Source organism: Barbus barbus, assembly GCF_936440315.1.
Source record: "Barbus barbus genome assembly, chromosome: 1".
Lineage (NCBI taxonomy): Eukaryota > Metazoa > Chordata > Actinopteri > Cypriniformes > Cyprinidae > Barbus > Barbus barbus.
In genome coordinates, this window is record NC_136729.1 from 21,328,167 (window position 1) to 21,400,255 (window position 72,089).

The 72,089-nt window shown below is 38.8% G+C and overlaps 2 protein-coding genes across 3 annotated transcripts; both read right to left on the minus strand.

Moving 5' to 3' along the window:
* Positions 1 to 11,745: 11,745 nt before the first annotated feature.
* On the minus strand, positions 11,746 to 28,913 carry LOC306869226 (lysophosphatidylcholine acyltransferase 2-like). Of its 2 annotated transcripts, XM_079415898.1 has the most exons (15): positions 28,274 to 28,422; positions 24,407 to 24,532; positions 22,926 to 23,068; positions 21,996 to 22,213; positions 21,627 to 21,739; positions 21,091 to 21,151; positions 20,204 to 20,262; positions 19,864 to 19,898; positions 19,369 to 19,423; positions 19,142 to 19,224; positions 15,764 to 15,889; positions 15,474 to 15,627; positions 15,239 to 15,337; positions 14,844 to 14,985; positions 11,746 to 13,315 (listed from the first exon to the last, which is right to left on the minus strand). In XM_079415898.1, exons 1-15 carry the CDS (start codon positions 28,382 to 28,384, stop codon positions 13,128 to 13,130), a joined length of 1,713 nt encoding a protein of 570 aa, XP_079272024.1. In that variant the 5' UTR covers positions 28,385 to 28,422; the 3' UTR covers positions 11,746 to 13,127. The 2 variants fall into 2 exon arrangements, with proteins under 2 accessions (XP_079272024.1, XP_079272025.1); XM_079415899.1 differs by lacking the exon at positions 24,407 to 24,532 and having other exon boundaries at positions 28,274 to 28,913.
* A 447-nt stretch (positions 28,914 to 29,360) lies between these two features.
* On the minus strand, positions 29,361 to 49,128 carry LOC306869216 (72 kDa type IV collagenase-like). The gene is made up of 13 exons (XM_079415886.1): positions 48,713 to 49,128; positions 48,093 to 48,319; positions 45,565 to 45,713; positions 45,006 to 45,134; positions 44,700 to 44,873; positions 44,387 to 44,560; positions 41,908 to 42,081; positions 41,565 to 41,720; positions 41,283 to 41,409; positions 34,581 to 34,717; positions 32,050 to 32,209; positions 31,454 to 31,563; positions 29,361 to 30,488 (listed from the first exon to the last, which is right to left on the minus strand). The coding sequence occupies exons 1-13, from the start codon at positions 48,863 to 48,865 to the stop codon at positions 30,385 to 30,387; spliced, it is 1,974 nt and encodes a 657-aa protein (XP_079272012.1). The 5' UTR covers positions 48,866 to 49,128; the 3' UTR covers positions 29,361 to 30,384.
* Between the last annotated feature and the right edge of the window lie 22,961 nt (positions 49,129 to 72,089).

Here is a 72,089-nt window from a genome sequence, read left to right on the forward strand (position 1 = left end):
ATATTTTGAAGAAAGTTTGTAACCTGGCTATTTTGGGGCACCACTGACTTCCATAGTAGGAAAAAAAAAATACTATGGAAGTCAATGGTGCCCCAGAACTGCTCTGTTTCCCACATTATTCAGAATATTTTCCTTTGTGTTCAGCAGAACAAAGAAATTCATACAGGTTTGGAAGTATTTGAGGTCAGTAAATCATGACAGAATTTTTATTTTTGGGTGAACTATCCCTTTAAGCAATAAAGTTTTATAACTTAATGGGAACGTTAGCAAAACGTTCTTAGAACGTATTTTGAGCTGATGATGCCCCTTAAGAACTCTTACCAACCTTTTTTTGGTTATTTGCTGGTGATAGATACATAATCTACAATAAAATAATATACAAAGACAGGCCTTAGGTTCAGACAATAAACAGTGAGATGAAGCACAAAGGTCAAAGTTGGTCAAACGGTCAAAAGAATGAACACGTTTTGAATAGCTTGAAAGTGCCGATATCAATTGTCACATTACTTTTGCATCATGTGCAACCTGGAAATGCACTCATAACTGAATCTGTCTTGCATAGAAAAACATTTAAAAAGACATGCAGTGGAACACGGTTCTGTGTGAACTGGCCCATATAGAAAAGATAGAACGTGCGTGAGGAACAAACCATTGCTGTGGTAACTTTATCTTATGTCTATAACAGGGGTATAACAGAGTTTAGTTCCAACCCTGAAAAAACCCTCATCTGCCTGTAGCCCTAATGATCCTGAAGACTCGTTCAGGTGTGTTTGATTAGGGTTGGAGCTAAACTCTGTAGGAAATCAGCACTCCAGGACCGACGTTGCCTAACCCTGGTCTAACTAAATCTTGTAATCTATATCTTTACTTAAACATTGTGCAGTGGGAAAAAAATAAATAAAAATGTGTTGCATTGAGAGTTGTAAGGTATTTAGCGGCCATATATGTGACCCTGGACCACAAATCCAGTCTTAGGTCGCTGGGGTATATTTGTAGTAATAGCCAAAAATACATAGTATGGGTCAAAATTATCCATTTTTCTTTTATGCCGAAGATCATGTTCCATGAAGAAATTTAGTGAATTTCCTACCTTAAATATATCAAAACTTATGTTTTTATCAGTAATATGCATTGCTAAGAACTTAATTTGGACAATTTTATAGGCGATTTTATCAGTATTTTGATTTTTTTGCACCCTCAGATTACAGATTTTCAAATAGTTGTATCTCAGCCAAATGTTGTCCGGTCCTAACAAACCATACATCAACGGAAAGCTTATTTATTCAGCTTTCAGATGATGAAGAAATCTCAATTTCGAAAAACTGACACTTATGACTGGTTTTGTGGTCCAAGGTCACATATGATCTCAACATGTTGGGCCCCCATGTGACGATTTGCTCCATGTAAAATAAAACAGCTCTATGTCATATGAATCATCACCTTATTTAGGTGTGTATGATATTAAACATATGTTCAAAAATACTGCTCACTTCCCCCTACAATTAGAAGGCTCAGATTTCCCAAATCCCCTTCTTAATTCACACCCTGTGTAATTTGTCAAGAGAAAATAAACATATTACAGCTATTTGATCCATCTCCCATCACTACTACAATTTTTTTTAAAGTCTGTTTTTATTCCCCTTTGAGTTGCCTGTTTCTTCTCCCTTCTTCTACATAGATTCAATTAGTTGTTTTCTAAGAAGCAGTAAAAGCATTGTGTTCCACGTGTAATCTAATTCCACACTCGCTTTAGCCAAAGGCGACGATTTCTATTAGATATGGGCAATCAGTTCATCCCATTAAAGTCAATGAATGTCCCCTTAAAGCTCTCCAGCGTTTCTTTTATGAAACCTTTACAGGCCTGTTTTTGTGCAGTTTTGTACATATTCAGGTTCAGATTTGATAACAAAATAAGGAACAGGGTTTTAGAAGCTGATTTATTTGTTCCTTAACACACATTCTTCCTCCAGTGGAACTGGAATTTCTCATTTCTATTTCAGAATGTTGCCATACATGTGGGAGAGGATGATGCTAAAGAAGGTCACCTTTAGAGCAAAGCAACCTTTCCTTGAAACATGAAGGATATTTGCATATTTTGCATCAATATTGCAATTAGTCTCCATCTGACAGGATTAAGCACTGGTATTTTCTGCTAAATGAGCCACCACTATATCTGAGGGCATCTTATAATCATGTTATAAACACAATCATTGACCTCTGTCCTGAAGAGTCAGTTTCACATTAGAGTGTGAAACCTACCTCATATTGAGAATCACAAGCTCTTTTATTTATAATTTAGACCCACTATTTACATAAAATTGATTTTGCATAGTTAAGCGATACACCAGTTCAGGATAAAATTAATTTGATTTAAATGAAACCCAAAGCAGTAGATGACCGACGGTGCCAGGGCTCACAGTAAAATGTCACTTATTGCTCTAAATAAGGACTTTGATGTAAATACATTAGTATTCTTAAATTCCCCTAATTATGATGTTTCCAGTTCTGAGACAGATCAATATCACAAATATGGGGTCATGTGTGTCATTCAGGACAAGACTGATGAGCTAGGATCAGTTTTGCCCTCTTCGTTTTCTAATGATTGCATTTAGTTTGGATATAATCTTGGATCAATAAATTTACTCCGCAGTATTTTACAAAGCAAATATTGACCATTAAATGCATGTAGACATACATTTTGTGTATATCCAAAAGTTTGTCATTACTATTTGTCATTTTGATTTTCTTCTAAAACCTATGAAACAGAAATTTTGAGAAAAATATTAGGACACCAAAATGTTAACATAATGAATCTTGTGATTCATATTATATTATATATACTACAGTACAAATTTAGTATGACTTAAAATAAGTCAACATTTGAATTGGTGCTTTTCTAATCCTTATTAATCATGGTCAGATTAAAATTAAACTTGGTCACAATTTACCAGGATAAATCTATCCTTGTAAATCTATCCACTCTTCTGTGTATATCAGCATGAGATCAATGTTAATCCCAATGTTGACATACATTTCTAGTTCAGACTACAGTTGTGTTGTAAAAGATCTATAATTAAATTAGTTGCCAGACTTGTTGACAGTTGTTTTGAGACCTTCTTTTCAGAGTATTAATTAATTTATGAGTATTTTTTTTTTTTTTTCAGTCAGAGTGTAGACACATGTATGGTAGTTTTGGGCAGAATGAACAGTACACTCACTACTTTAAGTCAATTATTGCCTACAAAACCCAACAACAGCCTTCAGTTTAACTAAACATCAATATTAATTGATCTGTGCAACACAACTGTCATGACACATACACAAGTGAAGAACTTTATGTCCAATTCCCTCATCATCAAAAATGAATTTGAACTGTATCGTCAATAATGCTATCCCTGTCACATTGTGTCTCATAGTAACACAATTTAAAAGCTGTAGCTTTACACAGTACATACAGTATCTCACAGAAGTGAGTACACTTTTTGTAAATATTTTATTATATAGTCAGGTCCATAAATATTGGGACATCGACACAATTCTAACATTTTTGGCTCTATACAACACCACAATGGATTTCAAATGAAACGAACAAGATGTGCTTTAACTGCAGACTGTCAGCTTTAATTTGAGGGTATTTACAAGTCAGGTGAACGGGTGTAGGAATTACAACAGTTTGCATATGTGCCTCCCACTTGTTAAGGGACCAAAAGTAATGGGACAGAATAATAATCATAAATCAAACTTTCACTTTTTAATACTTGGTTGCAAATCCTTTGCAGTCAATTACAGCCTGAAGTCTGGAACGCATAGACATCACCAGACGCTGGGTTTTATCCCTGGTGATGCTCTGCCAGTCCTCTACTGCAACCGTCTTCAGTTCCTGCTTGTTCTTGGGGCATTTTCCCTTCAGTTTTGTCTTCAGCAAGTGAAATGCATGCTCAATCGGATTCAGGTCAGGTGATTGACTTGGTCATTGCATAACAGTCCACTTCTTTCCCTTCAAAAACTCTTTGGTTGCTTTTGCAGTATGCTTTGGGTCATTGTCCATCTGCACTGTGAAGCGCCGTCCAGTGAGTTCTGAAGCATTTGGCTCAATATGAGCAGATAATATTGCCCGAAACACTTCAGAATTCATCCTGCTGCTTTTGTCAGCAGTCACATCATCAATAAATACAAGATAACCAGTTCCACTGGCAGCCATACATGCCCACGCCATGACACTACCACCACCATGCTTCACTGATGAGGTGGTATGCTTAGGATCATGAGCAGTTTCTTTTCTTCTCCATACTCTTCTCTTCCCATCACTCTGGTACAAGTTGATCTTGGTCTCATCTGTACATAGGATGTTGTTCCAGAACTGTGAAGGCTTTTTTAGATGTCGTTTGGCAAACTCTAATCTGGCCTTCCTGTTTTTGAGGCTCACCAATGGTTTACATCTTGTGGTGAACCCTCTGTATTCACTCTGGTGAAGTCTTCTCTTGATTGTTGACTTTGACACACATACACCTACCTCCTGGAGAGTGTTCTTGATCTGGCCAACTGTTGTGAAGGGTGTTTTCTTCACCAGGGAAAGAATTCTTCGGTCATTCACCACAGTTGTTTTCCGTGGTCTTCCAGGTCTTTCGGTGTTACTGAGCTCACCGGTGCGTTCCTTCTTTTTAAGAATGTTCCAAACAGTTGTTTTGGCCACGCCTAGTGTTTTTGCTATCTCTCTTATGGGTTTGTTTTGTTTTTTCAGCCTAACGATGGCTTGCTTCACTGATAGTGACAGCTCTTTGGATCTCATCTTGACAGTTGAGAGCAACAGATTCCAAATGCAAATAGCACACTTGAAATGAACTCTGGACCTTTTATCTGCTCATTGTAATTGGGATAATGAGGGAATAACACACACCTGGCCATGGAACAGCTGAGAAGCCAATTGTCCCATTACTTTTGGTCCCTTAACAAGTGGGAGGCACATATGCAAACTGTTGTAATTCCTACACCGTTCACCTGATTTGGATGTAAATACCCTCAAATTAAAGCTGACAGTCTGCAGTTAAAGCACATCTTGTTCGTTTCATTTGAAATCCATTGTGGTGGTGTATAGAGCCAAAAATGTTAGAATTGTGTCGATGTCCCAATATTTATGGACCTGACTGTATCTTTTCATGTGACAACGCTGAAGAAATGACACTTTGCTACAATGTAAAGTAGTGAGTGTACATCTTGTATAACAGTGTAAATTTGCTGTCCCCTCAAAATAACTCAACACACAGCCATTAATGTCTAAACCGCAGGCCACAAAAGTGAGTACATCCCTAAGTGAAAATGTCCAAATTGGGCCCAATTAGCCATTTTCTCTCCCTGGTGTCATGTAACTCGTAGGTAGGGCTGGGCATCGTTCAAAAATGTTCGATACCGGTACCGATACCGATACCTTGAGTTCGATACCGGTTCCTGAACGATACTTTTTTCGATACCAGTTTTATGAAATCAGTTTTAATAAGATTACATTATCTCAAAAAAAATATTTTTTAATGTTGATATTTATACAGACTCAAAGCCTCATCTCCTGAGCCACTGCACAAAGAACAAAATATATCCAACACAATAAATAAATAATTTTAATAAAGTTCAAATTATTTTCAGTTTACACATCTGTTAGGCTACGTTTACATTAGTGCATGTTCATTTTAAAACACATCATCACTTCTAGGTTGTTAAAGACTTCAAGAAATTTAAAATCTTCATCCACTTTCATAAGTGGGTGTTTTATTTTCTTTCACCATATGTTTTATTGTTATTAAATTCTGGTGTAGTATAATTATTTGAATGCATAAAAACAACTTAGTTTATTTAAATTTATTCTTAAAATAGCCTTATGAAAGGTTTTATTTTTCCTCAGAAATTCTGTGTTCTGTATCTGGTTTTCAAATGAAGACATAAAACATTAATTTAATTTCTTTAAATTATTGAAAATCAAAGTTTATTTATTTTGTCAAACAAAGGGGGTTTACTATTAAAATAAAAAACTGGAATAACTGTTGTGTGATAATTTCTAAAAAAAATAATAATAATAAAGTTTTAATAATTTTAATAGTAGCCTAGTAGTAGCAGTATGTACTGTCCGCTGAACAATATTAATATATTTCTGCCGCAGTGTCTTCCAACTGAAACCGAACTTTTATTTTGACGGGTTTCCGGGAATACCTTTACAGTTCTGTGTGTATATGATATGACGCAAGTTTTACTCGAATCAAATGGTAAAATGCTCATTAATTGACTCTCACAGCAGTTCTGGAGATGTTGTTCATGTGTTTATGTCCTCATTTAGTGAGACGGCAGACGCTGAAATCACCGCGAGCGTTACGCGAGCTTCAGTCTGTGTATAATAAACAAACCGCGCGATATAGAGAGCAGACTGCTCCGTGCACTTTCGAAACGCTCTCGCGGATGTCAAACACCGATCTATCAGCGCTGCGCCGCTTCTAGTCAAACACACCTAGTGCTGCAGGATTATTGGCTCACTGATGGTGATGAGATTAACCCCTTAGGTATCGAAATTTGGTACCGAACGACAAGACGTTTTTCGATACTCGGTGGTATCGAGGCAATTCGGTCGGTGCCTAAAAAGTATCGAACTCGATACCCAGCCCTACTCGTAGGTGTTACAAGGTGTCAGGTGTGAATGGGGAGCAGCTGTGTTAAATTTGGTGTTATCGCTCTCACTCTCTCATACTGGTCACTGGAAGTTCAACATCACACCTCATGGCAAAGAACTCTCTGAGGATCTGAAAAAAAGAATTGTTGCTCTACATAAAGATGGCGTAGGCTATAAGAAGATTGCCAAGACCATGAAACTGAGCTGCAGCACGGTGGCCAAGACCATACAGCGGTTTAACAGGACAGGTTCCACTCAGAACAGGCCTCGCCATGGTCGACCAAAGAAGTTGAGTGCACGTGCTCAGCGTCATATAATAATAATAATAATAATAATAATATATTTATTTTGTCTAGCGCCTTTAAAAGTAGCTTTCTCAAAGCGCTTTACAGACAAGCATAACAACAAAGGAAAAACACAATGTAAATACAAAAAAAAGAATAAACACATAAAATTAAGATCATGTAAAAGCAATCCTAAAATAAAATGTTTTAAGAAGAGATTTAAAAGACACTAATGTATTTGCTTCCCTGATGTCGACCGGGAGAGAATTCCAGAGCTTAGGAGCATAGACAGAAAATGCTCGGTCACCCCACGTATGAAGCCGTGTCTTCGGAACGACCAAAAGACCACTCTGAGAGGAGCGCAGATAACGACGTGGTGTGTAAGGGATTAATAAATCAGTCAAATACTGAGGTGCCAGATTGTGCAGAGATTTATATGCCAGCATAAGGATTTTAAAATCAATACGGTACCTAACAGGTAGCCAGTGCAGGGACTCCAAGACCGGGGTTATATGGTCCCTGGCCCTGACCTCAGACAGTACTCTAGCAGCTGAATTTTGAAGATACTGCAATTTATCCAAAGACGATTTAGATACCCCGGCTAGAAGTAGTCGATTGCAGAAGTATTGCAGTAGTCGATGCGCGAGAAGACAAAAGAGTTTATCAACTTCTCAGCTACCGAAAAGGACAACATAGGACGAAGCTGGGCTATATTTCTGAGGTGATAAAATGATGTCTTAACTGTATTCTGGACAAAAGGCTCAAATGACAGTGTGGCGTCAAATATGACACCCAGATTTTTTAATTTGGTCTTAAACTCCAGTGCAACACCATCAACAGACAGAGTAGGAGACCCAACCTTTCGCAGTTGATGTGGAGATTCAAGGAGCATAACTTCTGTTTTTGAGCCGTTTAGAGACAGAAAATTATTGGACATCCAAGTCTTTATCTCAGCAATACAGTTAGAAAGATGCCCAACGTTCACTTGCTGACCCGGTCTAGTGTGTATATAAATCTGTGTATCATCAGCATAAAAGTGATAGTTAAGGTTAAGAGATTGTAGTAATTGACCAAGTGGATAGATGTACATACTAAAGAGTAGGGGACCCAAGACTGACCCTTGTGGAACACCCGTACAAACAGAGCCAACTTTAGACCTATAACCACCCATAGAAACAAATTGACTGCGGTCAGTGAAATAGGACTTGAACCAGTCAAAAACAGTCTCTGACAAGCCAAATACGTTCGAGGCGATTGAGTAACAGTGCATGGTCAATAGTGTCGAAGGCTGAACTGAGATCCAGATATCCAGAAGTTGTGTTTGGGAAATAGACATATGAGTGTTTGGGAAATAGACATATGAGTGCTGCCAGCATTGCTGCAGAGGTTGAAGTGGTGGGGGGGTCAGTGCTCAGACCATACACCGCACACTGCATCAAATTGGTCTGCATGCCTGTCGTCCCAGAAGGAAGCTCTTCTAAAGATGATGCACAAGAAAGCCTGCAAATAGTTTGCTGAAGACAAGCAGACTAAGGACATGGATTACTGGAACCATGTCCTGTGGTCTGATGAGACCAAGATAAACTTATTTGGTTCAGATGGTGTCAAGCATGTGTGGCGGCAACCAGGTGAGGAGTACAAAGACAAGTGTGTCTTGCCTACAGTCAAGCATGGTGGTGGGAGTGTCATGGTCTGGGGCTGCATGAGTGCTGCTGGCACTGGGGAGCTACAGTTCATTGAGGGAACATGTGCATGCCAACATGTACTGTGACATACTGAAGCCGCAGGGCAATATTCCAACATGATAACGACCCCAAACACACCTCCAAGACGACCACTGTCTTGCTAAAGAAGCTGAGGGTAAAGGTGATGGACTGGCCAAGCATGTCTCCAGACCTAAACCCTATTGAGCATCTGTGGGGCATCCTCAAACGGAAGGTGGAGGAGCGCAAGGTCTCTAACATCCACCAGCACCGTGATGTAGTCATGGAGGAGTGGAAGAGGACTCCAGTGGCAACCTGTGAAGCTCTGGTGAACTCCATGCCCAAGAGGGTTAAGGCAGTTCTGGAAAATAATGGTGGCCACACAAAATACATTTTCTCTTAGGGGTGTACTCACTTTTGTGGCCAGCGGTTTAGACATTAATGGCTGTGTGTTGAGTTATTTGGAGGGGACAGCAAATTTACACTGTTACGTTGTAGCAAAGTGTCATTTCTTCAGTGTTGTCACATGAAAAGATATAATAAAATATTTACAAAAATGTGAGGGGTGTACTCACTTCTGTGAGATACTGTAATTCTCAACATTATAATTAAAAAACATTTCAAATTAATGCAGCTTTTCTATGCAACTTACTTTACATGTTTACATATAACTTTCTTTATAAAGAATTGTGAAACAAATGTAACACGGTTTCCACAAAAATATTAAGCAGCACATCTGTTTTCAACTAAGATAGTGATAAATGTTTCTCGAGCACCAAATCAGCATATTAGAATGAATCTGAAGGATCATATGACACTGAAGACAGAAGTAACGACTGCTAAATATTCAGCTTTGCCATCACAGGAATAAATTACATTGTAAAATACTTAACATTATTATTTTTTTAAAATTGCAATATATCCGAGTATTACTGTTTTTACTCAATTTGTGATATAATAAACACCCTTGGTGAGCATTAGAAACTTCTTTCAAAATCTTCTTCTATAAAATCTTTTAAATGGTATATATTCAAAAAAGCATAAGGGAAATTTCTTAGCAAGAATAAGTTATTAATGCCTACTTCACAATCTCTAGGCCTTAATACCAGGGCATTGTGCACTATATTACATAATCTTTTTATGAACAACATACTGCATGTCATACAAAAACAAGAGCAGGTGTGGTGATGATATGCATGAAATTGAATGTTGTGTTTTGCTTGTCCTGTCTGACAGAACAGACTTGAGTAAATCAGCATGAATTCATCCAGCGGTTGGCGCAAGGTTAATGCAAGTTTTATATGCACTCTCACTAAGAGGAACTTTAAGATGCTTGTGGCCAAGGTCAGGACCTCCTGCTCTGTGGGCATGATGGCTTGTAATGAAAACAATTAAAATAAATAAAGAGAGAAAGAAATGAAAACGATAAAACACAGTGATTTAAATCCCCATTCTGACAAACAAATTAAAGCTAAGGTCTACGGAGAGAGGGGAAAGAGATAAGATGCATTATGCTATACGTCTCCTTCTAAGGGAAAAGTATTTGCTGTTTACATTGTCTACACGTGCAGTGGGAGTGAAGGGTCCGTGATTTGAAGCTATTTTGCAACCCGTCAATTAGCAGTGTAGCCTGTCGGCACTGACCTTTTCAGACGAGCCCCCGATCAGCCCCCTCATCTGTTTCAGCACAGACCGCCCAGCCAAAGCCCTAACAGCTAACTCTTGTTTGGTGTTGTGCAAATAAAACCCGATTACTTGAGCTGATTGTCCACAATTTGACTAGGCAGACTCACCTCAGGCTGAAATAAAAAAATAATGCTGCAATATTGTAAGCAAAAGAAGGGAGAAAGAGAGCGAAAGAAAGACAGACATGGCGAGAGTGAGAGACGGAGAGAAAGAAACAGTAACAACAATGTGACTTAATCGATTCCATGCAATCTCATCACTGTGATTCAAATAAAATGCCCCCCTCATGTTTGAAAAGGTTAAAACAAATTGACGGGGGAAATCACAGCTGGTTATCACAGCGTGTGGATCAGCAGGACTTTAATGAAGTGAGTGCAATCCCATCCTTCATCCTGCTGTATCAGACGAGAGAGAGAAAGAACATTAGCTTCTCATAAGACATCATCATATCGTCGTCCCTGACCTGCCCTCTGATGATAATATATTGACAAAAGCACTCTGTAAGTCACTTGCTGAGTACACTTACTGATTGACTTGGTTTTGATATACTGCAGCTCAGCGCAACAGAAGGCACATTATAGAAACCGCTTAAAGATGAACTTGTTCTCCTTTACCAACCTCTTTATAATATTAAAAAGGACATATTCCTACGTGGATGAAAAGGCGTTGCAGGCATTGTGTTTGACTTTATGCCGAATCAATGTAATTCTAAGGGCCTAAATGGTGGTCTGGCGTCTTGCATACATGTATTCTTGAAGTCTTTCACATCCTGTCTACAAAACAACTTTATTTGCTTGATTTTTGAAGGCAGCATATTTATCCTTCTCTACCTATACTGTGCACTCCATTCTGTGACAGTTGAGCTAAAAAAAAAATGGTGTCTGAAAGTTGCAGTTGGTGGCGAGTTGGTGTGTAAATGTATTTGAAAAGGTAATGTTTTTGAACAATATTTTGAACTTTTGATTTTATTTATGGCAAGAAATAAAGTACTGTAGTAGTTAAATATAGTTAGTTATCACCAAGCTCTCTTAATTTTTTATCAAGAGAAAAATTATAACTAAAAATGCCTCAGAAGCCTGTCCAGCTACATGCACAAATGCTGACTGCAAAGTCATTGCCCGATAGGCCAGCGAGGCAACAAGTCAACTGCCTAAACTTCTGGATGCAGAGACGGCGCTTATTTGTCATTTTGAAGAATGGACCATTTATGACCCCTATGCGCCCTAAAAGCAGTTTTTCTGAGCCTGCATTGATGTTGACTATATCGGACAGTCTTTGTGACATTATGACATCAAAGTGTGAAGATTGTAGAGGCTTATGCTGCTATTTGGAACAGGGCTGAGTAACAGCACAGATGGTGAAATATGACCCATGACCTCAATTATATGATATTTTGTAATCACTTGTGAAAGCAGAGAAGTGACAAAGGGGATGCTTCATTTTATTATTTCTCATTTTGTACACATGCAATATCAATGGCATAAAAGTAGGAGTATGTCCACTATTGTAGACGTACATTTACACTATTTGCACATTCACTAAAGATTTCTTTAGAAATGAGAAGAGGTTTATGCAGACGATCGGCTTTCTGTGTATACTAGGAGTTGCTGTCACCTAGTGGAAGCTTTCGGTATGAAAGTATTTGTTAGCAGGCTGCTAATCAGCAGTTTTTCTTTTGTATCTCCTGATAATTCACAAGTGTACAATCTCTTCTAACAAGTGTTCATGCACTCAAACATAAAAGGGACAACAAATACAAAGGATTTTTTTAGTTGCAAAAAAAAAGAAGAAGCTAACTTCGCTGTGTTAACAAAATCATAATTGCAACCTGCATTGCTAAATAAAAACCACTGCAGAGGGAAAATTTAGAGCCACCCCCTTTGGTGCATGCTACTGTGGGCGTGTTGTGTTGCCTGTTTGCTCACAAATTGGCCTATTTTCAGTGGATGCAACAGAGTATTAGTCTGAACAAGCAGCAGGGACAGAACGCTAACTCAGCAACATACCCCCTCAACGGGAATGCAAATAAAAACAAGATGCAAAGCAAAACCTTTGATAAAATCTCACTTTCTGTACCAACATCCCTGAGCAGCAAGGAGAAAAGGGAATAGAAGAGAAAATAAAAAAGAAACTTTGTATTTGTATAAGATTCTCTTTTGTAAAATATTCATTTAAAAAATATATCCACTTTTCCATAAAAGACACATAAGCACATGGTCACAAAATAACTTTTCAAATTAGATATTATCAAATAATATATTTTTTATTAGACTTTATAAAACAAATTGAATAAAAAACTGAATTGGAACTACAAGCTTCATGTCTAAAAGCTGAGGGGTGTTAACAATAAAATTAACTTTTGCATCAGAATAAGACAGTTTGGTCACACTTTATTTTAAGGTCCAGTTCTCGCTATTAGCCAACCATTAACTATGACTTTTGCCTCAAACTCCTAATTAGGTTTAGGTATTGGGTAGAATTAGGGATGTAGAATATAGTCATGCAGATTATGTGCTTTAAGTACTAATAAACAGACAATACAAGTATGTTAATAATATGCATGGTAATAAGCAACTAGTTAATAGTGCCTAAAGTGTTACCGAAATGTTTTAGCATCCTATATGCATTAACATTGATCCCAAACCCTTTAAATAAACCACTGAATAGTTTATGAAATACTTGTTGGTGTAAACAGAAAACTGCTGACAGGGCATAGGCGTGTGTACAAAATCCCTCCACCCAAGCTTAAGGCACGTGTTCAAATGGCATGGCATGGCAGAATATGAACCTAATGGCTGCATGCTGTCAGTCATCTTTCTTATCAGAGATACTGTCCTCTTGGTGGTTATAATGAGAAGCAGTATAGTAGTGAGACAAACTGGCATCAAAATCTAGCTCCTCTCCCTGGAGACCCTGGTAACGCTGTAGCTCGATGTAGGTGGTGAAGAGCTTGGCATACTCCGGGTGGGTGAGAGCGAAGGAACGAAACTCATCTGAGAGACAATTAGAGAAAGGAACATTACTACAGATTTATACATTTGATACTCAAAAAGAAACCCCACTAATCAAGTAAGTGTGGCGGGCATTAGTGAATAAATAACACAATGTGAATACTCTGGTAAACAGCATGACAGCTACTGTGTGAAAACATCCTTGATTTAATTTGGAATGCAGCTGAAATGAACTCACACTTCATGACAACTTTCTGCAAGTATTACAAAAGACCAGTCACCATCATGATTCAAACCTTGGCAACAACAACAAGCCTTCACTCGAAAGTGTTCATGATTCCACATACAAATATTTTCCAGGGCATTTACATACAAAACATAGAATCAAGTGCAGCTAACCATGATACTTTCATTTGCAGAAAAAGCCTTCGGCCCTGGGGTGATGCTTTTTAAATACCTTAAATGATTGTGGAAACTTCTGTTTGCCTTTTAAACCTATCTTGAAAAAAAAACTGCATTCAGACTAAGAAATCTGCTAGTTCTTGCTTACTGAATGCATGCAACAGATAGCCCAAAGTCAAGATTCAATTCAGACAAGTTAAATCATGACACAAAATGACCTGTATTAAGATATTTGGAATGTGATACTCCCTAGATTGTCAAGGCAAGTCAAATCCATGTTTGAAAAGCAGCTTCACAGGAAAATATTGCTGTAATATCTGTAGTTTTATATTTTGTGGAGTCCTCACTGAGCAGTTGTATTTAAACATTTATTGAAACAATAATGTCTAAATATGTTCAAATCAATAAGATTAGTTTAATAAAGATGATGTTGCTATAATGCAATTCAGCATTGAGTAATTTGCTTAATACAACCTAAACAGGCAACCAAAGATAACATTGCCACTGTTAGGCCTGTGTGTAGTTCAATTCAGTCTTACAAGTTTTAAAAAAAAATGAAAAACTAGACAACCACTGCTACAGTCCCTGTGAATTGTGTTTCTATGTACACATATATATATATATATATATATATATATATGGCAAAAACACCGAACCTAACAAAAAATATAATGATCATGACAGCCCACATTACTCTTGGTTATAATAGTAGCAGTTGTAATAGTATGTTATTTGTTTGCTAAATTTCATACACCATGATTGAAAACAAAGGATCTCACTTTATATTAGGTGGCCTTAACTACTATGTCATAAAAAATAAGTACAATGTACTTTTTGTGTTCATATTCTATTGCAAAACACTTTTTAAGTGGGATACGGGTAAGGTTAGGGACAGGTTTGGTGGTTTGGGTAGGTTTAAGGGTGGGTTAAGCTGTAAGGAATGGGTCAACAGTGTAATTATAAATGTAATTAGAGAAATCAATTACAGATGTAATTACAGGCAGATATTTTTCAAATATATGTACAATGTAAAAAACACGTATGTACACAATATGTGCACTGTACCAAATTATTAATTTAAATGTAAGCACATCATAGTTAAGGCCACCTAATAAAAAGTGAGACAGTTTTATTACTGTGGTAGCTGCTATACAGTTGGCATACAGACCATAAGTTATGTGTCCTGATCCATCTGCATCAATTTCTTTGAAGAGGCTGTGGACGTCAAGATCACATACTCCAAGAGCAGAACGCAGCAAACCGCTAAACTCCTCTTGTGTGATACAGTTGTCCTCATCAATGTCAAATAGCTGCATAAAGAATTCACAGACACATGATACACATGACAATTTTTTGACAGTATATCACATAATAGTATAGTAATGTTCTGCTGTTGACTTTCTTTTTGTCAAGTTCGAGATTTTATTTGTCAACCACCTTGAGACGTTAACAACCACTGGCACTAACCACACCACAAAATGTCATCTTTTAATCTTTATCAGATGAAATCTTCTTTTAATCTTTGCACAATCACATTTTGAGATTTCATTGTGATATCATTACCTTAAAAACAGTCTGAATGACTTCCTCATTATTAGCTGGGCGGCACAGAACTGTGACACCAATGACATACTCTCTGAAATCAATGGTGCCATCGCCATTCTACAAAGAGAAAACATATGCTTCAAACAGGCCACACTGTGAATAAAATTTAAAGCCATTAGAGTCATCCATTCTGTTCTGCATCTAAGTGACACTCTTTTCCATTTTCAATGTGATTAGTTATGGACAAACTCACCCTGTCAAACAGAGCGAAGAGCTCCTGTAGAGCTGGGCTGACAGGCAGTTTGAGAAAGCCGGCAAACTCCTCAATTGTGATCCTGCCGCCTTTGCAAGAACAGGCTATGTTGGCAAAACTCTCCAATTCCTTCTTCACATTGTCCCATTTTAATCTGGAGTTTCAACAGAAAAAAAGATTTTAATCTTAAACTACAATAAGCTAAAATTGAGTGTCATGTGGGATACCAGTCTCAAAATGTTTACTTATACCAAAGATATGTATTTGTTTTATAATGGATACAGTCGTACTCCAATTTCCTGCTGATCTTGGTAAACTCCACGAGACCTGCCTCCATAGGCAGGGTCAGTTCTCCAGCTGTAATCATCAGACGGCAATCTTCGTAGGTGTGGTCTGTGACCGGCAGGCCCAGAGACCTAGTCACAGAGTGAGAAAATGTGATACAACCATTAACACTGAAATATTGTACTGTGCACACATTGTAAATATCCATTAAATATAATATTATAGAAGACACAGAAGAATAAATAGCAAATATAGCTGCGAGCAGCGATGACGGGCCCAAGCCGTCAGCATACGCCACCCCGGTGGCATCGATAAAACGGTGCCCAGCGAGCACAAGCATCACAGTAACCCTCTGGCAGTTTGGTTTTAAGGGATACGGCAATTAAAGGGTTAATCCAAACCATCAACTCTGTGAAACACACACACACAGAACAACATATAAAACTTTAAATTCTATGAAAATATATTTTTCATTGGTAGTTGATGTTAGTTAATGCATTTACTAATGCTAACAAATGAGAAATTATTATAGTTACCAAAGGTTTTAATGATTTATAAGCATTTTTTAATGATTTATTTTTCCATTAACTAAAATGAATAATTTTTTCTAACACAAATGAATAAAGTAAAAAATATATTGTTAATATTTAATGTTATTTGTGAATTAACCAATGTTAAAAAACAACATTATTTAACTGTTGTTAATTTACATCATTAATAAATATATACCATTTAATGTTGAAATCAATGTTTTAATGTTTAAAATCAATTCCAAAATGTGTTAATATATTAAATTTTAAAGTTTTATCTTTTGAACATGACTATTTTTCTAATATTAAAAATATTATGTTCATTGTTAGCTCATTGTAAGTTCATACTATCAATGAAGAATTAACATGCTTTAAAAAATATATTTTTCATTGTTAGTTCATGTTAATTAATGCATTCCCTACTGTTAACAAATGAGACTCAATTATAAAGTGTTATCAAAACCTTTAATGCTTTAAGCATTTTTTAAGGATTTTATTGAGAAGTTTAAACAGACTCTCTCTCTCTCTCTCTCTCTTTCTCTCTCTCTCTCTCTCTCTCTCCCCCTCCACACTCACTGAACTCACACAGTCAGTCACTCACCCAGTCACCTACCGCACACATTAGAAGCACAGTGACAGGATATCTCTGATAAGTTTTAAAATTTTCTTCTCGCCATAGTGTACTGTAAATTCATGGAATTAATCACATATCCTCAGACTGTCTTGTTCTGTGTTTGGTGTGAATTTGTGGTTTCTGCTTGGAGGTGTATGAATTTGTTTACAGCCCGTTTTGAAAAAAAAAAACACATAAAAAAAAAAAAGCCGACTTCCTGTTGGTCGTAGCTAATGTCTGTAAATTAGAAAGTTGTCCGGCTTAATGTGAACAATTTATGTACCAAGTTTGGTGTCTGTAGCTATCATTATATATATATAATCATTAATAATTATATTCCATTTAATGTTGATCAATATTAATTCCAAAATGTGTTAATATATTATTAAATTTTAAAGTTTCTCTTTTGAACATGACTATTTTTCTAACATTAAAAATATTTTGTTCATTGTTAGTTCATTGTAAGTTCATACTATCAATGAAGAATTAACATGCTGTAAAAAATTATATTTTTCATTGTTAGTTCATGTTAATTAATGCATTCCCTACTGTTAACAATTGAGACTTAATTATAAAGTGTTATGAAAACCTTTAATGCTTTATAAGCATTTTTTAAAGATTTAAAAAAAACAGACCCTCTCTCTCTTTCTCTCTCTCACCCAGCTCCTCAATCCACACAGTCACTCACACAGTCACTCACACCCCACCCCCACCCCCTCACTCAGCTGCAGGCTGACAGGGAACTCTCACTCATAGAAGCATTGTAACAACTGTCTGATAGTTTTTAAATTTTCTCCTCTGCATAGTGTATTGTAAATTCATGAAATTAATCACATATCCTCAGACTGTATTGTTCTGTGTATGTAATTTTTTATGAAGTGTTTGGAAGCTGCTCTTAAAAGATAAAAAAAAAAAAAAAATCTCTTTTTTACTGTAACTTTAATAAATTGCCATTAAATCATCGTTCAAGATATCCTAAATCCGTCCGCAATTTAGCATCTTCAGTATTTTGGCATCATGAGAAAAAATGTTTGGTGTGATTTACGTGTTTCTGCTTTGAGGAGTATGAATTTGTTTACAGCCCGTTTTAAAAAAAAACCCACATTAAAATAAATATAGCCGACGTCCTGTTGGTCGTAGCTAATGACTGTAAATTAGAAAGTTGTCCGGATTAATAAGAACAATTTATGTACCGAGTTTGGTGTCTGTAGCTAAAACTAACCCCCCCATTTTTGACAAAAGGTGGCGCTATAGAGTGCCTCTTCCACGCCCGTTTATGAGGTTTTTCCAGTGTCTAACTATCATTAAAATGGATATGTGTGTTGAGTTTCATGACATTCTAAACATGTTATCTGCCTCAAAATCACCAGAAACGAATTTTCAACTTTGACACGTTGCCATGGCAACATAATTTTAGATATCAATATTCCCTTCACAGTTTTACATCGGCCGTGTTTTGACATTATTCTGGTGAAGTTTGAAGCAAATCGAGTAAAAATAAGATGCTGAATTCAAATAATTTTGAAAACGACACACTTCCTGCAGCCAGTTGGTGGCGCTATAACTTTCAGTCATAATAGTCACATCTATCCGATCGGCATCATACAACGAACAAACCACTGGAGTTTGATCAACATCATACAATGTATGTGGACGTTATTAGGCATTTCCTGGGTCTCATTTTTCGCCATAACTTCATCGCCTCGCCACGGGCAAACCGTTCGACATATCAAAAATATCTTCGCAATTTAGCGTCCCCAATGTCTTGAGATCATGTTCACCGAGTTTGGTGGCAATCGTATGGAAATCCTCAGAGGAGTATATCAAATTCCAGAGCATGCGCTTTTTAAACAGCCCTGAATAGCCGACTTCCTGTTGGGCGGAGCCTATGACATGCTGCGCGAAAGTTGTTCGGCTCAATGAGTTCTATATGTGTACCGAGTTTCATATGAATACGTGCAAGTATGTGTGAGCTATACATCAAGCTTTCTGACAATTTTCCAGGGGGCGCCGTAGAGCCCCTGTGCCACGCCCGGGTCCCAGCCTCAGCGGCGTCCTAATGGCCGCAGGTTCCAACGTGCGTGCCAATTTTCGAGAGTTTTCGGGCACGTTAAGGCCCCCAAAAGTGCCCGGATGATTGAAATAAAAAAAAAAAAAAAAAAAAAAAAAAAATAATAATCCTTAGAAGAACAATAGGGCCCTGCGCCTTACTGGCTTGGGCCCTAACAAGGCACACTTACTCAGCCATCACAGCTCTCACTGACTGAGCAAACTTGATAGGACTCTTTTTCTCCATATCAGTAGGGATTTGAGGGGGCAGAAACTAAAACACAAATGCAATATATACTTAACTTTTTGTAGATTAGCTATACAGTATATGGGATTTGGTTTGTCATTCATGTTTCTTCATTAAAGGTGCAAAAAGCTGAGCATATTAGCATGAAATAAACAAATGTTTCTCACAGACCTCAACCTCCACTGTAGTATAGAGCTGACAGAGTGTGAGCAGCAGTAGTCTGGCCCTAAAACAGGAACTGGTGGTGAGGCTCCAAACCAACAGCATTTCAGGAAGCATTGCTCTCTTTATATGCATGACTGTGCAACTGCATTTCTTGTATGACATACTACAAAAGGGTCTCAAAACCAAGCTTATCTAAGAAAGCAATCTACAACACTACGCATGCAGAGATGTCTCAACGTGTAAGTAGGAAGATGCGAATTTAGTCAGACCACATGTTATTTTCCCATTTGGTTTGAATATAAAATCGTCTTATCTTAAATGCCAATAAACCAATGAAACTTCCTTTTTGGCTAATCAGAGTGTTTCTTGCAACACAATATTCAATTCTGGCATGTAATTCTGAATTATGATGACTTTTTCCTTGTAACAGTGATTGGAAAAGACCTATTTGTAGAAGCATTTCATCAACTTCTGGCTTTGTTTATGTTTATGACTACTTACGATTTTGGGCCCTGCCATGTCCATGTAACTGTGTCCTGTAAGTATTAAAAAGACACACTTTTGTAAGAAATCTTCCATTTAAAGAGGTGTGAGCATTAAGCTATTCACACAAGAGCAGTAGATTATGGAAGAGCTCAACTGACATTCTTGCAGAGCCTTTAGTTTGCTAGGTATGCATTTGTATGCTAATTTTATGGTCTACTATAGTGCTCTCTATTTGGTTATTTATGGATTTGTATTTTACATATATTTAAAATTCTTATGTTACTCCACTGTGTTTGGCACCAAAAATTGAGGCATAATGACAACAGTATAGGTATTTTGTTGAATTCATACTGACCAGCTTATTTGGGTATCTGATCAGAACAGGCTGTACTGGGACCCCTGGGACAAAGGCACCTATGGAGGTAAAGAGAGTAGCACATAAGCACCTTTCATTCATTCTATCTGTTCTTTTTGTACTTTGTAGCTACATTCATACCTCCTAAAACGGCTCAGTATAAGAGTTCCATCTGTTTTCTTTATGGAGTCATATACTTTAGAATGATGTTAAATCCCTGTCTGACACTCCACTGATCACACCATGCCCTACATATCAGGTCACAGCTATCTGACAGGTTCTGAAGTGGACAATCAATGATTATCAATGAAACAAACACTGTCCTAATGATATGACCTGAATGTAGAAAAAATCTATAGATCTTACATCATAAAATAATCAATATCATCACTCTGACCCACAGAATTAATGAAGCCTACTACAAACAGAGTTTTTTTTTAAATATATATTTAAATAAATGTCACAGACTCAAATGGATAAGTCTTAGTGGTGTGGATAATACCTATTCATAGACATAATATTCCCTCTCTTATGTGCTGCGTTTTGCTGGCTTCAGCAGACTTCATTCTACATTTTATAGTATGATAAAACAAACTTTAAGCTTTGGAAACCCATAATAGTTTCTTTTTCCCATCTCTTGTATACATTTGCATTAGGTTAAAATTAGTTATCTGATATCAGATGACAAGATTTCCATACGGCGCAGTTAAAACAATCATCATGATGTACTGACTTTTGCTACAACACACTATATTTGTATCTTTACAGTATGTGTAACATCTCACACAGATCTTAACAGTTAATCTGTAATATTATAGCGTCTGTGTTATAATTAATACACACTATTAATAGAATTTCTACATAACAAACAAACAAAATCTGCTAACCTTGTTTAAAGGTAATGAGACATGATCTGTTCGTACATGTTCCTTCAGGGAAAATGAGCACCTAAAAAAGAAAATAACAACAGTGATATTTTTAATGGTACCATAGCTACTCTACCATGGTGATTTATGATAGATACAAATCACAGATCACAGTTTGATTGATAAAAAATATTTACTTCTTAATAATACATTTGTAGAAACTAATTAAAAATCCAAAATGTTCACACCAAACATTGTTTGGGAACTGGACATCCTTTATTCTAGCTGAGGAAGTACAGGTGTAAGAGTAATTTCTTGCTTTCAAAATGTGGAATACACTTTGTTTTTTTTATTTGGTTTCACATTGTCAGATTCGCAAGGTATTTTTTAAACCTTTTTTTTTAACATGGTTTTATTTGTGATCATTTTTTAAAGTCACATGAAAAAACTTAAATAAAATAATTTAAATGAGGCAGCGTAATCTTTCATGCATGGATGTAATCGAGTAAATTAGTCATGTTTTAGACCTTTAGGATGCTAGAAGTGGAGACACTAACCTGTGGCCAGTGTCCTCCTGACTTTGCTCTCCGCTCAATCTCAAGAATAGTGTTTCTACGAGAGTCTGGATCATTGCGTGAAACAAGCACTGGCTGCACACAGCGCAAAAACCCTGGGGAACATAATATCATCTTACCCATTGAAGAATAAGAGAACGCTAAGTAATGATAACAGTCATAATCACACATGAAAAATTTACATCAATAATGCATATTTAACAACATTTTTTTTCTTTCTGCCCTGCTCTTAACTAAACTGATAAACAAAGCATACATATTCATTGGATACTGGAGCACATTATTTAAATTACATCATTTGGCATTAGATTTTGTTTTTGTGTAGACCGATATTGATGCAAATATCCATACTGCCAAAGATTGGTGCTTCCAGGGACTCCGAACGGGAAACAGTAGAGGGTAGACCAGTTTCAATACAGACAATGGCATCAAAGAAAGAAGAGTGGGGGGCCACAGCTAGAATGGGGACCTCTACACTGCTGGCCTGCTTCCCCTTCACCACCACCCTGAAGCCCATGCCTAAGAAATACAGCCGGCCTAGAAAGGTCATCACTCTTTTGTGCATGAACCTGTACGCAATCACACATACAAACACAAACAGATAAAACATAAGGAATCATACTCGGTATTGACATCAGTTAGTCCAACACTGACATGCACACAGCACAAAAGGTTTGCTTTAACGGCATTGGCATTGTGTGCTCATCGGGTGTCAGATCAGCACGTTGTTGCATCAGTTTAGAGAATAACCACATCCCTCCAACAGCCGTGCTACCTCCTACACTAAGACTTAATTAATCTGATCAGTGTGGTCAGTCCGAGAAGAAACGAGGAACAGCAAAATGAGCTGTTTTGCAAGAAACCATGTGGCTTGTTTGGCAGAGAAGCATGAATTAAACAGAATGGAGGGGTTCTGTAATGCAGCAATTATGTGTAACTCATATGCAAACCACAAATTTCATATCATCATCTCTCACATCTATTATTAATACAGAAGGAAACAAACACACATACAAATACATAGACCCACCTTGCTCAGACCCACAATTCCTGGCAAATCATTATTAGCAAACCAGGAACTTAGACAAAATCAGAAAATGGTAAAAGGTAGAGCTATATGTAAGGTTAAGGTGTAAGGTTTGATGTGCTAACTATCAAGTTTAGTTAGTAGGCCAGGAGAATAAGTAGCTCAAAAACACATAAAAAGGTATATCTTGAGCTGAAATGTAGGAGGTGGCGTGTATCTTTGTGTAACGTGAGTGAACAGGGATCAGTATTTACCTTCTCCAGCCAGTCATGGGCTCCACTGCTCCTTTCAGAGACTGTCCAAATGTTATCATGACAGAAAGCAGCCACATGACCATCAGAATGAGAAACAAGAAAATGCCACGGATCGGCACAAGGATGATTCCAAGAAGAAAACACTAGATACACAGATAAGAAAACAATTGACACACTACATTAACACAGTATAATGTAGTTAATATTTTTTAAATACATTTCATAAACTATTATCTAACATACAAATAACCCCGCACAACATCTATTCTTGGCTACAGGATGACTTAAAAGTATTATGTGGACATGCAATGCAGTCAAAACCGGTCTGGAAAAGCCCTGTAGTATATACAGTCATGGCCAAAAATATCGGCACCCTTGGTAAATATGATCAAAGAAGGCTGTGAAAATTAATCTGCATTGTTAATCCTTTTTATCTTTTATTTAAAAAATTCACAAAAATATAACCTTTCATTGGATAATAAGAATTTAAAATGGGGGGAAATATCATTATGAAATAAATGTTTTTCTCAAATACATGTTGGACACAATTATTGGTACCCCTAGAAATTCTTAAGAGTAAAATATCTCTGAAGTATATTCCCATTCATATTCACAATTTTGAGCACTCCAGGGTGATTATGAACATGAAATTATCCAGCCATGGCTTCCTGTTTCACAGAAATATAAATAGGAGGGAAAACAAAGCCCAAATTCCCTTAATCATCCATCACAATGAGACAAAACAGAGAATATATTTCTGATGTGCAGCAAAAGATAATTGAGCTTCATAAATTAGTGAAGTGGCCACCATCAGGGAATTAATTAAGAATTTCCAATCAACATAAAATGTTACGAAACTGCCTGGAAGAGGACGTGTGTCTATATCGTCCTAATGCACGGTGAAGAGGAGAATTTGAGTGGCTAAAGACTCTCCAAGGACCACAGCTGGAGAATTGTCTCGGGGTCAGAAAACCTTAAAAAAAATGGTCAAACAGCACCTACATCACAACATTTTGTTTGGGAGGGTTTCAAGAAAAATTCTCCCAGCTCATTCAAAAACAATATCCAGCATATTCAGTTATCAGACACGACTGGAACTTCAAATGGGACTGGCTTCTATGGTCAGATGAAACTAAAAAATTTGCTTTTTAACAGCAAACACTCAAGATGGGTTTAGTGAACACAGGGATAAAAAGTACCCCATGTGTACAATGAAATATACTGCTGTATTTTTGATGTTGTGGGCCTATATTTTTGCTGGAGGTCCTAGGCATCTTGTTTAGACACATGACATCATGGATTCTATCAAATACCAACAGATAAAAAAAAATCAATAAGTGACTGACTGTTAGAAATCTTATAATGGGCCATGTTTGGATCTTCCAGCCGTACAATAATCCAAACACAAACCTCAAAAACAACACAAATGGGTCACTGAGCACAAAACCAAGCTTCTGCTATGGCCATTCCAGTCCTCTGACCTGAATCCTGTAGAAAATGAGTGAGGTGAACTGAAGAGAAGAAGCAGCGTCATGGAGCTGTGAATCTGAAGGATCTGGAGTGATTCTGGATGAAGGAGTGGTCTCTGATCTCTTGTCAGGTGTTCTCTAACCTCATCAGGCATTATAGAAGAAAAATTAGAGCTGTTAAACTGGCAAATGGAGATTTCAAAAAGTATTGAATAAAAGGGTGCCGTTAATTGTGGCCAATGTGAATTAGAGAAGAACATTTATTTCATAATGATATTTCCCCCCATTTTAAATTCTTATTATCCAATGAAAGGTTATATTTTTGTGATTTTTTAAAACAAAAGATCAAAAGGATTAACAATGCAGATTTATTTTCACAGCCTTCTTTGATCATATTTTTGGCCATGACTGTGTGTGTGTGTGTATATATATATATATATATATATATATATATATATATATATATATACATACACAGTGTATATATATATATATATATATATATATATATATATATATATATATATATATATATACACACACACACATACATACACACACACGCACTCACTGGCCACTTTATTAGGTACACATTGCTAGTACCGGGTTGGACCCCCTTTTGCCTTCAGAACTGCCTTAATTCTTCATGGCATAGATTCATCAAGGTGTTGGAAACATTCCTGAGATTTTGGTCCATAGTAACGTGATAGCATCACGCAGTTGCTGCAGATTTGTCGGCTGCACATCCATGATGCGAATCTCCCGTTCCACCACATCCCAAAGGTGCTCTATTGGATTGAGATCTGGTGACTGTGGAGGCCATTTGAGTAAAGTGAACTCATTGTCATGTTCAAGAAACAGTCTGAGATTTGAGCTTTGTGACATGGTGTATTATCCTGCTGGAAGTAGCCATCAGAAGACATGGTCAGCAACAATACTCAGGTAAGCTGTGGTGTTTAAACGATGCTAAATTGGTACTAAGGGGCCCAAAGTGTGCCAAGAAAATATCCCCCACACCATTACACCACCACCACCAGCCTGAACCGTTGAGACAAGGCAGGATGGATCCATTCTTTCATGTTCTTTACGCCAAATTCTGACCCTACCATCTGAATGTTGCAGCAGAAATCGAGACTCATCAGACCAGGCAACATTTTTCCAATCTTCTATTGTCCAATTTTGGTGAGCCTGTGCGAATTGTAGCCTCCGTTTCCTGTTCTTAGCTGACAGGAGCGGCATCCGGTGTGGTCTTCTGCTGCTGTAACCCATCTGCTTCAGGGTTCGATGTGTTGTGCGTTCAGAGATGGTATTCTGCATACCTTGGTTGTGACGAGTGGTTATTTGAGTTACTGTTGCCTTTCTATCATCTCTAACCAGTCTGCCCATTCTCCTCTGACCTCAACATCAACAAGGCATTTTCGTGCACACAACTGCCGCTCACTGGATATTTTCTCTTTTTCGGACCATTCTCTGAACTCGAGATGGTTGTGCGTGAAAATCCCAGTAGATCAGCATACTCATACTCAGACCAGCCCGTCTGGCACCAACAACCATTCCACGTTCAAAGTCACTTAAATCCCCTTTCTACCCCATTCTGATGCTCGGTTTGAACTTCAGCAAGTCGTCTTCACCACATCTAGATGCCTAAATGCATTGAGCTGCCATGTGATTGGCTGATTAGCAATTTGTGTTACCAAGCAATTGAACAGGTGTACCTCATAAAGGGGCCGGTGAGTGTGTGTATGTGTGTGTGTGTGTGTGTGCGTGCGCATGTTTATGTGGTTTATGAGGACACAAAATTGTATAATGACATGGGTATGACAGAGGTATTACAATATGAAGGTGGTTTATGAGGACACTGCCTATGTCCCCGTAATTCAAAAGGCTTAAAAAACATACTAAATGGTGTTTTTTTGAAAATCTAAAAATGCATAAAGTCTCCTGTGAGGGCTAAGTTTAGGTGTAGGGTTGGTGTAGGGCAACACACAGTTTGTTCAGTATAAAAACCATTACGCCTATGGAGAGTCCCCATAAACCACAAAAACCAACATGTGTGTGCAGAGCTGGGTAGTAACCGATTATATGTAATCTGGATTACGTAATCAGATTCCAAAAATTAAGTACTTGTAATTAGAGTAAGTTACATTTTAAAATACTCGTAATCAGACTACAGTTACTCTTTTATTGATTACATGATTACATATTATTCACACAATAGCAATAAATTATTCATAATTCATTGATTCTCCCTAATTTCTATTTTTAATCTTTTAAATTTCCCTTTCTAAAATAGCCTACCAATTACAAACACATTATATATGTATATATAGTCCAGTTTTGTGGACATTCACACAAAGATCAGTCATTAGTCGGGTGGCGACAGCATTAAGACCACTGGATTTACAAAAATCATTTCAGGTTTAAGAAGGGTTTCAACATTGCATCAACTACTGATGAACACATTCATTTTTATTTGAATTATTACTCTGTAGGTTTTTTTTAACCATGAATTATTCATTATAACTAATTAAAATGCACATATTCACATTATTTCTTAGTTACATGTAATGCAGGCATTCCAAAACTTTTTGTAAACTAAACCTTATTCACCAAATATATTGGCTTTAATTACCCCTGAGATTTTAAAATAAAAATTAAGTATGACATTTGCATGTTCACAGTTTCTTTGATGTTGATTAATGATCACATGGCATGCAGGTAAATAAAAATATTTTATCTTTTTAGTTTTATTTAAAACAAAGACTACAGAAATACAAAGACAGTTCACTCCTATATTTATGAATGGGAGAAACAGCAAAGTGAAAATATGGCCACCGAGTGAAGAGACTTTTCTCGAAAGGGAATTTGTTTTAAAATGATTTATTTTCATTTAAATTTTTTATGATTTAATTAATTGTCAGCTTTTCATTAAACTCACAACGCCCCTGCAGTTCCTTTACGAACCCTAGTTTGGGAAACTTTGACGTAATATAATGTTTAATGCACTTCATGTTATAAATTTTCTTACTCTTTGCATTTTTTACATCATTATGGTACAAGATAATGCTATTTAAATCAATGCGATGAACAAGTTAAATCAAAAGTAATCTAAAAGTAATCTGATTTTATTACCTAAAATTTGCAATGTAACGGATTACGTTACTGACTACAATTTTTGTCATGTAATCTGGAATCAGTAACGGATTACAGTTTGTAAGTAATCTACCCAGCTCTGTGTGTGTGTGTGTGTGTGTATATATATATATACACACACACACACACACACACACACACAATTTAAATTCAATTTTTTTTAGCTAATTTTAAACACAGTGTCAGAGATCTTGATTGTGTTCAACAATTAAAAGCATACAATTATACCATAATTTTCCACTATCTAGGCCTATTAGATTGATTTCCTATACTGTTGTAAAAACATCTCATTAACTAATTTAAATGATAAGAAATGCAATATGTATAACATTTTCTCTACCACATGTTGGGAACTGTATAACTGCATGATTTTCCCTTATTACAAAACACGGTAACACTGTTTAAAATGGTAACATCCAAGAAGTAACATCATTTGAACACTTTCTACAGCACAGAGGGAATTGTTTTTCTCATTTGTTTACTAATCTCACTAATTAAACATTTTCTACATTTGTTGACAGCATTTGCTAGGAAATCCCTTTTCCCTGTTCACCCAAGTTACTGTAAGAATTATTAGAAAGTAAAAAATAAGAGAGATCATGCAATACTTAGAATAGAGGATAGGCAAATCAAACAGCAGTGGATACATTAATACGATGAAGACCTGAATGACGTCAATGAAGAATAATATTGACAGGCATGTCATAAATGGAGAGCAGGACTCACTTTGATTTTATCGGCTTTGGTTAACTTAAGGTCGTGCACGAAAGGGTTGATGACGGCGGGCAGCAGGAGGGAATGCTGTCTGGGCAGCGCGAACACTCTCTGCGGAGGCATCTTCACTCATCAGCAACGTCTTCATGTGTCCAAGCCTCTGTCAGCGAAGCGCTTTCTCTTTACACACCACAAGCACCACCTCACACGACTTCAGCCCTAGCGGTCGGCGGATGTGTTTCACAATAAAGTGAGCTACGTAACTAGAAGAAAGCAATTGTTAATAATAGGCGCGTGCTGCAACTTTGGCCATCCCAGGAGTGAAAGTCGTTTCTGCATGTGCACCGGCTGCCCCGAATTGCGTTTATAATGTCCTAAAACGTTGTGTAACGAGGTAGCTCAGTAGGTTTTTGAGACAGAGCCGGTGTGTTTACACCCCACCTCTTACTGTCATAATCCTATTAGTCATGTAGTAGCCACTAAATGTGACCTCCTTGTGATTCTCTGCAGCTTAACATCTTACGCCAGTTGCGTCTCAAGCTCTAATGAAATCTGATAGGCTACATGATTGTCTAACATTATTGTATACGGGGCTGAGAAACATCGAGTGCTCCGTTGGCCGGATGGATGCAGTGATGCTCGACTCGAGAATGAATCACTCATTTGAGTCGATTCTTTTTCAAAGGGCTGAACAAACGGGTTAAGGTCGAAACAGTTCTTCGGACACGCACTGAATCGTTTAAAGCGGTTCTTCACTCAGCACAACAGTAACGGGTTATTTATAACATATAGGACGTAAAATAAAGTACATATTGAATTATCTACAATTCATCGACACCAAAACTGCATCCTAGATGTTTTCATCGACGAATTTCTTCAGTTCAGTTCAGCCGTGCATTTAGGCCTACTAGGTAAGATATCTTCAAACCAAAAGGCTAGCAAAACACTACAACAAAATCAGTTAAGCTATCAAAGAGTACAATATAAGACTTACAAAAAAAATAAAAATAAAATAATGGGGGGTAAAATACATAGTACATAATCATATTGAGAGCGCGACTTTTTATACAATGAACATTAGATGTCGCTGTTGATCTAGATGTGACGAGCAATTTTAAGGTGTTTAATAATGGGAATCATATAGTATTTTCTTGATGTGAAAGTCAAAGAATCATCAATAGGATACAGTACAATGCTTTACAAAAATTATGTTAAAATTTAAAAGTTGATTAACAAAATTCCATGTAAAGGATAGTTAATATTTATTTTGAGACATAGTGACAAAGTGCACAAAGCAAAATAGAAAATAACAAAAAACAAAACATTACACATATAAACAGATTGCATGTCATTTAAAAAAAACTAGGGAAAAAAAAGTACAAATGATTATTAATCAGTAATCTCATGATACTTGCTTGACATGAGTCCATCATGCAACAAACCCTATACAGTCTTCAGGCAACCCGTGCCATGAATCTCTCTGTACCATGAGAAGAAAGAAACAAGACTAACAAAAATGATGTGCTTTGACAGTTGTTTGGTCTCTGTTTTTACACAATTATCATGTATAAAATGTGTCCTCTTATTAAATGCAGAATTTTTTATTGGATATTATTTACTACAAAATAAAACATGAATTAAGTCCTTAATCTTTGCATATCAATACAAGGAAAATGTGTGCTTTTACATCCTGCCTGGATGAATTTATTCTGGGCAAATGAGAAAAAAAAAGGAGATACATCTCGCTGACACAACTGCCACATTTACATGTAACTGGGAAATGTCAGAAGTCCTTTTAAATCTGATGATATACACGTAGGCTATATTAAGGGGTAGGAGCTGCACTAAACCCTTTCATAATAAAAAATTAACAAAAGTATCACGTTATGACAAAACACAAAAAATTACGGTCTTTTCTGCCTATGTTTGGCATGCAGAGATGGTCCAGGCAGTAAAGGCCTCTCTGGTTAGCTAAGGATAGGTTATAATCTAATAGGCTCTGACTAACCAGGAGGGGCAGAATGGTAAATTTGAGTGCTGTCATTTGGCAAGGTAACACTGGCCTTGTTTATCTAGTGATGAAGGTCATCACAGAGCGCCAGGGCTGAGTGTTCAGCTGATGTTCAGCAACGTAGCCAGTCCTTTTTGATCTCCCCAACTTTGACAATTTTCAGAGTGCTGTCATCCATTTTGAGATAGTGGGAGTCTTTGAAGAAGTAGCTGTGACCTGAAAAAATTTTGTAAGTGTAAATAAAAAAAAGTTTGGGGTCATAATTTTTTTTAAGATCCACTGATGAATAGAAAGTTCAAAAGAACGACATTTATGTGAGATTTTTTCTGACAATGTAAAGGTCTTTGTTCAATAATAATAAAAAAATAATTACAATAATAAAAATAACATACAGTTTAATTAAAAATTTTATCAAGTTTCGTTAACCAATGACTCCATTTAACCTACAATCAGGGATCCATTTATCTTTAAAATGTTGGAGAGTGGGGTCTAACTCACAACCAAGAGAAGCTGTTTTTACTTGCTCTGATCCAAACAGCCTAATTACAAACAGAGGAACCTTTTAGACTCCACACAGGCCTGCTCTATGAGGTGTGCACATGTGAGTGTATACCTGTATGAGTGTAAATGTGTGTAAGTGACAGCAGAGGAAAGAGTTAGGTGGTCATAAACGAATGTATGTTAAGTAAATTCCAGTAAATCTAAACAAAACCAGAACATCTTCCGTAAAACTGTTATGAATCCTTAACCTCTCTCTTTTAAGCTTTTCTCTCATTTAGAGTTTTTATGTGCTCTTTAGACAGAGGCTGTTACTGGAAAAAATGCCTCATCTTGAGCAGGGGGGAACCATATAGCCTGGGTTTTTTTTGTTGTTGTTGAAGGCCTAAAGCCAGCAGCAATTGGGTTGGAGTTAACTGCCAAGAATGCTCTACCAAGCTCCACTTTAGTCCAACACACACACACACACACACACACACACACACACACACACAACTAAAATGCAAGTGGTTATTGAAAAAAATCAGTAAAATATGTGAGATCTAACAGAATGTAGGTGAGAGAGTGGAAAGGAATGAGATATAAGGTTAATTCACGGTAGAGGTCAGGTTTTACTTCTCTGCAGAGGAATACCACAGAAAAAGCTAGATCTGAAGCCAGGCACTTGGCCATTAGTCTCTTACCATCACTATTAAGGCTGAGAGCAGCATCTAGGTCATCAGGGACAGCACTCCAAGAATCTGCAATAATTTTAGGGTAGCCTGGATCCATCTTTTTCTTGGCTTCATTGTATCTGAGAAGTAAATGGAAAAAAGTTATTATTATTACAATCAACATATTTCTGCGTTTCCTTAACTTTAAAATTAACTGACACTTCTTCACTAGGTATGTAGTTTTAAAAGCATGTGTAAATTCCAGTAAATCTCATGTCTGAGACAATAAATAACATAAATTACAGTCTGAGTTAATTTATATAGTTTAACCTCGTCTCTTATTAAATCCAGTATAAACTGCCTATCCTTTAATGGAAAAACACAGGTTTCTCACAAACTTTGATATGGGGACTATTCAGTGCAACTGTACAAACATTATTGCAAGTCTGCTATAATTTATAAAAAATAATTTCTACATCTGTGGAAGTTTGAAAAAGAATTTCATAATTCACAACTTCTACTTCTATACTTGAGTTTCTTGAGGAACACTTGTATTTTGCTTATTAATCACACTGAACACACTTTATAAAACCCACAAATGCTAAGAGATATTAAAGATAGATTACCTCCAAAACTTGTTTCCAGCAAATAAGTAAGTCTTCTTGCTCTTGTGGAAGGAGTAGGCAGCATCAATTCCATGCAAATCTGAAGGAAGACCCATGCTGGAGATCTTCTTGGGATAGTCTCTCTCCAGAGTACTGGCAGAATATACCCACATCTCATCACCTAGAGAAACAATTCAAATATTTAAAATACAAATTCAGGGGTTAAAGCAAAAAACAAATCCTGAGCCTGAACTTTTTTCTGTGTGGGGGGGGGGGGTCATTGCATGTGGCAACTTTAACATTTGAAAGGATACTATGGCAAAGTTATTGCTTTCCTTATTGAAACTTTTTTTTTTCATGAATATATGGTTGACCTGAAAAATGAAAGCTTTGAAAATTATTAGCTATATCACCGCCTATCAACACTAGGCGTGTGACAATACACTTAGCTCACGAGATGAGACAAAATACAGATACTTGGTTCACTAGAAAGAGACAATATTTTTATACTATTTTTAAGAAATTTTCAATGACAAAATATTTGTCTTTTAATTACAAAAACTAAAACAATGCAGTTGTATTTAGAAATATTTTAACTAATCTATGGCTGTAACTAATGATTATTTTGGTAATCAAGTAATCTACTGATAATTTTGATAATTGAGTAATCTGATATTTTTTAAAGTAACACAAATAGACCTATGTGAAAACCAGGCTTTAGTATGACTATTTATATATATAAACAAACGATGAGGCAATAATAATTGGCTCAAATAAAATATAACAAGGTTTTATTGAACAACACAGTTAAAATACATAATGTAATATGCCTATACATAATATGAACATAACCAACTTAAGCACATTATGTATTATAACAAACACCTGCAGAGGGCGTCAACGGCCTGGTGACGTTTCACTTTACAGCGTGATTAAACAATGTTTAAATCCATTCAATTTTTATATTTGGCTGCCACATTCAGAAACTTTTATTTTGAAATTTAACATTACAAATCTAGTGAGATAATGCACACTGTTTTCCCAGATGAACGTTAACTCAAATTCACAGCATATGCAGATGAAGAGTTTAACCCTTTCACTTTACTAGTAAATTACCGGTAAGTTACCATTAAGAGATCATGTGTGAACAGGACCTTTTCAAAAATCCCCAGTAAATTCTGGCAATCAGAATTGTAACGGAGCTGAGATGCTCGCCACCCCTTCGGGGGTCTCTAGAGCAGCTAGTTCGGCCGTCTCCTGCCGGTGTGCCATTCCAGGACACCGAGCTAGCCGCTCTGGCTACACCAGAGGCCAGTCTCAAGAGACTGGTTCCCTTAGTAGGCTATTTGGCAGCGTGGAAAGTACTGCCAAATGTGTCTCAGTGGGTCCTGCACACTGTGGAGAGTGGCTACAGAATCCAGTTCGGTTCTCCTCCGCCTCGATGCAATGGGGTGAATCCCACTCTGGTGGGCCCCGGGCAGGCTCTGGTAATGGAACAAGAAGTAGATACTTTCTTGAGGGAGCAGGCCATCGACGGTGGTCCCTCCTCACGAAAGAGAGTCTGGGTTCTACAGCCGGTACTTCATAGTTCCGAAGAAGGATGGGATATCTCCATCCTTCCCACTTACAGGGAGTTCCTGAGGTTTGCTTTTCGGGGGCGAAGCTTACCAATATCGGGTTCTTCCCTTCAGCCTAGCACTTTCACCCCGCATTTTTACAAAGTGTGTGGATGCCGCGTTAGCTCCGTTGCGGCTACAAGGCATCCGCATACTCAGTTACATCGACAATTGGTTGATTCTCGCTCAATCAGAGCAGATGGTGGCTCAACATCGAGATGTTGTTCTCGCTCACATGAAAGTGTTGGGGTTAATACTGAATAAGGTTATTAATATTAGCCTAATAATTTATATCAGCTTTTATTATTATCAAATTTGGTCCTCCAGTGTCACTGTTTTAAAACATTAAGCCACATTAAGTGTTTTAGAATGTCCCAAAACCGTGCCTTGAACTAAGCACTGATGTATTTCTTTATATGAGTCCAAGTTCAAAATAAAACTCAATGAACCGCTCCATTGTGAACATACGAGCTGTAACCACTGCAAGCTGTAAAGTAAACAGGAAGAGTTTGTCCTAACTCAAATGGTTTTGCGAAAGAACGCAAAAGTTTTGCAAGAGAACGCAAAACATTTGAAAAATATTTTTTCCTCCTACCCAAATTTTTTCCACTCAACCCAAATTTTTCCCACCACCATGTCCATTAAAGGGCTCTGTATTTTTCCAATCTCAAGTCTGACATATATAAACCATAACCCATCTCTGTTTCTAATGCCAGTATGTGAAGAGCGTGGGCATACAGAGATGGATTGTGGATAAACCATGTAAATGTGTGAATGTTAGATTTGGTAGGGTCTGTGCTAACTTAAATTGATACAAATGTGTTCTGCAGCTTGTTATGGATCAAATTCTGTGATCAATATTTATTCTTGGCATTTCATGTGTTTTTGCATTCACTGCCATCAAACATAAGTGTCACACCCGGTTCTGTCTTTTACCTGCAAAGAAGACCGATTTCTCCTCTAGAGGATTCTCATAAGCTGCATCAATCTTCTCTGGAAGTTCACTCCAAAATGTAGCCACCAGCATGGGGCCTGTTAGCTTCCTCCTGACATCAGCAGTCCTGAAGAGGAATCTGTAACAGGAGGGGTTAGAGTTAGACAGGGCTTGTGCACGTATAAAGAGAAAGAGTAAATGAGAGCGAGAAGGGAGAAAAAAATAAGCAAGTAAGATAGAAACAGACAGCGTGTGCCGAACTCTAGCTACAATGAGGTGATTCACTAGGCAGATGTTTCTTATTATGGCTGAAGAATGAGTTAAGAGGCATTTGGACATGTCCAAACTTGCCTGCTGCCCCAGAATATACCACAAAAACAATACCAACCACCCCGGACCTCTTTCCACTGACCTATTTTTTAAAAGGGCAAAAAAGTTCATCCTCAAAGAAGACATATCTCAGGACTTTCAAGTGACTACAGCTCACTCAAGTGAAGAAAAGCTTGTGAGCAGCACACAGCCTCTGTTAGCAGTTATTTCACTTTGTGGTAAACTTCAGATCACAGCACCAAGTTAGAACTGAACTTTTATCAAACATTTTGCCAAAAAGTCCCACTTCTTCATCTGAAACGCTTCTAAACATCCATCTCTCCTCTGTCTATGCAATTAAACATGCAAGAACAGAACACTCCTGTAGTTAAAACACTACTTGAGTTCAGCTCTTATTTGCAGTTATCTTAGAAACGAAAAGATGAGACAGAAGAGGAATTCATTTCACCAAATGCCTTATAAATCTGAGCCAAAGATTAGATAAAATAAAGACTTTCTGGTGCAGCTGAATAAACAAAACATTAGTGAACCTTTTGGGGGTGCGCTCTATGGCCTTACTCTTCTTCTCTCTTTTTCTCTGTGAAATGGCTTAAACAGCTGTCACATTTATCCAGCTGGTGAATATCTGAGATCTCAAGTCATTTTGCCCACACAGTAAAGTGAGACTTGCAGCTCCAGGGATTCTCAGATTCACAGAATTACGCTGTAATTTGATCATAACTCTATAATAATGCCATTTCCACTGCTGAACCGTTTGACTCCTTTCCTGCACAGACAAATAATAATCATCAGTGAAAACATGGAGAGGGGTTCATACACTTGGAGAGGATCGATTTGTAAGTTGACCTACCATAGGCAGAAATCACCAGACATCCCATGATGCAACAATATATCAATAATTGGATTGCATACTGTAGCGTGATTGAGACATTTACTGTTTTAGAAGCATTTTTGTTATAAATTATAATTTTAATTTTTTTTTTTAAACAAACAATAGTTTTGGATAAAAGCATTGGTAAAATTAATCAAATGTAAACATTGTGAGATGATGGGGGAAACATTTTAATATTACATTTCCCCTCATTTTCCTCCATCAGAGAGAAAAAGGACTGTAAAGATAATGGAAATGACAGGCTGTATTTTTGATTTATGGAATCAACATGATCTGGATACTTTAGTTCAGTAATTCAGGATCTTACTTAGAGGGTATAAGAGTCCTATACAGAGTACTATACAGACATACACTTATAACCAGCAAACACTCTTTTCAGTGTGTGTGTGGTCCTGTGATGATCTCTGTAACCGCATAGCAGTCAGCTTTAAAACTGGAGGTGTGTGTAGAATAGTGGCTGACTCTTTTTCGTTCCAGAGCTCCTGATCCATGAGCATGTTGGTGAAAACCAGTGACAGCACTCTTTATAATCCCCTTATATTTGCTTTGGACACCCCTCCAAAATGTAAACATTTAAGATATTTACTGTACTTCTGATTATGCACATAATAAGTGTGGAGCATGAATAGTATTTCAAAACTGAAAAACAAATTAGAAAAAATGATTATTGATATTTAAAAGAACGTAATGCATGTGTGTTGATTTATTTAGGTTGTTTCTCAGGCACCCACATAACGAGGTAACTTGAGCAACTTCAATACTGTGGCAGAGGTACTCTGAATGGTACACTAAAGGTCACTGCACACTGAGTCCAAAATTTTCGAATTAATTTATCCGTTTTTTTTTTTGTATTCCCCATTGTGGTAAGGGGGGCGTGGTTAGCAGAGTTTGCAGGGGAAGAGAGAGGTTGGAGACGAGCGGTGAGTAAGTGGGTCAAGTGCAAGATGACATTCACCTGCTTCTCGTTTCAGTGATTGGTGTGGAGAGACCATAAAAGCCACAGGGAGACAGAAAGTGGCAGAGAGAGACAGGCTGAGGACTCGGGAAAAGGATCAACCGCTGTGGACCAGAGAATCGCCAAAGTGCTGCAAACGTAGGTTTCTTTGAAGTGCCAAAGAGCACAAGTGTTTTTTTTCCGTAAAGTGTTGATTAAATTACCCGAGCCTCAGTCAAGCTGACTCCGACTTCTTCCTTCCTTTCCTCGAACATTGTTACACTGGTGCCGAAACCTGGGAAGGAAATGCCCGGCCGCCGCTGTCATGCAGTCACCGCCAAGTTCGCCGTTTGGGGAAGTGATACAACCGCTTGTGGGCCTCCACCAAGAACACCATCAGGCGCTGCTGGAGATGTGAGATGACCAGGAGTGTCGTTTCCACACTCTTGTGCAGGCCCAGCAGGAGGACCGTGAGCTGTTCCAGAGCTGGATGGACCAGGAGGTACGGGCAGGAGGGCTGACGTCAAGAAACCCCGTCGGGCCCACTCATCTGCCCCTGAATAAAATGGGGCCACAGGATGACCCAGAAGCTTTCCTCGATCTCTTCGAGAAGTCGGCCGAGGCATGTGGGTGGCCACGAGACCACTGGCCAGTGCGTCTCATACCTTTGCTCTCGGGGGAGGCACAGGTGGTGGCCCAACAGTTGCCCATCCAAAACCTCCTGGTCTTCACTGATCTGAAGCGGGCCATCCTCCAGCGGGTCGGCCTGAGCCCAGAACAACATCGCCAGCGGTTTCGGTCGCTGGATATGGGCGATAGTGGCTGGCCCTTCGTGCTCGCTCAGCAGCTCCGGGACGCCTGCCGCAAATGGCTGCTGACCGGGGGAGGCGACGTCGAGCAGATCCTCGACCGAGTGGTTGCTGGAACCGTTCATCAGAGTGGGTCCAGTGCCACCGCCTGACGTCGCTAGACCTGGCCATCCAATTGGCGGAGGACCAGATGGTGGCATGCCCAGGAATCGGCGAATCCCTGCCAGCTGTTTCTCTCTCTCTCTCTTCCCCTACTGTCTCTTCTTCCTCTCGTCCTGTACCACTTCCGAGGTCCCGTCCGGGCATCCTTCCTCCGGAGTCTGTCGCCGGCCCGAAAGCGCCGCCCAGGGGGACAGGGCTAGTCAGCGCGGGGACCGCAACAGTGCCTTTTTCTCCGCTCTTTCCACGTCAGTCCCTTGACCCACTTCCTGCCACTAGGGCGGCGGGGAGGCCTGGGCCGGCCTGTTGGCGGTGCGGGGACCCAGGGCATTTCATGGACCGGTGCCCAGTGATGGAGGTGGGGGCACTGATCCGGGTCCTGGAAGCCCCACAGGCTGCCCCCGATCAAGCTGGCCTGTGCCAAATACCTGTGAGTATTAAGGGGGGATGCTTATCTCTCTTTGGTGGATTCCGGGTGTAACCAGACCTCGATCCACCAAAGCCTGATTCAGCTAGAGGCATTGGATAAAAGCCACATGGTTCCGGTTTGGTGAGTGCACGGGGATGTGGTGAAGTACCCTCTAATATCAGCACTTATTCAATTTAGGGGACAAAAGCATAGTGTGGAGGTTGCAGTTAACCCGCACCTCTGACATACGCTGATTTTGGGGACAAATTGGTCAGCATTTAGTCAATTACTAGGGTGTTTGTGTACGGATGTCTCTTGTGGAGAGAGAAAGCTGGAGAATGGAGTGGATGCGCAGGTGGGAGTGGCTGAACCGGGACTGCGGGATACTGAGCCAGGGGAACGGAGTGCGAATGAGAGGCTAATCCTCCCTGAACGCGATGATTTTCCCCTGGAACAGTCCCAAGATGAGTCGCTAAAATGGGCTTTCAAGCAGGTCCAGACCATCAACAGTCAGCATCTCCAACCTGCCCGTCTGCTCTCCTATCCCTATTTTGCTATTTTGAAGGATCGGTTGTACCGAGTGACACAAGATGATCAGACAAAGCAGGATACAACCCAGTTGTTAGTACCTAAAAGCTGTCGGGAAATGCTATTCCAGGCAGCTCACTGTAATCCGATGGCATTACATTTAGGGCAGGCTGCGACACTAAATAGTCTCATGACCCGATTCTTTTGGCCAGGCATTCACGAGAATGTGTGCAGGTGGTGCGTGGCTTGTCATGAATGTCAGTTGGTAAATCCACCGGCCTCCCCAAAAGCGCCATTGCGCCCTCTTCCTCTAATGCAGGTCCCCTTCGAAAGAATTGGTATGGACCTCATCGGGCCATTAGAACGATCGGCACGCGGGCATCGCTTTGCATTAGTGCTGGTGGACTATGCAACTCGATACCCTGAAGCAGTGGCGCTTCGCAACATTTCAGCGAAAAGTGTAGCAAACGCACTGTTTTCATTGATCTCCCGAGTGGGTATCCCGAAAGAGATTCTCACTGATCAAGGCACGGCGTTTATGTCACGTACGTTACGCATACTGTACAAATTGTTGGGCATTAAGTTGATTCGCACCAGTGTCTACCATCCACAAACAGACGGACTGGTGGAACGATATAATCACACATTAAAAACCATGATTCGTAAGTTCGTCCACAAAGACACCAAAAATTGGGACAGGTGGCTGGAACCCCTCTTGTTCGCTGTGCAGGAGGTCCCGCAAGCCTCCACGGGGTTTTCCCCCTTTGAGCTTCTTTATGGGCGTCAGCCCCGCGGGGTGCTGGACGTCCTGAGAGAAACTTGGTAGGACGGCCTTCAAACAGCCGAAATGAAATTCAATACGTGCTGGACCTGAGAACAAATCTCCACACGTTGGGGTGGCTCTCGATGGAGAATTTGTTACAGGCCCAGGACCGGCAGAGCCGGCTATACAACCGGGGAACCAGGCTACGTAAATTTGCACCGGGAGAAAAAGTACTTGTATTGCTTCCTACGTCTAGCTCTAAATTACTCGCCAAGTGGCAAGGACCCTTTGAGGTCACACAGTGAATTGGGGATCTTAACTATGAGGTGATTCGTACAGACAGGAATGGGGCACATCAGATTTATCTCCTCAAAAAGTGGAGTGAGGCGGAGTCAGTGATGCTAGCGACGGCAGTGAGTGGGGAGGAGGATCTCGGGCCGGAGGTAAATACCAAACCACAATCTCTAGCTCTGGCCCCTGGGGGAGACCACCTCTCGCCCTCGCAGCTCGCTGATGTAGCCAAGCTACAGGCCACATTTGCAGATGTGTTCTCGCCCCTGCCGGGACGAACCAACCTCATACAGCACCACATAGAGACCGAGCCGGGGGTGGTGATTCATAGCCGGCCATATCATTTACCTAAACACAAGAAAAAGGTAGTTCAGGCAGAATTAGAGGCGATGCTAGAGATGGGAGTAATAGAGGAATCCCACAGCGATTGGGCGAGCCCGATAGATAGTTTTAGTATCTAAAACGGACGGCTCTGTACGATTCTGTGTGGATTATTGCAAGGTGAATGCTGTGTCGAAATTCAATACATATCCAATGAAATCGTTTGAATAAAATATTAAGATTAATAGCAGAAGTTACTGTTATTATTTATTGATAGTTTAACTAAAGAATTCATCAACTGATAAGAAAATAATAAATAGATTAATTGAAAATAATCGATAGATTAGTCGACTAATCGAAAATATAATCGATAGATTAGTCGACAATAAAAATAATCATTAGCTGCAGCCCTAGCAATGACCTTAAGAAAGATTATTGACTAATTTAAGGTAAACAATTTGTTCCAATACTGGTTAGGGGTTGATTTTAGGATACAAATATGTTGTTTCCAAATTTTAAGTCTCCTTTAGAACAACGCTTTTAAAACAATTACTAATGTCTATAGTCAGCGATTTGTAAAGTGTTTACTTTCTCATGACCATTTGCTACATTAAAGCAGTCAGCAAATTTAGTCTCCCACTAAATCATCCTAGCAAAATTCAGCCAGACAAAAACAATGTACTCAAAGGAATAAAAATGCCCCTGATATGGTAAAGTCTGTGTTGAGGTATTTTGATTTTGGGATGTGGGATCAGATTTGTGGACTTTCCCATATCTACCCACTCTCGCCACCGCTTACTTTGTTTGTTTGAATTCATTTGAATTCTGGACTAACAATGTGGCTAAAGTATCAGCATGACTCTTCCAACCACTATAAAGCCATAACTCCCATTCACAATGATTTCAAAAATATATGCTGAAGTTTTTTTAATAGGCTTATAAACTGGGTCATGAAGTTTTAACCAGATGGCCATGGGGCCATTTCCTGTGCATGCAAGCAAAAAGATTTTGAAACCACTGCAAACAGATGAATTGAGCATTCCCTGGCAGCAAACGCTAAAATGAAATAACTGCTACCAACAGTTGTGTGTGCCTGGTCTCATGGTGTTCTATTCAACTGGTCAAATTATTGCATAGATGTTTTGTGGACAAAAAGCCAAAAGTAAGCAATACTATGACCCTGCCTGAATATACCCTGTTATTTTCTATTCACCTTGGGAATAAGGTTAAAATTCAGGCCTTTCTGTGAATTGGGTGTCCTTAGTTACCTGTCCTTAAAGAAGAAGATCTCTCCTCTGATCTGGGCTACAGCATCAAATATGATGTTTTCATTACATACATCCATCGGCGTGACCGGTGGGAGTTCAGTGGGCAATGGTTTGTCCGTTGGTACACCTGTATAGAGAAAAGTGTTAAGAGGAAAAAAGAAGAGAAAAAAAACGTATAATCATGACAACATCGGTATAAACAAATATAATGAACTTGTAAGTACTAAAGTGCCTAAGTTAAATCTGATCAATTCAATACTGTCTTCAACACTTCACACTCACCATAGAGCTCCTGGATGCCTTTAACGTCATCATCAGACAACCTCAATGTTTTGGTGAATGTGTAGATGGGAGCCATGAGAGCTCCAGGGTCCTCAGAGTGCTCCAAACCCAGGGCATGGCCAAACTCATGGGCCGCCACCAGGAATAGACTGTAGCCTGAGAAAAAGACAAAGGCCAATTTATTAATCTGACTACAATTACATAACAAGTATAGCATCACAACAAGAGAGACAGAGACAGGAAGTGGAGAAAGTTTTTTTTTATGACATCACAACAACTAAATAGTTTTTTTTGCATGCTACAAATTATATTGAAATAATGATACAAAATATCTCTATGCCACCTTGGTCAGGACAGAAGCCCCACTTGCGGTCGTCATCAAAGCTTTTGGTGACAGCACACCACATCTTCCCATCACTGCGTCCTGACGTGGTGCAGGAGTCGTAAGAGTTGCCCAGAAATTTAAAGGGGAAGACGCAGGGTGCACCTTCCGAATTTCCTCCGACCGTTGACATGGCTGTGTCATTTAAACAAATACCAAAAACTTTAGAGGTTGATAATAGGTTTGACAAAATTATTGTTATAAAAGCATAGAGGGTTTAACTTTAAAAAGTATGATCTGCAGCATTCTAAACATGAAAAAGAGCCAGTTTTTGATAAAAAAAAAAAAAAAATATTAATTAAAATACCAAAGGAAGCAAAAGAAGCAGTGATATGGAAACGGTTACGATTAAGTGTGTGTCTGTTTTTCAAATATGATGTCACAAGCTATAACACAAGCTGTAGTTAGTGGTAAACCCACATATTAGATCATGGCATTTGAACCTAAAGAAAAACTACAGGAGCTAAGAGAAGCATCAGGGAGGAGTCCTTCTCAATTACACAGACTCGACAGTCTGAATCACACTGACTCGACAGAATCAAAATGAAGGACACACCAGCTTCATGGCATAAACAGAGCTGTGTTTTGTGTTCAGCTCAAGTATGGGACTGTGGTCCAAAGCTCCAATTTAACGTGATGGCTTACACCATACTGGACTTGTTTTTGTGACTCTTTTATTCAACACACACACACACACACACACGCACACACACGCACACACAAATAGGAAGAGAGGGCTGCATTCCCAGGGAATTACAACCAGATGAGGAGTTCTGTGCTCCTGACTTGCTTATGCCAGATCAGTAAAACAGTCGAAAAGATCTCGTAACAAAGAAAAAAAAAAAACTTTTACTGGCTGCTGGAAACTGAGGAGTGAATGGAGAACTGCTTTAAAGACTGACTGACCTTAAAGACCAATTGCATAGACAGTTACATTACTGATTTAAAGTCATTGTAACGACTCCCGACAATTAGTTTTGTTATTGCATGTGAATGGTAAAATGTCTTGAGCAACATCTAAACATTTGTTGTTTTACATGTGCTTTTTTCTTGCCACTTCCACCTTTGGCCTGCTTATAGCGAGGTTTGTAAAGCACTATTCTGTAACATACTTTTAAGAGTATCAGGAGGCAAGAGAGGCATTGTCTCCTCTCCTCAAAATTGGATGAGAAAATATCGATATTACAAAGATAAAACAGCACAAATATGACTAAATGAGATATTGAAAGTCTAAAACGCACTCGTTTTTATATAGTAACTGTCCAACAGCAACACCCGCAGGTAAAGTTACAGTGGAGGCTTGCCTCCCTTCGGTCCATTGACTTTCTACAGAGACCCCTTAGCGTGCCGTGACCTGGAGGCTCATTGAGATGAATGGGGGAAAGTCACGTGAGGAGGAAATGCCTCCATCGCGCTATAATTGAATATGATCTGTTATGATTGGATGTGATTGGTTCTTGAGATAACTCCCGCCTCTTGTTTTCATGCGAGCTCTCAGTTTGAATGAAGAAAATGATGGCGTTATTGATTAATTATAAAGTAAGTAAGAAAATGTTTGTGACGGCTTTTATGACGATGACCCAAAAATAAGTTGACTATTAAAAAGAACAGCTGAACATCAGTTCACAAATAAAAAATGGAGTATCTATTTACAAATGCAAATAGGCTGCCCTGTTGGAAGAGGTTATTTACACTAACTCCACCCACCAATATGTGATTACAAAGCATTACAGAAGACTATTTTTCAATAACAGCTCCAGTGGCGCAGATGGTGAAGTATGTGTTGAAGCCTTTTTTGACGCAATCGACCGGGGTTCGAATCCGCATTTTGCCGAACATTTTTTCCCCCTACCTTTTCAAATCAGATATCATGTCAGAAAGGCATGTATTTTCAATAATAATGAAGGAATATTCTAAAAGTTGAACTTAAAGTATCGGGTAGGGTTAGGTTGGGTGTAGGGAGGGATTTATTGCCCCAATAAGGTGTTTAATAATTTGAATTAAAATTATAGTTTACACTCAAAATCATGCTATTATTGCAAACTGTTTTTTAATGTACAACAATACTGAGGTACAAACTGCCTCCTCATTTTTAAAACACCACCGCAAACCATTGAAGAGTATGCATAATGAAGAATTGAACTGAACAGAAATATAAAACATGAAACAGGAATATTTTCAGTGATTTTCCGGATTCTTTGATTAATATAAAGTCAAAATAATTTCAATTATTATTATTATTATTTTTATTAACTTTTTTGTAACAAACTGCTTTTGATCAATTTAATGCATGCTTAATGAAGTATTAATTTCTTACAGACAAACATTTGAATTACTAAAACATTTGAATGGCAGTATAAGTTATACTTAGTTTTGGTTTTCAAAGAAATCTAAATAAATATTGCTCTGGATTTAGATTTATTACAATTTATAGACTGACCTGTCTCAGGACAGAATCCATAAGTCTTGTCACGGTCATAATCTTCGGTAGTGGCACACCAACGGTACCCATCATCCCGGCCTGAGGTGGTGCAACTATCATATTTTTCCCCCTGAAATGTGAAGGGGAACTTACAAGGAGCTCCATCTGCATTTCCACCCAATGTGAACAGGACTGCAACACAGGAAGGAACTAAACTCAGTGAGACACACACATTTCTTCCCCAAATTGACCCCAAAGTGGAGACTTTGCACCACTTTGGATGGGAACAGTGTCAAATTTTACTCAAAAACTTAGCACAAAGGTTACTCACGCTCATGAGGACAGAAGCCATACTTTCCATCTTCATCAAAGTTGTATGTGGTAGAGCACCACAGGAACCCATCATCTCGACCCTGAGAGGTGCAGCTGGTGTATTCTTTATCCATGAACAAGAATGGAAACTTACAGAACTCCCCTTCTGCATTGCCATACTTCACCTTTACCACTAAATCAAGAGGGAGAGAAAGAAATCACTATCACATTTGATAAACAAATGTGAAATTGTAAAAAAACAACAACAACAGCTATTTGAATTTAAAGAGCTAACAAGTTATAAGAAGCAAGACAACTAATATACCTTGTCCCTCTCCCAATGTCCACAGCTCATCATCATCAAAGTGAGAGTCTCCTCCAATACCAGGTCCAGGAGCAAATGCATGAGCAAGAAGACCATCCTTCCCATCAAATGGGTAACCATCACCATGTTCTATAACAAATAGAACACATTTAACTCAAATATTTGTTTTAATCCAACATACAAGGGTTAGTGTTTTGGTTAGGTAATCGCATAGTTTTAACATAGATCTCAAGTATAGTTTCATTTTATTTTTAGATTTTGTCCACAATTTTTCAAAGATTTACACTATGACAATACTGTATTTTTTTAGTAATTGCCTTGTGAACTCACGCTGGTATTTCCAAAGACCACAATGAAAATCAATCTCTGGTGCAGGAAGCTTTATACTAAGGGTTTGTGTGACTAAGTGACTGTGGTTAGTATGTGGCTTAGAAGTTAGAGCTGTGATTAAGGGAAAAAAAAAGAATCTGAGGTTTGTACATTTACACCACAGTAGCTCAGAAGCTTACATAGAAACATATTTCATAGAAAGATATAGACAAAAGGTTTTCTTGGATACCATTTCGGCCAAAGTTAATCATGATGTCAGCTTCTCCATCCATGATCCTGTTGAATTTCAGAGGTGTGACATCACTCCAGACTTTAAATGCACGAAAGAAAGCATCGTCAATGGTTTCTTCATCCAGATCTGGGCTGTGCCCTAAGATTCTTCAGAAGAAGAAAACAATATTGCCTTTTTTATTTATAATTTCCAGTTGATTATTCCATTTGTTGTAGAAAATAAAAACAGAAATATTTAAGATACACTTTTTTTTCCCTATTTATGTAATATTTGTTCATCTCTATGTTACTCATTTATGGAATTATTTGTTATATTGTTATAGTAAATAAGTGGGTACTGCATATGCTTTCTCTCATGACTTTGAGTGGCCCAAGAATGCTTATCCTTATAAGGCCAGACAAAAAGTCGCCAGTCGTCATGTTCCACAATGGCATTGTCAAACTCGAGTATCATATGCAGTAAACCTTTGGATGCTTCCTATGCTTTTTCCCTGCCAATGCTTTGCCACCAACTCTTTTTTGCATCACAAAGAGACATGGGGATGTCCAAGCTGCCCGCTCAGTCCAGTCATCATCAAGTTATTACAGATCACTCACACACAGCGATCAGAGGACAGCTGGTTACACTGATCACCTGCTGGTGTGCAGCATGGTCTGGTTACTTTATCCTAAGGAGGGAGCTCCGCTTCAAACCAAAACCAGGTCTGTCAAATCCAAACCTGTTCTGGCATTACAAGGCAGTCTGAAATGGTCCCTACAGAAAAATGGAGCAACAACAAACAAATTTGGCATGTGCAAAAAACTAAAAAGGTTCTCTAATAATAATCAGTATGAGAAGCTCTTCAATAGTTCCAGAACAGCATGGGGTGAAACACTGTTATTCTGACCTCCCTGGAATACACAGATGATACTGCTAGCCTCTGACAAAAGACACAGCCATTTACAATGTACAATGACAACAAGGAACTTTCCATGCAGCCATCATTACAACAAAATCAATGGGTCTGAATGCTCATCAGAGCTCTTGCCATTGTTTGGCAGCCTAGGTTGTATATTTAAATTAAAGAACTTCATGAAACGCTTAATGTTCTTTGTAGGTGCACAGTAATCAAAGCAACTAGCAAATGCTAACTGCACTTGTGGCGGTTACCAGACACATGAAATACTAAAGTTATGCTATTTTCTAGTGCCAAACCACAGCACAATCTACAAGGACAATGGTATTCTACAACTCAACCTGCAAAATAGTCAGCCTATGGACCTTAGTTAGATCAAACAAAGGGACAAAATAAAAATGCATTCATTATTTACTCATCTTCATATTATCCCAAACCTGTATGATTTCCTTTCTTCTGTGGGACACAGAATGTTCATTGTATGGACATTGTATGTTTCACAAAAGCAAGAAAGTCAAGCAAGTTTGGAATGACATAATGGTGAGTAAATGATGGCAATTTCCATTTTTGGGTGAACCAAACCTTTAATTTTACACGAATGAAAAGGTTGTGAGGGATAAAAGAAATCTGTTCGGCTGTTGAAACACTGAAAATATGTCTTTCCAAAAAATTTCCAGTGGACAAAACTGGAAAACATAAGTTGTGAAAATTAGATGTGACCTCAATACAGCACAATATTTTAAATATTCACATACTGAAGGGAGCATCCCTAAGTTTCAAACTGAAAACCAATTATGACAGAACACTTATCAGTATTGGTTACAGTTTCACAAGTAGGAAGCTTCACAGCTTCACTGTATAGAACAATATATGATAAACTGTCTGCAAATGCCAACCTGATTGTACATTTTTTATTACAATTATTATTATTATGTTAATTGTGTTGTTTAATATTAATTAGGCTTGGCTTAATAAACTTCTTTATGAAGACTCTAAATCTAAATATCTGTTAAATTAGCAACGCTGACACTGGCAGAAAATCTAAGGCTGAGCCATTTCTTCCACAAATCTGCATAGGGAGCCTGAAAAATTTACTGGTAAAGTAACATAATAGTTGTGGTCATGACTCATTTAAACACTGTGAGGATATGTAGGCCAGTAATTATCCTCAAGATCCCAACTCTGTCCTTTTTGTAACAAAAGACTATTGATCACTTGGTTTTGTGTTTGATTGTTGGCCAATTCCTTCAATGACAGTAAATATTCATTCATGGCCAAACATTTCCTGCATTTCCTATAGTTAGCACAACTTTATAACCTAATAAATTTAGATTTGTTGTTCCTTTTTAAGCTCCACCTCCAACACAGCCACAACACTGGTCCCGCTGGGAACATTTCTTAATGATATGATGTTTGTGCTCTCTGCTTACTGACTCACACAAATATGGTCCATGTTTACTTTTAAATAAAAATTAAATTATAAAATTATACCTAATATTATACCTAATAAAATATTACACTTTTAATGCTGAAACATTGGTGTTGACAGGATTGTAAATGCATAAAGGGTTAAAGTGACTGACACACAGTAAGAAGACTTAGCTCAGCACTGTCTGAGGTAAACACACACCTGTAGGTAACGTTTTTCTGTCCCCATTTGGGCTTCCTGTGAAAGAAATTGTAATTGGCCACATCAGGAACTCCACATCGTGGTTTCTTCATGATCTCTACCGTCTTCTGGTCAATCTCTCCTGTCTCAGTTAAAGCAAAAAACTTCTGCATCTTCTTCAGTGTGTCCTTCAACACCATCAGATTACACCTGTCTTTTGGGCAGCCATAGAACTTATTTAAGTAGTGCTGTAAAAAAGATTAGTAAGGATACAATGAAAGACAGACAAAGAGAGAGAGAGAGAGAGAGAGAGAGAGAGAGAGATATGTGTCAACTTTACTGGAACTGTTTAACACATTCCACATTTTCCCAACCTCCATGTAAACATATAGTGTACTTGTGCTTTACATTTTCTATAGATATTGCGACAGTGAATAAAGGCTGAATAAATAATGCGCAAATACTTAAGTTCCAAGGGACCCATAATTAATATACAGAAATGAAAAAAAAAAAAAAACCAAGTATTATATATATGTTTCTTAAAGGAAATAATTATCACACGTAGGCCTATCCAAGAAAAATAATAGGCTTGCTAATTATCCAACTGTTTTATTATTTCAGAGAAATTAAAATACACTCACCAAAGCCACTTCTTTGTCTGTGTAAGACGTATCATCGCCTGGAAACTTTATGATGGGTGAGGGCGCAGCAAAAGTTTGCAAGGAAGCAAGAAACTGTACGAGGAAAACTTTGAGGACAACATGCCTACAGATGAAAAACTTAAAGCACATCATTTTGGTCCGGTTCCGAGATGTCAGTGTGTTAAAAATAAGGTGAGGAACAGGCCTTGACGACGTGTTCTCCGAGCTTCGAGTTTCTCTGACTGCACTGCAAACGTTCTTTCTTTTCCTCAGCGACACATACTGCTTTCGTGGTCTGTGGAATAGGTTATGCTTGCACACGCACTTTTCTGATGCTGGGGCTTGAGCTGAGACGGTGAGACTGCGCAGCCTCCGGATCCAAGAATTTGGGAAAGCAGTGAAATAAGAGACGCTACGCCAGTGGGAGCGAGCGCGCGCGCGCATCACGGACACACTCAGAGAGGCTTGAAGTTTTAAGTTAGGCCAGCCGGTTTTAAAAACTTGAAATTGTCTTCTTTATCCTGAGTTTTCTTGTTTCATGTTTTACACTTCACGTTTTACCTTGGGCTATTAAGTAACCCTTGGTTATTCTCGAGAGCTTATACATTTGCAAACCAAGGCATAACGTTATATTTCGCATATTTATGAGGTCATGACATTAATTGGACCAATCCTCGAATATACTATTTTAATAACTGTTAAGTGTATCTTTGCAAGGTGGCAACGTTTTTCCTCTAGCTGTTTTGAATCTCCTAAACTTACAGCTCCAAAGAGACTAGACCAGGGGTAGGCAACGTCGGTCATTGAGTGCCGATGTCCTGCAGAGTTGGAGTTCTTGTTTTATGCATTTATTCATGTTCAGTGTTGGCTGTCATTTATTGAAGTAGGCCTACTTATAACTGTTGTTAGAGCACTTGCCATTATTTGCTAAAATTTCACATTTCAATCAATCAATCAATCAATCAATCAATCAATCAATCAATCAATCAATCAATCAATCAAATATTCACAACTGCTGTTTTTTTTAAACAAACTAAAATGTAAATGTATTCAAACCCCTAATAGAGATAAGAACAGGCAAATAGAGGGGTAAAAAACATAATATATATAAAATATATAAATAATACTAATCTATTTAAAGTTATTTATAACAATATTAATGTCCTATATATCACTTTCAAAGCATGCTTCTTCATAGAATCTTATGAAAAAGGGTTATATTTACCACCAAAAAGGGTTCTGCTATTGCTATAAGCCAAGGAACACTTATTTGGTACTGTCTAGAACAAGTTTTTATTAAGAGTGCTTATCTGTTTGATTAGTAAAAGTTCTCATGTACTTTCATGTTTTTAATGCTTTTGACAGACAGGCTTGACCAAGTTCAATGACTCAAAGAAAGGAAAGGTCTTCCCTCTGGTGGCGCAGTCATGAAAATACATGATGAAATGAAAAGTTTCACAGCACCATCCTAACTAAAATTACGCACATTTTGCACTTTAATTTTGTCATTTTCATTTTTTTATTTATTTTAATTTGTATTCTAAAGATTGATGTTAAAAGATCTTTCATCTCACCTTTTGTTTTACCCCCCTGCAGCATCCTCTGTTACTGTATATTAAAACAATTTGGGCCTGTATCTCTCTCTGGACAAATTCCCAAATTTCCCCCCAACTCCTTTGCAAATGACAAAAATTAAAACCTGACATTCTTTTTTCTCTGTGACATTTAAGTCTAAGTATGAGCTATTATTCTGAGTCATTTGTCATTTGTTGGGCAGTCGTGGCCTAATGGATAGAGTCGGACTTATAACCCGAAGGTCGTGGGTCCGAGTCTCAGGTAGGTGGGGGAGTGAATAACCAACACTCTCTCCACCCTCAATACCACGACTGAGGTGAGACCCTTGAGCAAGGCACCGAACCCCCAACTGCTCCCCGGGTGCCGCAGCATTGGCTGCCCACTGCTCCGGGTGTATGTTCACTACTGTGTGTACACTTGGATGGGTTAAATGCAGCGCACAAATTCCATGTATGGGTCACCATACTTGGCCACACACCACTTCCCTTTCCCTTCCCTTGTATTTGTGTATAGCAGCTTTTTTGGTTTTACTGTCTGTATTATGCCGCAGTACACCACATTTGTAGTTTGTGATCATCTATAAAGTGCACCTGAATTTTTCTATTAATAATTAGTAATAATGGTAATCATATGATATTAACATTTGTATTAATGTTACCAAAATAGTGTGAGGGATCTGTGAATCAAAACCTTAGTAAGTGTGCCCTCTGGTGGCAGACATAAGCCCTCACATACTTTGATGTGTCCTCGGTGGGGTTTATTGAGTTTCAGAAGGCCTGCAGTTCGCCCCTGGATTTCCTCTAACTCCTCTTGACGTCTCTTTTTCCTCCATTGGAGGGATTCAAGTCGACAGTATATTGATGTGGTTTCTTTATAGGAGAAAGCTGGAGGACTTAGCATTGAAATCGAACAGGCTGAACGCTCTCAAAAAGGATTTCTACTGCATATCTCACCTGTCAGTTCTCTTGCACTGAGAGGAGTTAATTTTTTATCGCTGGGTGTTTGCAGATGGAAAGAAAGAGCGTTATGCTCATTTGACTGTGATGTGCAAGTGTTCATCTCATTTCATGCTCAGGACTGTAAACAGAAATGAAACCATTTTTTCACTTGTCTCGTTCTCTCTTCTTCTCTCTGTCTGCCTGACTGTGCCTCTCTCACCTCTTTCTCCCTCCTCCTTTTATATAACGAAATCCACATTTGGCCTCTATCAGCGAATAGAGGTGTTCTGTTCTCTCAGAGCTTTGAATGCATCTGCGCTTATGAATGCACAACAGGCAGAGGGAGACTGAGATGATAAACTTTGATTTGTATGCAAATTGTTTCTTTTGTTCTGCATTTGTTGGCTGCCAGAGCTCTTTTACTTATAGCCTGCTCTCTCCTTTTCTGATTCTCTTTCGCTGATGCTTTCCAAAGCCCCCCACCCAAACACGCTTCCTCCACCAGAATGCAAATGCACAACTGATTCATCTGTTGGTTGATAAAACATTTAATCAACATCCCTGGCAGAGTTTAAAACTAAATAGGCTACATTCATAAGATGACTCTGTAGGAGTCGGAAAATCCTTTGACAAAGTGAAAACATCATATTTCACTCTGTCTGGCATTTCTCTCTGCTTAGTTCCTCAGGGCGAGTCTCTGTGTCTGTTCAAGGGCCATCTCGCACTCTCTTCCTCTCACATTTTCCGTGTTGTCACTAGTGTAAGGGGAATGCTACATGAGGCTGGTGACTGTCCTCGTCCCCTCTTTCTCTCACATCCAGCTGGCCCTTACCTCTCCTCTTGAACCACCAGTGTGATTCTTGACACCAGACGTCCCAGCTGGTTGAATCAGGCCAGTCAACAGGCTTAACTGATTCTGAGGGGGTACTGCAGGGTGTTGGAGATTCATCTGGGTTATGTCAGAAGATCTGTCAACACATCAGTCCATTTGGGACGTGTTCATTTGTGCCACTGAGTTGTGACCTGCCCCTGCTACATTAGACATTTGTGGTCCTGTTCCAATTTGGATGTAAAAGTCTACAAGTGCTCACAGCAGAGTGAATTCATTTTTCGATGAAGGGCAAGTGTACAAGTCTGACATACTCGCATACTCGTCAATTTGGTGAGGGTTTTGTGCACTAGGAAGTACTTTTTAAAGAGAACTTCTAATCAATCCTTGTTTCAATGAGCATTTTAGATGAATAATGCCATTTTTAATGCCCAAAGCAGTGGTTCTCAACCTTTTTGACTCTAGGAGCCCCCATTGTCCAAGATAAGATTTGAAGGCTCCATGACTTCTCTAGTTGTTTGTGGTTTACTGGATTTTGAAAAATTTAGATGTTTCAATTTCCATCTAATAAAATGGAATTGATAACTCAAATTCTATAGGCTACCTGCTAAAATATTTAATAACTGAGAAAAATGTCAATGGCATTTTAAGATTTTATCAATTTATATATATATATTTACAGGTTCCAGTAGCTTTTATAAGGCATAATTTCTTTATATAGAATTTAGAGCTAGCAAAGAGCCTTCTTTCACAACAAAGAACCTTTTGTGAAAGGTTCTTCAGATGTTAAAGGTTCTTTATTGAACCATTTAGACAAAAAGTTTCGTGAAGCACCTTTATTTTTAAGAGTGTACGTTAATACCAAAAAGGACTCCGAAATCTTTGAATGAATATAAACAGGTTAGGGGCATTTTGTTAAGTTCCTTTGTTAAGCTAATTTCGTGAAGTGCATGCCCTTATATTTACATGACACATATTAGAGCAGAGCTAGAAACACTAGGATGAATTATTGATCATAAACCCATCATCTCTAGCATTATTTATTCATGAGCGCATTAACAAGCTACTCAAACGCTTCGGAGTGATTGTTTCTCTATTGTTGTTACTATTTTACTCTCAAAAGCTAATTCTGAAAGGATGATTCCACGGGCTTTTGTTTGATTGGCGTTTTGTTGAAGAAAATGGCCCAGAACAGCATTTGAGAAATCTTTTTGATTTACCGCTTCTTTTTTTTTTCCGTGCGCGTGTTTCTTTTTGAGCGCGAACTTGTAAACACTGATGGAATAACGCGTTCCATAATGACAGAGTGGGCGCGCGGAGTGTCTCCCGTGGCGTCTCTCCGTCTCAATAATAGGTCAACAGCTGTATTTAAAAAATTAATCACATTTCTTGGCAGTCGCAAAGGTTAGCTCGTCGCGCTTGGAGATGCAACCGGAGCACTCTGATCGGCGGAAAATCTCGGTGGAGATGAACGGAGCTGCCTTTGATGAGACGAGCATGTAAATGATTTGTGTCTTCATAGGACACGCGTGTGCGTATTCTCCACCAGCGTGTGTGGAAACAAGTTCAACTGATTGCTTTGCGTTTGCAGTCTGTGCATTTGTTTGAAACACTCCACGTGCACACATATACACTTATCCATCACTGAGCAATCAGACCGGAACTGACATTTAGATTAGTAGGCAACAGTGCTTCATCAACAGTACTTCAAACTCAGACATATATGACATGTATAATATATTCATAGTAGAGCATGTGCTGTTGTTGCAGATGGTGGTGTGAATAGGTTAGACCATCCCCAATCACCTTTAAAAAAAAAAAAAAAAAAAAACCTGTTTACCCTTTACCAGTTTGAAATATTGATGTTTTCACAGAATTCATACAAATTACTCTAAGAGATATCAAGATGTGTGTGAACATTCGGATGAAATATTCATATGTACCTCAAATTGCTTTTAGTTACTTTAAAATATTCACACTGTTTTGTTTTCCCCCACCATGCTGACAGAACAGATTGACTTCTGCTCATTTTCATTTATCACATCATATAAAGATGTCAGAAGTGAAAATTTAACCAAAAGTTTAACCAAAATGTGCAGATGCTTAATTTACTTTTTAATCTATATAGATTGAAAATTGAAGTTACTGCTAGATTTGAGAATATTAAAGAGATAGCTCATTTACATCATTTACTCACCCTCATGTCGATTCAAACCTGTATGAGTTTCTTTCTCATGTTGAACATAAAAGAAGATATTTTGAAGAATGCTGGTAATCAAACAGCTGTTGGTTCCCGTTGAATTCCATAGTATTTCTTTTCCTACTATGGAAGTCAATGGGGACAACAACTGTTTGGTTCTTCAAAATTCTTCAAAATATCTTCTTTTACATTCAACATAAGAAAGAAACTTATACAGGTTTGGAACAACACAAGGGTGAGTAAATGATGACAGCATTTTAATTCTTGGGTGAACAATTCCTTTAATAAGAAGACATAGACTAAAGTATGAATGGGGCACCATTGCTTAATTCAAAAACTTTTATATTTTCATTTTAAGATTTTATAGTTTTGTATCCTGTCTTGTCCTAAACTGTAAAATGAATGAATGAAAAAATTGAAAATGTACTGGTAATTTTCTGCCAGGACATTATCCAGTAATTTTATGGACATTTCTGTTAACCCTAAAACACAAAAGTGCAAAATTAAAAATACAGGTAAAACACCTGTAAAATAATAATAAATGAATAAATAAATAAATACAGAATATCCTCTATATTAATATTAAATTAATACAGTACATTGTGCACTATTTTTAGAATTTTATTGTTTTATAGTAGTACTCAAGAATCAGTGAAAGTTCATTTTAAATGGGATGCAATGCCTACGATTCTTGAGGCAGCAGTACCATGCCAGTCCATCCTGATTCTCTATTTCCCATCCATTCTGTGTGCTCCAGTGCTCAGAAATCTCTCCCCCAGCATGTATTGGAGGTGTGTATTCTCTCAGCAGGGACTCTGTGCTTGCTCTTAGCTGTAAGTACATTAACGTCTACCTGACATTAATACCTACCTGGCGTTAAATTATGCACACATGAACTGTGTATGTTTATGTGTGATATTAGATTAGTTTGCAGCACGTTTGTCTCCCACACAGATTAAAATGTCTTATTTCTGCTTAGTCCTGCTGTCCTTGATTGAGGGCTGTTGTAATATGTTCAGGTAAGCACACATAATCAGCTTTGGCTGTGTGCTTGCAGTAAGAGCTGGATTTAATTTGATATGATTTGTATCTGTCACACAGATGGCCTTACACCAAAGAGCAGATTTTCATAAATGTGTACAATTGGACATTTTATTTATTTTCTTATATTTGTGTCTAAACAGTAACTTTACTGTTCTGATAATTATGATAGGATTAAACACAAAATTCAGTTTGCGTCACTCAAGTTCATTTACAGTTTTTTCAGAATTACCTTGCTTAATGTAACTTGCTTATGAAGAAATATTTACGACATTTAAGACATTGCACACTTTTGTTTTGTTTTTAGACCTAAGCCTTAACAAAGAGATACAACTTCACCTTTGTGAAATATACAAACAACTGGGGAAAATAAGTAAATAAATAAATATCTGTATTTATAAAATTATGCGGAAATGCAATATATATTTAATTTTACATTGACTATAATTAAAGATTAGTTTGAAACTAAAGATTTCATTGAACATTGACTGAAGATTAAAAAAAAAGAATAGGAAAAAAGGACTAACAAAATCCTATTTTACATATTTGAATTCTAATAGTAGATTTGTTGTGTGATGTTTTTTGTTTTTTTTTCATATCTGAACTGTAACAGGTTAGTCTCTGATTGGCAGGTCAGAAGTCATTGAACTGAATGAGAGTGTTGCCCCTAGCGGCATTCTAAAGTGCATATTTTAGTTTCTGTTTCTTGGAAGTTTCTTGGTTTATCACTTTATTAGGCTGATTTTTAATGGGACCAGACGTTCTTGTTGGATGTTGTTCCATATCCAGCCCAGAGAGGCTGTAGTTTGGGTGCTTTTATGGTACAGGAACGAATCAGTCACGCTAGTGGTTTTCGTGTGGACTGAAAACAGCAGTGTGGCGTCTGCATAAAACTAGCACCTCTGTTGTGATGTGTGCATGTGTTTGGGGAGTAAGGATGTTGATTATACGGACACAGACGTCTTGCCTCCCCTCATTCCTGTTGCCTGTGATCTAAATGGCCTCCTCGTTTTTTTGTGAGCACTACCTGGCACGCCATCTCTCTCCTTTCCTCTCCCTTGCTCTTGATTTCTCTCTGTCTCTCTCACTTACTCACAGCCCTCGCTACCCTCTATTTCTCTCTTCAGGATATTGAGAAGGACCTTTGTCAGGAAGTAGAGGCCCATGGGGTATTGGTGGTGTTGGGGGGCAGGGGTGAGGGGTGTAGAGAGACACAAAACAACATTAGTGGATCACATTTCAGTAGGTAAAACTGCACTTTTAACTTCTCAGACAGCAGGTACCAAAGACTTATGGGTGAAAGAGTGCTGATAGATTGGCTTTGCAAGGAGTGTAATGAGAGGTCTAAAATAAAGTGTTACCATGACTTTATTTTAAGTCTGTCTAGCAAGTTAACTGAAGATATTGATTAAATGTCCATCACAATAATTTAACACATTTATAGAATTCAATACTACCGATTCATTAAGTCATGAAATGAATTGCAATTATTTTATTCTATTGATACATTCAATTTTTTAAATGGAAATAAATCTGCATAATTTTGTTGGTAAATATTCCTTCCAACATTATTTACAATACATACAAAATAGTTTGTATTTGTGTAACTTTTGCAAATTTTCTCTGTCCCACTGTCAAATCCAGCATGTACATTTTTTGTAGGTTAAAATAACTGAATATTTTTATATTAGAACATTTTGTATTTTTTGTGTAAATTTTTTTTTCCGTTTTATACATCTAAAAATGAATAATGATTTGGAAGAAAAAAAAACAAGATACACTGTTAAGGCTATACCAAGTAATATTCCAGATAATATTTTAATAATTTGATTTAGTGCAGGGACAATATAAAAGTTAATTATTTAATTTAATGGACAACATGCTATCTTTAGAATATTATAATTGGGTTGTTGTGCATAACAATATGTAACTGCCTGTATATTTTAGGAAAGTGTTCCCTTTCTATGGGATCATCATATTTTGGCGTCCTTGCCATCAAAAGTTTGTAAACGCTTGCCTTAAGCAATTATGTGTTTTCTACTAATACTATATTTGCTCTTTTGAAAAAGTACTTCAGTAAATCTCAGTTCTCGGCGGGTCTCCACAGATAAGACACTGTAAGCAACGGCAATAGATCAGTGTCCCTGCAGCATCTTAGCTTTAGATCAGTAAAGTAAAAGGAGATCAGTTCTTCAACTGTAATCTCCCTTTAGAAGTTGAATAAAGACCCAGATTGAAAAGGGCCGCTGTTATGAGCTGTGTAGGGTGTCTCCAGCATTAAAGGTGTGTGTGTTTCTGTGTTGAATAAATAAGTGTTGTGTTCCGAGCTGTCAGATATTTGTGTGGCAGCTGCACGAGGATCTGACAGCCTATGAATCAAAAGCAGCCCTGCACCAGCAGCCATTAATATGCAAACAGAGAAGACGGCTTAAGTTTAATTTATATAATATTCCCCAAAGAATCATTATTATTCTAGGATCTTGCCAGCAACATTTGGCCTATAAAGAAATTAACTTTGTCTCCTTGTTAAGCACACCAATGCATCAAGCTATAATCTCTGCAATAGATTAATCATATTTCACATTATACAAGACGAATGTATTCATATTTCATATTTTTCTAATTTTTCCTGTCTGACCATCTGTATGTATTAAGTCTCAGTAAGATTAATCTCTTGATCCTATTGGAGTAGGAGGCAGGTGTTTTTCCTAATACATCTATGAGTAAATAAGGCCTAGTATCAGGACATAATCCCCTGCATTATTTTTTATATCTCACGCCAATGTCACAATTTCTATTGTGTGTGCATGTATGTGAACAGTGGGGGTAGCATATGCCCAGACATTTCCTAAGAGCAGCATTGTGAATATCAGTGGTGTATGAAATTGCTTGGAATGTCTCCGGATCATAGTGCTAAATCATTTAAAAGCTCCTTCCCCTTGAAAGGGGATCTGTCTTGACAGGAAAGTGTGCATAGATGTATGCATGCATGTGTGAGAAATGGGGAAACTGGAGGTGTTTAAAGAAAGAAAGCAAGGGTCAATCCAATTGTGACCTCTGTCCTTTTCTGCATTACCAGGCCCTTTGCGATTAGCAAATCAGCTTCTCATTCATAGCTTAAAGTGATCGAACGACAGCATAAGTCTGGTGTCAGTCAAATCTGTTCAAGTCTGGTCTCTTGTTACGTGTCATGTGTGTATCCTAATATTCTCATTGCAGTTCGCAACTCTAGCAGATATACGCGTCTTGTCGGAGGCACTTTAGGCATACTGATTAGGATGGCCATTTGCAATATGAAAATGAATTCCTGAGCCCTCCAGTTCCTTTCATCTGGGACTGATCTCGGGTCAGGCCTCACAAGGCTCATGCACGCTGGGTAATTCATCCTCTGTATTATCTCAATAATGATAAATTCGTAGCTTTATGAGTAGAGATTTATCAGCTGATGGAGCTGTGGATGTTATTTAGGAAGGGTTTTGGATCACTTTTGCCCTCTAATCCTACGGATAATTAAGGAGGGGCTGTAACCACAGAATTGAATTGTAATTGTTAAGAGCAATTTATGATAGCCTATGTAAGAAATTATATTATTATTCTATCTATCTGTCTATCTGTCTGTCTGTCTATTTATCTATTTTATGTTTAAAAAAAAAAAAAAGTCTTATGCTCAACAAAGCTGCATTTATTTAATTAAAAATGCAATAAAAGCAGTAATATTGTGAAATATTAGTACAATTTAAAATAAATGTTTTCTATTTTAATACATATTAAAATGTACTGTCATTTATTCCTGTGATGGCAAAGCTAAAGATTTTTAGCATCATTACTCCAGTCTTCAGTGTCACGTCTTCAGAAAACATTCTAATATGCTGAAATATAAATGATTCCAAATTTTGTATATAATATAAAAAGTGTATGCAGTAGGCTATTAAAAATAAAAACAATACCCTGCAAAAATATATAATTCATGCCAAATTGGACATAATAGTTCTTTATTTAGAATAGCTTTAAAATGCATGTTGTTATGCTTGCTGGAACCTTACTAGTATCCGTTAAGGGTATCGAACCCCATTAGGAACAGTCTGTGTTGAACACTGTCTTAGTTTATGTGCGTGCTCAAGTTTAGATCTGGCCTGTCAGGCTAATTGATGACTACTGGGTGCATTTCGGAAGCCGAGGGCACGGAAACTCCACACGGAAGTCCCTGTTGGGTGTCTCTTGGGCCTCTCATTGAACGCTGAAAGACTGGCAGGGACACTTCAACCCTGCATGGAGTGACTGGGTTGCACCCACCCTCCTTCCTTCCTCCCAGCATGCATATGGCCTCCTTATGAGCAACAAGGTTAACACTTGTGTCTTGGGAGTGGCAGTGCCTGCTGTCTGTCTGTCTTGATTCGCACATGAATCCTATTTTTGTGTCTTTGTTTCTCTCTCTCACCTCTATCGTTTAGAAATTGGACCTAGTAGAGACCGTAATCTAGTTTTCTTTTGGTTCCTTGTAATACGTTTTTAATTATGAGCCTTTGGGGCCTTCATTTTCATACAGACTTCATGGTGAAGTGCTTGTTCAAACATATACACACGCACACACTGTTGCACAGATCGTGACTCCCGGCTGGCATTCATTAAGACTTGGAATTGATTGCACATGGCAGCTGAATATGTGATATGTGTATGTTCCCTCACACGAAAGGTGCAGAGGGGAATTGCCTGGTCATAGCATTGTTAGCCGTCTCCTGGGGGGATAGATTTCCTGTGCTTGCTTTGCACGCGTGGCATGCTGTTGGCCAAGTGACGAGCCAGTGGTGAAGTTAACACCACATGCCAGAAAATACAATCAAAGCTGACAGTTATGTCTTGGAAAAAATGGACACAATCTCCATGAATATAAGAGAAAAAAATAAAAAAATGTTTACTTTCCATAGTTTTTCATATGTATAATGAGTTTCAAGCCTATAAATGAGTTTATGAAAAACTTGAAATGGTGAAAAACAAAAAACACTGTTTTTTCAGAGAGAAAGTGAGGCCGACAGATCAGGTAACTTCTCATACTGGACATGTGTGTGCAATTACACCGTGATGTACACAAACTCTTTGTTGTCTGTGAGATGACGGATGGCTGTAAGTAATCGCCTCATCTGAAATTTGAACTCCAAAGTTCTTTTGAAACCACGTCTGATCTGTAGGTCAAGGGACTATCTAAAGATATCACTACCACTTCTACAGATGTTTTTGGTGAAATCAAATGAAATATGAATGTGATGGCTTGGTAGAAAACTATTATCTTTAACAATAAACCAAGAAATTTCGAAAATAGTTTTTTTTTTTTTGTTTATTAAAATTATTGTGTTTTACATTTATATTTGTCATTTAAATACTTTGTTCTAATTATTTCTTATGGAGCCCCGCACATTACATTTGGAAAGATATTAATCGTTACTATGAATACTATATATTTCTCTTACCTGCAAGTCATATGCAGTGCTACATACTTTTCCAAGGATATTTCTGAAAATGTTACTTTTTTAATGAATGAATGAATGAATAAATGAATTTAATGAAATCCTATCCATGCCAACAGCATTTTAGATCTTTCATTCCATGCAAGGTATAGGCGATATGTCGTAAAACTTTTATTAAAAAAGAAAAAAAAAAAGAAAAACCCAAACAAACATAAAAACACCTATTTACAGTACGTGTCTCTGTATAGCAGTGTAATGATTAATCAACTGATTTCTCATGTAAATGCCAACGATTCTGTGACCACTAACCACAACAAACCAGCATTCACTGTCGATTTCAAACTCCTGCCTGTCAAACTCCAAAGCATTATTTATAAACAGCTGTTGCCATGTGCAAAATGTGTTCATATATTTCAAAATCTCTTTTTCAGTTGTCCATATGCATCATGGAAAACAGTGTTTTGAAAAGTTTTGGCTTGTTTGAGACCTAAAACACTGTTTATATGAATGGGAGGCCGCAATGCAGAGAAATGTCATATTTTTGTGGATGGGGCCTAAATCATACTGGGAATGTGGCATGACAAATGTATGCACATAAACTCAAGAAGTGATATCAAACCCAAATTAATATGAAAATGAAACTCGTGCATGTCTGTGTGCGTGAGTGATCCATACCGTAGGTGAGAGTGAAAAGTTTTCCGAACCTGTAACCTCTCTTCCCCTGCCAGTAATCTCCTCAGAACCCTGTAATCCTGAGCGCATGCAGATGCCGCGACGGGAATATTGCTGTTCATATTCTTAATCTGCTCTCAAATGCCTTTCTGTTCCCCTGACGAAGCGCCCCTGCTCGCTGTGTTCTGCAGGGAATTAAGTGTACTACACAGGATTCACGCAGAGGTAGACATCCCGTCTCACTCAAAAATCCAGCCGAGACGGAGGTCGAGATGGAGCTTTAAGGAACAGCCGAGCTCACGTAAGGCCTCTGATGCCGTATTTCTCATATTTCTCATAAAAAAAGCATATGAAAGTGTGGTGGTAGAGGAGAGAAAGTCAAGGAGGAAACTGAAAGCACTGTGATGAGTGCCTGCATTGGAAATCTATGGAGTAAAGCTGGTTTAAGTTGACCTGGTTAAACTGCGTGCCCGTTTCATGTGACAGAAAGAGACAAGCCAGCACACCTCAGTGAGAGGCTGGATATTATGCATTAAAGGCTTCTGTAGACAAGTAGACAGATAGAAAGACTCAAGCAGGTAACATGCAGGGTCTCATAGGTAACATATCACGACACAGCCTGCTGTAGAGCTTTGAGTCTGTTTGAGAGCCTTTCCATTAATCACCCTTATGATTCTCAAGACATTAATATGCACGTTAACAACATGTGTTATACTAATCTGTCTAGTTCATGCTCTTAGTATGGATTATTTGTGTTTTTAAAATTATGACAAAATTTAATTCACTCCCATTCACACCAATAATGATAACTATATAGACAACTATAACGTTAACTACACCAACGGATGATAACATTCTGTTTATTATAAGCATGCATTGCATTTTTGTTGTCTGTAGGGGTGGGCGATATGATCAAAATCACTAGGAGTAATTTTATTTCACGGTAACGGTATATCATGACAGTTATTTTTGCTTTAAATAAGGTCTTGATATAAAAATTGTTGATACCATAGAAATTTCATAATTCTTGTCACCGGTGTTAATATCACAAAAAACGTCTTAGGTTACGTATGTAACCCCAGTTCCTCGAAGGAACGAGACGCTGCGTCTGGAGACGCTTTGGGGAATGCCTTCAGCGTGACCGGCTCTGAATACAAATTAAATCTGTCCAATGGATGGCGGGACGTCACGGGTGAGGTGACGTAATGACCAGCTGGCATAAAAGCATGTGCGGTGAAACCGGCGTCAGCTTCTAAATTGAAGCAAGCGCTGGCAGGGATGCCGGAAGTGTGGCCTCGCGACTCAGCGTCTCGTTCCTTCGAGGAACTCTTCAGGAACTGGTGGTGGACGAGGAGATATCCCCCTTACTATGTAAAGCGCTTTGAGTGCCTAGAAAAGCGCTATATAAATGTAACGAATTATTAATTGTTATTATTAACTCGAGCTGCGTCTGGAGACGTTTTGGGGAACAAGATACCCACGGCACCAGACTTCCCAATCCCTGCCCTGTGTGTATCCATACGGAGCACATCAAGGGCGAGAGAATGGAAGAGCCTGGAGTGGCTCGCATGTCCAGGCCATAGAACCTGACAAAAGTCAGGGGCGTAGACCATCCCTGATTGGGACACCTGCGAGAAAGGCCTGGAGGCCGCCACACTCGAGGTCAGAAGACTCATAGGCCATCTGAATGGCATCCACAATCCACCGACTGAGGTCTGCTTGGAAGCAGGAAGACCTCTCTTAGGGGGACCGTAGCAGACAAGCAACTGGTCCGCCCTTCTCCACATGGCAGCTCTGTGGACGTATGCGTCCAGTGCTCACACTGGACACATACAATTTAGCTTTTGCTGGTCAGGCTCCCGAAAGGGAGGAGGACTAAAGGCCTGCAGTATGACAGGCTGTGGCGTGACCGAAGGAACTTCGCAAAGTCCATCCCCAACTCCCTTCAGAGATGAAATCGCCAGAAGAAACACGGTCTTCAGGGCGATCTGAGATCTCCTCAATAGGCTCGAATGGAGGCCTACAGAGAGCATCAATACCACATCCAAGTCCCAAGGGGGGGCCCGGGATCGTACTGGAGGTCTTAGCCTCAGTGCACCACGGAGGAAACGTGTAACTAGCGGGTGACTGCCCACTGACTGTCTACCAAGAAGGGTGTGGTAGGCCGAAATTGCCGCCACAAAAACCTTCAAGGTGGAGTGGGCTAACCTTGCGGAGAGTCGAGCCTGCAGGAACTCCAGCACTGTACCAACCGGGCAGTTAACTGGGTCGAGCTGGCGATCTCCGCACCATGAAGTGAAGAGTCTCCACTTCAGGGCGTACAGTCTCCTCGTAGAGGGAGCTCTGGATTGGAGAATGGTCTCAACAACCTCGGTTGAGGGACCAGAAGCTACGAGCCGTGCCCCCTCAGGGGCCACACCCACAGCTTCCACAACTCCGGGCGGGAATGCACAGGATGCCTCCTGCCTGTGAGAGGAGATCCCTCCTGACTGGAATCTCCCATGGAGAGCCGTCGAGGAGGGAAATCAGGTCCGAGAACCATACTTGGCCCGGCCAGAACGGGGCTACTACTGGCAGCCGGAGTCCGTCCCGGCGCACTCTCTCCACAACTCCGGGGAGCAGAGCAATCGGGGAAAGGCGTACAGACGAAGCCTCGGCCACGTCTGTACCATGGCATCCAGCCCCTCGGAGCTGGATGACATAGAGAGTACCAGAGGGGACATTGCGCTGTCTGAGTAGGGAAGAGGTCCACCTGAGCCTGGCCAAACACTCTCCAGATCTGCTTCACCACCGTGGTGACCCTCTAAGTTGAGGGGAACAATGCCAGCTCGACCAACAGGAGAGCCGGGAGGGAGCAGCATGCTCATAGGTGACCCTCTATAGTGAGGGGAGCAATGCTAGCTCTACCAAGGCAGAGCTCTGACGAGCGGAGAACTTAACTCTCAACATGAGAGGGAACTCAGATGCTCAGAAGGGAGCGGCACGCTGAAAGGTGACCCTCAAAGTTGAGGGGAGCAATGCCAGCTTGACCAACCAGGAGAGCTTGGTCTCATAGCCCACACATGGATCTGGTGCGCCAGCCTGTACAGGGGGCGCGAACCACAGACCTCCTTGGTGGTTGATATAAGAGACCACCGATGTGTTGTCGGTGTGAACTAACACATGGCAACCTCTTAGGTCTGGGAGAAAGTATTTCAGAGCCTGAAACACGGCCAGCATCTCGAGCCTGAGCCTGACGACCCCTCCACAGACCGTGGGCAGGGTGCCTGCTCCGTCTGTGTAGCGTGCATGCGCGCCGCAGCAATCGTTCACTCGCGTAAGCCCCGCCCACTCCTGACAGCTAAATGGATATATTTGCATGACTTTCTGACATTTACAGATGAAAAATATACCTGTGACGAGTCAGTTATGCACTGAGGAAAACACAATGTTTCAAATGCGTTAAACAGCACAAATATTCGCTGTTTGCCATGGTGGATCGAATTGATCCATGATCGACATTAAGGGCTGCTTCAGAATAAGCGTGTTCGTCACATTATCCTGACTCATTGAACCTGGATTGAATTAGTCAGATTGCGTTAACTTGAATTGTCCTTTATGAAACTGCTTTAGTCCCGATTGATTTGTTAGGTTATTTCAAGTCAGGTTTTGGACCCCGCTTTTCTTATCGTCTTTTATGGAACAGGCCCCAGGTTTGCACACATCTCAGGAGGGATTTTGTCCCATTCCTCTTTGCAGATCCTCTCCAAGTCATTAAGGTTTTGAGGCTGACGTTTGGCAACTCGAACCTTCAGCTCCCTTCACAGATTTTCTATGGGATTGTGGTGGGGTGGTGCAATTCTTAGACACAAGCCCCGAGTTTTTACTAGTAAGAAAAACCGACTACGCCACCCTAGAAATTAAACACTCAAACCACTCAAAAACTGAGTAATAAAGCACAAAGGTTTGGTTCCCTCATAGAATTAGGCAAGAGACGTGAGCAAAGTATAAAAAATACAAATGTTTATTAATACAAATGGTTTAAAATGCTGGACACTAAAATAAACAAAAACACTAGAAACCCCACTTCAAACAAAATAAAACAAATTACAAAAGGAAAAATACAATACAAACCAACTTTATACACATGTAACAATTATATGTAAAACAAAAACTGAAATAATACCAGCAGGTCTGAGGCTCCCAAAGGCAGGAATCAATGTAGAATTTGGTTTTACAAGGGCACACTTCCATGCACACACACCCGTGCACTCTGATCACACTATCAAAAACTTTAAGTGTAACACCGCACACGATAAAGAACCACCACCACAAGGAGGAAGATCAGTCCACCCGTGGGACCCCAGCTCCTGCAATAAGCCAAAAAGAAATTGAGAAACTATAGAAATGGACTTGAGGCACAATGCAATATGGACATAACTTAATGAAGCAACTCCTCACAAAAGTGGGTATCAATAACAGACAGAAGTAAGGAGAACAAACAATGAAACCTTAGAAGGATCAAATAGTTAGTCATCTGAGATTATTACAAAACAACCTGAACTCAGTAAATGATCACATACAAGTCCAGTTGCATTAATAGATGATTGATCATGTGCAACAAAAATTACAACCACAAAACTTAATTGGTTTTACAGAAATCAAGAAAATCAAATCAAATCAAATCAATTCAACAAAGCCAAACAAACTTTACTTCCACAGAATTAAAGGTAAAAGAAAACAACAAAAGATTAAATGGTTTAATTCAAAGGAAAAATAAATTGGAGAAAAGGGCCAGTTGTATCTCGTATACAGAGATGTGAAGCAGGGCACTAAAATGGCACGATTAGAAACGGACAAGCAGTCCCCTTTAATTAATGGCGATGTCTGCGCGGCTGTATAAACAGTAGCAAACAATCATGGCATAGAACAAGAGGGAGAATCTGTGGCATTTCAAGTCCAGGGGGCTGTTCCATAAAAGACGCTAAGAAAAGCGGGGATTAAAGTCCAAAACCTGACTTGAAATAACCTAACAAATCAATCGGGACTAAAGCGGTTCCATAAACGACAATTCAAGTTCACGCAATCTGACTAATGCTATCCAGGTTCAGTGAGTCAGGATAATGTGACGTACACGCTTATTCTGAAGCAGCCCTTAATGTCGATCATGGATCAAACCGATCCACCATAGCAAACAGCGAATATTTGTGCTGTTTAACGCATTTGAAACATTGTGTTTTCCTCAGTGCATAACTGATACGTCACAGGTATATTTTTTACATCTGTAAATGTCAGAAAGAAAGCCATGCAAATATATCCATTTAGCTGTCAGGAGTGGGCGAGGCTTATGCGAGAGAACGAGCGCTGCGGCGCGCATGCGCGCTACACAGACGGAGCAGAATAGAATACTAGCGCAAGAATTCTGAATAAAATATACATTCTGCTAAAATATTTGTTGTTGGACATTAAATGTGACACATAGAATTTTACTACATATACGTGTATTTTTATGATAGCAGCAACTGTTAATCACTAGCTCAAATGAGTTAAATGTGTGTTCCTCTTATCAGTTAAAATGTACTCTGATTTCTATTATAAATTTACATTTTTAATTCAGTGATTTTAACTTTTGATTGTGTTTTTATGCTTTAATGCTTTAAAGAGCCATTTTAGATTGTAATGTTTTAATGTTCTAATAACCATAAAAGGTACAGCTGCCATAAATTCAGAGAGAAAGGCTGTATGGCTAGAAACTTCTGATCAACTGCATGCACAAGTAGCAACTATGTTAAAATGTCATTCGCCTACATTTTGGGCACAATACATTAAATACAGTTGGTTGTAGCCTATTTTTTATTTATTTGATTATTTAAGGTGTATTTTCTGTATACTTTTATTTTTGGACCGATAACAAATTAAACTGACTGTATGTGAGAGAGTCAGTGGTAATATCGATGCGTTCCTATTGGTCAGAGTTAGAGGAGCTCAGCTTAGCCTGACAGTTAGCCTGCTCCGGACCAGGTTAGTTTGCCAGCATAAGTTGCCGGGGTAACTGAGTTTGAACTTTAAGTTTGATTTATGAAACCGAATCTACCAAAAATAAGCCTGACTAACCGAAATAAGCCTGGCTTATACTCTAATCTTGGTTTATGGAACAGCCCCCAGCATGCCACATGGTTGCACATATTCAACTGTTCTTCTACACCTTTTATAGGTACCAACTTAGTAACCCATAGTGCCCTCTTCTGGTGAATCAATAATACAAGAACACAACATATTCCCCCATTACTTAGAAAATCATACATTCCTCCTGAATAACAAAATTTAAAGTTAACACAATAGTTCCATATTATTCACACTAAAGCAAATATTAATGAACAGTTTAACTATGCAGCATAACTGATTCTTAATATACATCATGGAACAATGCACTACTTTAATACTAGTTACTTTTTAAAACTAAGTAACATAATCCTTCAGCCATCGTGGAGGTCGTCTTACATGTGCTGAACCTCTTCCAGGAGCAGTTGAAGGATCTGTAGAAAGAGGAACTTGAATAGGTGAGTTCGATTGTTCATTTTTAAGCAACACTCCAGAGGTAGATGAGGGACCCATATGAAGGGGCAGGGCCACAAGTTCATTTTTAGTGGAACATTCTATAGGTGCCAAGGTAGAAAATAGATGAGACGCATGCCACTTTTTCCCATCTGACACCTGGTAAGTACATTAACCAATCTGACGAGTGATTTGCAAAGGTTTTGAGAATTTTGGATATCCTTTTGGAACATGAACTGGACTCTGTATACGCACCCAATCTCCCTGTTTGAAGTTAGGGGTACAAGCTCTTTGTCTAGCGTCTGTATATGCTTTCATTTTCTTTTGTGACAGGGATACTTTCTGACTCACAACACTTTTGCTGGTTACAGGAGGAGGAAGGATGTTCAGACATGTACGCATTTTCCTACCACAGAATAACACAAATGGGGATAGTCCAGTAGCAGCATGCGGAGTAGCACGGTAAACTTGAAGAAACTGCGTTACTATTGGATTCCATGGCTTTCCAGACACAATAGCAGTTTGATTACAGCTCTTGAGCACACAATGAAATCTCTCAATGGCACCATTTGCAGCTGGATGATAGACTGATGTACATATATGCTGAATATCTCTCTTTTTCAGAAACTCAGCAAACTCCACTGACCGGAAGTGACATCCATTGTCAGACACAAGGTACTGAGGATTTCCAAATCGACTAAAAACAGATGTTAAGAACTTAAAATCACATTTTGAGTTGTGATCGAGGAAGTAAATGCCACTTCAGGCCACTTACTATGGTAGTCAATCAGAGTTATCATATAACGACAATCCTAAGTAGCAGTTTCAAATGGGCCCACAATGTCAACAGCTACTTTTTCCCATGGGCCAGAAGGATAAGGTACAGGTTGCAGAGGTGCAGCAGAAACAATATCAGTCTTATCAGAAGAGACACAAACTTGACAGTTCTTGACCTTTTCCTTGACCAAAGATTAATACCTGGCCACCAGTAGAGCTCCCGAAGGTGCTGCTTTGTACGTACAATTCCTTGATGGCCATCATGGGCCAGATTCACCAAGATGTGCCATAGTGAAACAGGAACAAGAAGACGTGATCCTCTGAATACAAAGTTATTTTGAACACTCAGTTCATCCCTTACTTGGAAATAGGGACGTAGATCTTTATTAACAGCCATTGATGAAGAAGTCCATCCACGATCAATTTGTGCACGTAACAAATTAAATTCTGGACATGATGCAGAGGCAGAAGCAAACTCAGTTGGAGTTACAGCAGGCATCTCAGAAGACAAAAATGCAACGAATTCAGGTTCTGCATCAGAAAGATCCTCTTCAGTGGCTGGCAAAGGCAATCGAGACAGTCAGCAGTATGATTTTGTGAACCAGAACTGTAAACGACTTCATAGTTAAAACATAAGAGTCGTGCTGCCCAGCGTGCAATTCTCATTCCTGCATGATCTGTTCCTTTGGGAGATAGAAGCACTGTTAAAGCTTGATGATCAGTACGCAAGAAAAATTTTCGACCCCATAGATAGATTCTCCATTTTTCAACAGCCCAGACACATATAAGGCTTCTTTTTCAACTGTTGAATACTTGCGTTCAGCAGTTGACAAAGGTCTGGAAGCAAATGCAACAATGCGTTCAGTTTTATCTTCATGAACTTGAGCCAGTACAGCACCTAGTCCATAATTTGATGCATCAGTTGAAACCACCATGGGCAAATTAGGATCAAATAAAGTCAAAGCAGAACTTTTAAGCAGCAACTCTTTCACAGTGCTGAAACTTTTCTGAGCTTCTTCCGACCAACCGAAGTCAACTCCTTTCCTGATACAAGCACGCAATGGTTCTACCACAGTGGCAAAATTTGGAATAAACTTGCTGTACCATGATATTAACCCAAGAAAGGAATGAAGCTGATGTGCATCTGTAGGAACTAATGCATGAAGCATTGCATTAAGATGATCCTCGTTTGGATGAACACCTTGTGCGGACATTGTATGGCCCAGAAAACATAGACTTGTCTTACTCAATTGGCATTTTGGAGCATTCAATTTCAGTCCTGCACTCTGTAAGAGTTGAACAACTTTGTTGAGCATGCAATCATGTTCACTCTGTGTCCGGCCCCAAACAATGATATCATCGAGATAATGGGCCACATTTGTCAATCCTTGCAGTATGGTTGATAACATTTTCTGAAATGCAGAAGGTGCCGAAGCTAGGCCAAATGGTACATGGCAAAACCTAAATAGGCCTTCATGTGTTATAAATGCAGTCAAATCACGGCTTTCTTCGTGTAATGGAAGTTGGAAGTAAGCGCTCTCTAAGTCAATTGTAGAGAAAACAGTTGCTCCACATAGCTTAGACAACAATTCAACTATATGTGGCAGAGGATAACTGTCCATAATCACAGCTTTATTTGCTTCTCGTAGATCTACGCACATGCGAATGCCTCCTGATTTTTTCTCCACTACTACAATTGGTGAAACCCAAGGTGATGCATAAATTTTCTCAATAACACCTAGGTCAAGAGGATGTTGAAGTTCTTCAGAAACAGCATTCCGAACAGACAATGGTAAACGTATGAGTTTTTGACGTACAGGTGCAACATTAGAAGAGGTCTTTACCTTATGCAGGAAACCCTTTGCACATCCCAGTTTAGCCACAGGCACTGAAGCAGAAAGCCCCATCACATGTGCAGGAGGTTGAGTAGATTTCGTCGGAATAGAAGATCCTCCAAAGTGAAGATGCATGCCATTAATTAAATCCATTCCTAGAAGAGCAGTGTCAGACTCAACTATAAAAATTGAAATATCACAGTTAACATCATTCTTGGTGACAGTAACAGCTAAGCATCCAAGCACTGGTATTGGATCACGGGAATAAGTCACCAATTTAACAGAAGGAGGCAGCGAGGAGTCTTTCTTAAAGTATGTCTTGTACACAGATTTTGGCAGAATGGAAACAGAGGACCCAGAATCCACTATCAACTCCACAGGTACAGAAGCAGAAGCAGTCGCGATTGTAGCAGTACACTTAATCTTATGAGTTAGCACATTTTGCATGTATAAAATTTGAAGTTCAGGCAATTCAATTTCATGTACTGAGCGTGTTTGTTGTGTACGACATATTCTTGAAAAATGTCCAATCTTTTGACAATTATGGCATTTTTCTGAAGCAGCAGGGCATCTAGAATCATTTGCAAGATGTTTTGTTTAACTACAAGGAGAACATGCACAAACTGATGAAGTCATCTTTCGAAGATTTAGATGTCTTAAAAGTCTTGGAGGAACCAGAAGGCTTTGTGGATGCAGAGTATTTAGATTTATACTGACCAACAGCTGCCATAGACTTTTCTTGTATTGCTTGCACAGGCACCCACTTCTGGTCTGATATGGTTTTAACTTGTTCACCAGCAGCTTCAATTTGAGAAGCAATTGTGATGGCTTTACTGAGAGTCAAGTCCGTCTCCAGCAACAGTTTTTCTCTAATATGATGACTGGCCACATTTTCTACTAATTGAACACGTAACATTTCAAGATTTCATCCAAACTCACATGTGGCTGCTAAATCTCAGAGTGAGGTTACATACTGTAAGACTGTTTCACCAGGTACTTGAGTTTGCTTTCTAAAAGCATGCCGTTCTGCAATTACATTCCGTCGAGGAACAAAGTATGCTTGCAAAACCTCAATAGCTTCCTCCATCGTCTCTCCTTGATTTGAATAAAGAATAAAATAATCTCTGACCTTCTGTGCCCAAACAATGAAGAAATAGAGCTCTCTTTTGTGCAGCAGGCCATTCATCTCCAGATGCATTAACGACCAGTAAATAATTCTTGAACATCTTCAGCCAAACATCAAAAAGTAATGCAGGCTCACCAGGACATGGCAGGAAAGGCGTAGAAAATGAAGCAACTGCAGCCATCTTTCATTCATTAAGGTAAAATCCTTGTCGCCAATTTTGTGGCGTTTCAAGTCCAGGTAAGCATGAAGAGTCAGAATCCAGAAGTTACAATTCAAAGATTTATTGGCATCAGAGGTCAACAGGTCTCCTTACATAAGTCCCTGGTCTGTCCAGATGCTGCAGGGTGAAGTGCAGTCCCATGTTGACTGCATCATCCACAGACCTGTT

Excerpts from the sequence above, each read along its gene's own strand:
- LOC306869226 (XM_079415898.1), bottom strand. The coding sequence starts at position 28,384 with ATGCCTCCGCAGAGAGTGTTCGCGCTGCCCAGACAGCATTCCCTCCTG. Across the intron at positions 19,424-19,863 it reads ACATGGCAGGGCCCAAAATC|GGCCAGACTACTGCTGCTCA; the intron begins GTAAGTAGTCAT and ends TTCCTGTTTTAG. Across the intron at positions 14,986-15,238 it reads TCATTCAGACTGTTTTTAAG|CTATTTGACATTGATGAGGA; the intron begins GTAATGATATCA and ends TTCTTTATGCAG.
- LOC306869216 (XM_079415886.1), bottom strand. The coding sequence starts at position 48,865 with ATGATGTGCTTTAAGTTTTTCATCTGTAGGCATGTTGTCCTCAAAGTT. Across the intron at positions 42,082-44,386 it reads TGGATTCTGTCCTGAGACAG|CCATGTCAACGGTCGGAGGA; the intron begins GTCAGTCTATAA and ends TAAATGACACAG. Across the intron at positions 32,210-34,580 it reads GAAATCGGTCTTCTTTGCAG|GTGATGAGATGTGGGTATAT; the intron begins GTAAAAGACAGA and ends TTGTTTCTCTAG.